General features: G+C 55.3%; 4 protein-coding genes across 4 annotated transcripts; 2 read left to right on the top strand and 2 right to left on the bottom strand.

Moving 5' to 3' along the window:
* Positions 1-6,377: 6,377 nt before the first annotated feature.
* On the bottom strand, positions 6,378-10,165 carry AQP5 (aquaporin 5). Its single transcript, XM_066337476.1, has 4 exons — positions 9,726-10,165; positions 8,324-8,485; positions 8,006-8,089; positions 6,378-7,068 (listed from the first exon to the last, which is right to left on the bottom strand). The coding sequence occupies exons 1-4, from the start codon at positions 10,086-10,088 to the stop codon at positions 6,883-6,885; spliced, it is 795 nt and encodes a 264-aa protein (XP_066193573.1). The 5' UTR covers positions 10,089-10,165; the 3' UTR covers positions 6,378-6,882.
* An 8,380-nt stretch (positions 10,166-18,545) lies between these two features.
* On the bottom strand, positions 18,546-23,284 carry AQP2 (aquaporin 2). Its single transcript, XM_066337640.1, has 4 exons — positions 22,890-23,284; positions 20,945-21,109; positions 20,133-20,213; positions 18,546-19,202 (listed from the first exon to the last, which is right to left on the bottom strand). Exons 1-4 carry the CDS (start codon positions 23,253-23,255, stop codon positions 18,987-18,989), a joined length of 828 nt encoding a protein of 275 aa, XP_066193737.1. The 5' UTR covers positions 23,256-23,284; the 3' UTR covers positions 18,546-18,986.
* Positions 23,285-37,584: 14,300 nt separating this feature from the next.
* Positions 37,585-56,147, top strand: FAIM2 (Fas apoptotic inhibitory molecule 2). The gene is made up of 12 exons (XM_066337435.1): positions 37,585-37,711; positions 39,229-39,409; positions 42,015-42,112; positions 42,226-42,290; positions 42,907-42,960; positions 46,242-46,292; positions 46,970-47,009; positions 47,559-47,596; positions 48,668-48,755; positions 49,418-49,513; positions 52,077-52,130; positions 53,490-56,147. The coding sequence occupies exons 1-12, from the start codon at positions 37,697-37,699 to the stop codon at positions 53,637-53,639; spliced, it is 930 nt and encodes a 309-aa protein (XP_066193532.1). The 5' UTR covers positions 37,585-37,696; the 3' UTR covers positions 53,640-56,147.
* Positions 56,148-58,377: 2,230 nt separating this feature from the next.
* BCDIN3D (BCDIN3 domain containing RNA methyltransferase) lies at positions 58,378-61,908 on the top strand. The gene is made up of 2 exons (XM_066337539.1): positions 58,378-58,569; positions 60,372-61,908. The coding sequence occupies exons 1-2, from the start codon at positions 58,378-58,380 to the stop codon at positions 60,966-60,968; spliced, it is 789 nt and encodes a 262-aa protein (XP_066193636.1). The 3' UTR covers positions 60,969-61,908.
* The last annotated feature ends 5,731 nt before the right edge of the window (positions 61,909-67,639 follow it).

Below are 67,639 nucleotides of genomic sequence, written 5' to 3' on the forward strand. Positions count from 1 at the left end.
TGCTCTTCCCCCGGGGACGGGAAGGATGAGCCCCGGGAGCTGCAGCTGCACCAGGAGGATCCTTTGGCCTCAGCTCCTTCACCTGGAGCTGAGAAATTCGGCTTTTTGGCCGCGTTGGATTGTCTGAGCCCTCCTTTTCCCAAGGTCGTAGAATCCTGGAATCACCAAGGCTGGGGAAAAACCCCTCCAAGATCATCGGTCCCCCACCACGGGCAGCATGAACGCAGGTCCCCAGGGCCACATGCCAGTGGGTTTTGGACACTTCAGGGACGGTGACTCCACCACTCCCCTCATCTCAGGGCTGGACAACTCTTTCCATTGAGGAAATTTCCCAATATCCAACCCAAACCTCCCCAGGCACTTTGTTCTTGTTCCCTCGGAGCAGAGTCTGACCCTTCCCCGGCTGTCCCCTCCTGTCCAGGAGTTGTGCAGAGCCACAAGGTCCCTCCTGAGCCCCTTTTCTCCACGCTGAGCCCCCTCAGGTCCCTCAGGAGTTCTCCAGACCCTTCCCTGGATCTCCAGCCCTTTCCCACCTCCATTCCTGGCTCAGGACTCACTCCAGAGTCTCTCCTGTTGTGAGCCCAAGCCCAGGGTTCAGACGTGGCCCTGGCCCAGCACAGGATCTATCCTGAGCATCCTCAGAGCTTGGGCAGGAGGATTTGAACCCCAGCTGGGGAAGGAGCTGCCTCCACCCGGGACACCCCTGGCAGTGCCCGATGTGGCCCCTTTGGGCTGGTTTTGAGGCTTAGAACTGAATATCAATGAGCTGAAGGAGCCCAGTGCTGGATTTGCTGCCGGATCTGCAGGATGGCTCCTCCATGGATGCTCTGGGGTCATGGGCAGGGCCGGTGGGTGGCTGTTCCCTGCCCTGGGGAGGCTCTGGTTAACGACACCCAGATGTGGTTTTGCTGCAAAGCCTGGAGGACTGGGGTGGCTGCTGGCATGAAGGGAGGTTCTCAGGTACGCTGCTCTTCCCATGGAAAACCAGGAGCGTTTAGGGGTTGGATGGTGCAGGAGGGATGAGCAAACTCCAGCACAGCTCTGGTTGCTGCAGGGATGCTGCTGCAGAGAGGGAAAGCTGAGCCCAGCTCTGTAGCTGAGCTCAAAATCCAAACACAACGTGGCAAAAATCCAGGACAAAGCCGTGGAGATGCAAGTCCTGATGTCAGCGGTGGGATAAGGTTGTGTTTCCACACCCAACACGCTTTTATGCCCTGATTAACTGTTCATACAGGGCTCCTTTGCGAAACACACGAGGGTTTTCTGTTCCAAGAGATAAGAAAACAAGCTCGGTTTTATATCCTTTCCCTGTAAGGGTGATAACAGCTTTCAGAATTTCTGTGGACTCTGATCTCTGAGTGGGGGGCTCTCGGTGAGGAAACAATTGTCTGTCGGGATAAGTAGCTTAAAAAATAAGGAATTTTTTAAAAAAGAATGAAGCCAATTTCTTTGGCTGCTTGGCAGGAAACCAACTGCCCTGTCCCCAGAGAAACCAGGTCCTGGGAAGGAGGGAGAAATCCCCGCTGGAAAAAGCTGAATAATTTGTTGGGGAAGAGGAATTGATTTATTTTTTTTTTCTTTCTGGCTTTTTAGAAAAGGCTGATTGTGCTGGCTATTTAAGTTTGTTTTCCTCTCCATTTTTAATCCTGGCTGCACAAGAGGGCTTTATCCCAACCTGCAGCTGCACCTTGCTCGTGGGCACAGGAGCTCTCATGGCCTTTGCCAAGCAGGATTAATGTCAAGTGGCAGAGCCGGGCCTGGATCCTGGAGGCCTCGTGCCAGGGGATTTATTTGGTTTGTTTTGCTGGTTCGTGGTGATTTTTCAGGGGTGGTTTCTGCTGTGGATCAGGTCTCAGTTCTTCTGAGTGGTTCTGTGCATGGAGAGGGCTCTCGAGGTCTTGTCCTCCTTTTCCTGCCCATCCTGGGGCTGGATGGAAGAGCTTGAAGAACTCTTGTTTTGGAGGAACGCAGCCCAAAGCCTGGCTGGAGGAGCTGGGGCAGCTCAGAGGCCTCACCCCAGGGCTGTGGTTTAACAAAGCTGGGTTTAATCCCCTCCTTGCCTGCTGGGTTATTGCTTTCTCCAGCCTGGGAAATCCTCCCAGCTCCGGAGCTGACCTTTCCCAACAAAGCCCCTTTGTCAAGCCGAGCTCAGGCGTGCGGGCGCCTTTATCTTCCCGTCTTATTACGCTTGATTTTTATTGATGCCACCACCAGGAGCCCTCAGAGGAGCCGCCGTTGGACTTTGTTTGGAAGGTGATTAAGAACAAACAGATCCTGGAAAGCCAAGGCGAAACCTTGAGCAAGAGGAAGGTTGGCAGCGTGATGCCGCCAGCGCCGAGCTGAGTCCCCAGAGGCCAGGGAGGCACAGAGGGATCCTCCACTGCCACGGAGGCTTTGGGGAGGGTGGGTGGGGACCAGAGGGGCTTTTCCCTCAGCTGGAGCTGTTTTTGGGAGGGTTTTGTTGGCCACCTCTCCTTTCCCCGTGGACAATCCCAGCACAGGAGATACCCATGGCTTGGGCCAGGGCAGAGGGGCACCTGTCCCCTCCTGGTCCCCACCTTGGGACATCTGCTAAAAACTCCCAACTGCTCTGCCTTGAAAGAGGTGCTTTTGGGGCTGAAGGAGATGGAACTTCTTACAGTTGAGTTGGGACTTATTAAAAGCTAAGTTTGGACTCATTAAAGTTGTTGGGATTTATTAAAGAGGCATTTTTTGGCTGTAGGAGTTGTGAGTTATTAAAGTTGGGAGTTATTAAAGAGGCATTTTGGGGGCTGTGGGAGGTGTTTGGTGGGAACAGAAGCACCTTTGGATCTCCTCTTGCCCTCCCTGCTCTCTGGACACCTCTGGCCCTTCGCCTTCTCAAGGTCCTGGATGTTTTTTGGCAACTCTCACCTTCCCATGAATGCTGGTGCTGCTCCTCCCATGCACACACTGGGGTCTCAGTGCACTGAGGGGACCAGGCAGGGCACTGGTGGCACTGGGGGTGCCCAATCTGACCCAGGATCGCTTGGACCCCCAAATCCCCATGAGCTGGGCCACGGAGCCAAACACAAATTCCAGGAGCTGCTGCTCAGGTGGAGGCTGCGTTCCTGGCCGGGGTGACAACAGGAAGGGTGGCTGTTGGCCCTTGGTGGCCTGGGAGCTGTTTCCCAGCTCCTAATGAGGGATCTCATGGCACAACAGGCTGTGCAGAGGCTGAGTAGGAGGAGGAAGGCTTTGGAGGAGGTGGGTGCTGGCACAGGCTGTGCCATGACTAATGCCAACACCCAGGCCAGGCTCTCCTCCTGGGGCACAGCTCGCTCCTCTCCAGCAGCATTTCAACCCTGGAAACGCTCTGGAAATGTTTCGGAAATGCTCTGGAAATGTCAGTATTTGCAGGAAGAGTTTTCTGCTGTGGAGCCTCAAGCTGTGTTCTGGGTTCTGTGTTCTTTATTCTGAGTTCTGGGTTCTGTATTCTGGACTCTGTTCTGTGTTCTCTCTTCTGGGTCAGCTCCTTTGTGGTGCTCCTGAGCTGCTCTCTGCCTGCTCGGGGCTCTCCGGAACAGCCCTGGAATTCCTCCTGGAGCAGGGACATGCTTCCTGGGCTGCTCAGACTTCCCAGATGGGATTCAAGCGCTTCTGTGATTCTTTTCCCCCTCTCTGGGAATTCCTGGGTTGTTTTCTCCTCATCTTTCCAGCGAGCTGGGCTGAGCTCCCAGGTGAAGCCAGGCTCTGCTCTCCAGGACCTGAGGATTCAAGCAAACATTCAGGAATGCAAAATAGTTTGAGCTGGGAGCAGGGTGGAAGGGATGCACCCCAGGCGTGGAGCTCTGTCCCTGCTCCCTCCTGGATACAGCTGGGCCTCAATGTCTCCAAGGAGCAGAAACAAAGAAGCTCTTGCATCCCACAGAAAAATCTTTGACAGGGCCATTTCCACTGAATTTTTCTTCTTCTCATGCCCCTGGTTCCTTCCCCTGTCCAGAAAACTTGGGGTTCATGGAATTTAAATTATCTGGTAGAGATTTTTCTTGGTTAGACTTAAATAGACCTGAAAGCCTTTTGATGATTAAAAAATGTGAGATTCCAGACTGTTGCAACTTGTCCTCCCTCCAGGAAAAAAAACCACCAACAATTTTTAAAGCTGAGCAGTGATTACTCGAGGATGGAAAAGGTACTCAGGAGTGAGGAATTATCTGTGAAATCTTCTTAGAGCAGAGCAGCTGCTTGTGGGCATACTCAGGGAATAGCCCTTAATTAGAGCAAAACCACCCAGGAATGGTAATGAGGTGCCTTTGGAGTGGTTTCACCTGGTGAGAAACATTTAAATTAGGGTAGAAAAAGCTGGTAATTAAGTGTATTTCACCTTTTTATACCCCAAACGATGGGGGAGCTGTGTGGCTTAGGGAAGCGTGTGGGATGGGATGTGATGCTGCTGCTGCTGCAAGAGAAACTCCTGTTTTTTTGGGGGGGAACAGGAGAACCAATGCAGCACTGCAGGTACACAGGTTTGTACCTGGCCTTGCTGTTTCTGCTGAAATAAAGGTGGATTTTTCTTTGAAAAGCCAATTTCTGCTCAGGGACTGAGTGGGGCACTGCTGCCTCCCAGCCTTCCAATCTCACTAAAAATTGGTCTGAAGAAGCTGGAATGTTAAACAAGTAGTAATAATAAATTCTCCATTTGTTTTTAAGCACTGCTGTTCCCATTCCTGGACAGGTGAGGACAGGTGGGAGGACCTCAGTCTTTCCCAGCCCTGACCTGGGCCCTGCCCTGGCCAGGTGAGGTCACAGGGTTTGCTGGGTGCCAAAATTCAGCCTGGATTAAATTCACCTCCTTGCCTGGATCAAATCCTCAGGGCCCCGGGGAGCTGGGTGGGGAAGGAGCGCTGTGCTCCTGAGGGGTCCTGCTGGGCTCAGCTGCACCTGCCCTGCTCTGGGCTCCCACTGACCCCAAATCCCCCTGGGGTGCCTGAGCTGGGCTCAGGGCTGGGCTGGCCCTGGATGGTTTTTGTGCTGACACAGGGCTGGAGCTGCAGGAGCCTCTGATTCATCCCGGGAGGGCTCACACCCAGCCCCAGCTCCTTCCCTTGGTGTTGATCACCTGGAGGCACAGGGTGGGGGGGGCTGGGCACATTTTGGGGGGGCTGGGCACATTTTGGGGAGGCCGTGGCAGTCCCCAGTTCCTGCTGAGGCTCCCCCATCCCTGCTCCGGTGTGGGGATGGATGGGGTTCAGAGCTCCAAAATCAGGGGGATGGCCAAGATTCCCAGTCTGGGGGGCTGATCGCACCCTCGGGTGCATCCTCGGGTCCTGGTGCAGGGGGGAGCACACTGGGGGGGGTGCAGGTTTTTGGGGGGGGTTGCCCTGCCCCAGCCCCTGAGAGGGGGTCTCTGGGGTCTGGACATGCTTTAATCTCCCCAGGGCCGGTGTTTTTCCCATCTCCCCATAGGAAGGGGGCTGAGTGTCCTTCTAAAGGGGAAACTGAGGCATGGGGGTCCTCAGGCATCCCTGAGGATGGCTGGGGGTGTTGCAGGGTTTAATTTTCTGACCCTGCTGCTGTCTCAAAGGGCTCTTCTACCTCCTTTCCTCCTCCTGCATGTCCCCACCCCTCTGGGGACAACTGAGGGAGTGAAGGTGCTGCTCCTCAGGCTCAGCCAGGACTGCAGGTGCAGGGGTGCCAAAATCCAGGTGAGGCTGCTCATCCCCCCTGGCCAAGGATCGAGGACCCTCCGGCATGGGATCGAGCTGAACCTGGGAACAGGCAGCGCCCAGGGAAGAGTCTCCCACCTCCCTGGGGGTCCATGGTGGGACCCTCCCCTTGGCAGCAGGAGGAGGGACTGGGAGGGAGCTGGGCCAGGGTGGGTGTCCCTGTCCCGGTGCCCCTGTCCCAGTGTCCCTGTGCTGGTGTCCCTGTGCCAGTGCCTTGGCCAGGAGCTGCTCTGGCAGAGGGTTGTGGTAGAACTGGAAGAGCAGGGCCAGAGCAGAAGGTCAGGTGAAGGTGTGGGTTTGGCACAGGTGAGGGGCTGGGGAGTTGTGGGTCGCTTTTCGAGGGCACCCGTGGAGCCGTCTGGGAGAACTGGTACAGCTGGAGTCAAACCGGCTGTGTGGGAAGGACTGGAAGCATTGGAAGGATCCCTCCTGCTCCTTCCAGCCCTGGGATGGACTCCCAGCTGCCCTGCACCTGCTGCTCTTCCCCACTCCATCATGAGCACCCACTTACCCTTCCCAGGATTAGTGTTTTGCCCTCTCAACCCACAAGCTCCCACAGGATTCAGGGTCTGAGCCCTTGCTGTTTCCCTGACCCTTTGGGATGATTTTGCATCCAGATTGATCTGTTTTCCCACCTAAACTTTGAGACTTGAGCTGATTTGCAACCAGGATTTTTTTTAAACTTTCCTTTATTTGCAATAAATAATAAAGTATAATACAAAGACCTCAACACAGAATCCAAAAAGTCTCGTTCTTTGAGAATAAAAAGGACTCCCAGCACCAGGAAAGGTGAAAGAGCATCTACGAGCAGCCCCTGGGCTGGGAGGTGGCTGCACCCCCTGCCCTAAGCAGTTGATCCCTTTCCCCCAGGTGTTCCCATACCTGGGCCAGGTGAGGTCCTGCAGGTGGCCCAGCTGTGGGGTCTGGCATAGTGCAGGGATGGAGCTGAGAGTGCCAGGGCCTGGCTGAGGGGCTTTGTGGCTGCGGGGAAGCTGGAGAGGTTCTAGAGTTCATACAGGGGTTCATACACACACACAGAGCCCCTGGCTTTCCTGCATCCCACGGGGCCGGCATGGGAAGGCTTTGGATCAAGAGGCTGCAGCTGCAGCTGGGTGTGGTCGTTGCCTGGCTTTGGGGCACACATGAGCCCATGTGTGGGGCTTCCTCCCCTCCCTCAGCTCAGCTCTTCCAGCTTCTCTTACGGTGGGGTCAGCTCCATGGACTTCTTCCTCTCCTCCCGCTGCTCTTCCCACTCCTCCTCGGACTCGTAGGTGCCCTTGATGATGGCCACCCTGTCAGACATGTTCATGCAGTAGGGCACCAGGATGTAGAAGTAGAGCAGGGAGGCCAAGCAAGCCCCAAGGATGGGCCCGACCCAGAACACCTGGAAAGTAACAGGGACACGGTGAGAGCAGTTCCTGGGGCTGGTGCTCCAGCTCTGCTCATGGCACCACCATCCACCCACACATCCATCCATCCATCCATCCATCCATCCATCCATCCATCCATCCATCCATCCATCCACCCACCCACCCATCCATCCATCCATCCATCCATCCATCCACCCACCCACCCATCCATCCATCCATCCATCCATCCATCCATCCATCCATCCATCCATCCACCCACCCACCCACCCATCCATCCATCCACCCACCCACCCATCCATCCATCCATCCATCCATCCATCCATCCATCCATCCATCCATCCATCCATCCATCCATCCATCCATCCATCCATCCCTGCACCACGTCTCCTGCCGCACAGAGTGGAAAATACCCATTCCAGAGACTTCCTGGGCTGAAAGCCCCTCAGCCTGTGCTCACTGAGGGCCAAACTTGCTCTGTAAGTCTGGGGCTGAGCTGGCAGGAAAGCTTGCTGGATGAGAGGAAAGACCAAACTGGGCTTCTCTGTGGGCTTCCTTCCCCTCAGATGATGCCCTGATGGTGCTCAGAGGACACCACAGCTGACTCCCAGGCCTGGAAGTGTCCAAGGCTGGGTTGGATGGGTCTTGAAGCAACCTGGGCTGGTGGAAGGTGTCCCTGCCCATGGCATGGGCTGGTAGTGGATGAGATTTTAGGTCGTTCCCACCCAGCCTACCCTGGGATGGGTTCACTTCTGTCCCCTGGCTGGCTCTGTGCCAGGGGATTAACTGTTCCCGATGCGTCAAGGGGCAAAACCTCCGTTGTTCTCCAGCCCTTTTTAATCCTTCCTGCCTGGGGTGGGCTCTGGAACCCCACCCCTGTCATTTCCAAGGCAGTCCCTGCCCTGTCTCCACATGGCCCCCACCTGTCCCTGTCCCTGTCCCACCAACACTCACCCAGTGCACAGAGCTGAACCTCCTGGTGACAACCGCGGGCCCAAAGGAGCGGGCAGGGTTCATGGAGCAGCCGGTGAAGTAAATCTGGAAGTGTGGAAAGAACCCTGGGTTAAGGAGCAGATTGGAGCCACTGTTTGGGAGCAGGGACTGAAGTGGCCCCCGATGGTGCCTCTGTTCCAGAGAGCTGGAGATGACCTCTCACCACGAAAGAGCCCCAAGATCTCCCATGTTTTCACCTCCAGAGCAGCTCCCACGGGACCAACTGCATGGGGGCATTTGGGGAGTTCTGTGCCCACAGGACCCTCACCCTGGACTCACCCCCACCAGGTGGCCCAGGGTGACGGAGAGGCCGATGGACAGTGCCGGGGAGCCGACGCCGCTGCGCCGGTTGTCCGTGGAGGCGAAGATGCAGGCGGCCAGCTGGAAGGTGAGGATGATCTCCACCACCAGGGCTTGGCCTGGGGTTACATGGTAGTTGAGCTGGAACCATGAGAATGAGAATAATTAAACCTCTCTGGGGCTCAGCTTCACCAGGAGGGCTCCTGGGCGCTTTGCTGGTAGATTTGGAAGGGTGAAGTTGGATGAGCAGCCCCCCAAATCCAGCGCCTACTTGAGCTCCCTGCTCCTTCTCTGAAAGGGAAGAAATGATTTTTCTTTCTTTACAATTCTCCAAAATCTGTCTCGTCCCCGAGCCTGTCCCTTCCCTGGGCTCTCCACATCTCTTCACTTCCCTGTCTCCACAACACTGAATGCTTTCCCACCAAATCCCTTTTTTTTCCCTGCATTTCTTTGATCCTTGCAGGCTGTTTGACTTCTGCCCTGCACTTTATGCAGCACCTGGAGGATGAGGAGCAGCTGGGATGGGATGGAGGGTGAGGGTTGGGATGAAGGTCATGGGGTGGGATGGGCTGTTGTGACTCTGCACAAAACCCTGGGGACTCTCAGGGCTTCCCGACCCCACTGGGCATGGGAAGGACAATGTGACCCAACCCATCACAGCTCATTTTTTATCTAAATCTGGCTTGTTTGGGATGTGGAACCTGTGGAATGAGAGGCATTGGAGTTCCTTATCCCAGTGACCGAGTCCTCTGCAACACCTGTGCTGCTCCCAGGGGTCCGGACCTGTCCGTGGTTGGAGCAGCAGCTCCACCGCTCCCACTCCAGGTGTTTTCCCAGCACTGCCCCGGGGGTTTCAGGCTGTGCCTCACTCCCGCTTATCTCAGAGGGTCCTGCTGTCCCCCCTCCTCCCCTGGGAGCAGCTCCTCAACACTGTCCTGCCCCTCGCTCCTTCTCCAGGTCCTCCCCAGCACTCTCCCCATCCCTCTCCATTCCCAGCTCCCCCAGCACACTGGTTCCAGTGGGCTCCTGCTCCCCCTGCCCATACTGGTCGGACTGGGCTCCTCTCCCTCCCCCTTGCTGCTGGCACGGTTCCTATCCCGCACTAATCTCCAGGTGGAGAGGAAGATCTCAGTGGTGCGGGTGACTCACGGGGCCCTCAGGATAGAGGAAGCCCTCATTAAAGGAGGGAAAAACATCCCACTCATCACCCGCACAATAAAGCTGTCATGTCAGAGCTGGGCTCCACTCCCGTCCCATTCCCAGCCCGCCGTGCGTGTGGGACAGAGCACCGAGGATCCATCCCAGCGGACTCTCCTCCCCGAGCCAGCGCCGAGGGAAAGGCGAGGGAAGGCAGAGGGGAGCGCCTTGGGCACAGACTCACTTCGTTGATGGCCAGGTTGCCGCGGGTGTTGGCGGGGGTGACGCCGTAGAGGATCCCGGCGCCGGCGATGGCCCCCACCAGCTGGGCCAGGACGTAGAGCAGCGTGCGCAGCAGCGAGATCTGGTTGCCCACGAAGAAGGCGATGGTGACGGCGGGGTTGATGTGGGCGCCGCTGATGTGGCCGAAGGCCTGCACCAGGGTGCCGATGGCCAGCCCGAAGGCCAGCGCGATCTGCAGGATGCTGGGCAGGGCCGAGGGCCACTTCAGCGCCGAGCCCAGCCCAATGAAGACGAAGATGAGCGTGCAGAGGAACTCCACAAAGACCGCTCGAGCAAAGGCCAGGGTTAGTATTTCCTTCTTCATGGTGGGAGCACGTGGAGGGCAGCCAGGGAGGGAGAAAGTTTAGGATTGCTCTGTGTCCGGGCTCTGGTGTGTGCAGCCAGGTGTAGGGCCATACCTATCTATATATGCAAGAGCAGCAGGAGCTGTGTTACAGGGCGGTGGGTGGAGCCAGGGAATTAGCCAGTCCTCCCAAATTACCATGTGAACCTGGAAAAGTTTCCACCTGAAAATGTCTTTGGAGCCTCTTGGTGAACTAGTGACTCAGATATTGGTGGCATTTCTCTCCTTTCCCTCTGCAAACAAAGAGCCCCTATAGGGTGTCTTGTGGTCGTTAAATAACCGGGTTGCATAACGAGGCTGAGCTCCCTCCTCTGCTTTTCTCTTTTACTGCCTCTCGCCAGGTCCTGGGTGTTTCATTAGCACAGGTGTAGCTAATATTCGCTCCCTCCCTTCCTGCCCTGTGTCGCACACTGCTCCTCTTGGAAAATCCTTGTTGCGCTGGAGGAGCGCTCCTGGGACTGGGCCCTGGGCGCATTCCACTTCTATGTGACCTTGAAATGTAAAGGAAAATCAAACACCTGGAGTTTCTCCCAGGCAGCCAAGAGAACTCAGCTCCAGGAAACAAGTGGTTTGCAGTTGTCCAGGGAGCAGGGGAGGCTTTGGGGGAAGCTTTGTCCTTCTGGGGAGCGGTAGATGAGCCAGAGCCTCCTGGAGGTGTGTGGATGGAGAAATGGGATGGAGAGGGCTCCTGGTGCAGACCCTGGAGGAGAATCCCTGCTTCCTTTCCTTTCTGCTGCTCCTTCCAGAGCACTGGAACAAGTGCTGGGACTGGGGGCTGCTCCCAGCCTGCGGCGTCTCCTCCCCTGCCACCCTGCACCCTTTCCTTTTCTTTCTGCCTTTCCAGCTCTTGCTCAACGAGCAATGATTTTGCTCCTGGGAATGCCAGCACCAAGCCACAGGCTCTGCATGGACACGGGCTGTGTTTACACATCTCCTTTCATGTTCTGGGGCTGCTGCGCTCCGTCCCAAACTCATCCTTCTGCCGATGCTTGGCTGGCAGGGAGCGGCGGGGGAGGCTCCCGGGGCTGTGCACATGGAGCTGTTGGGGATGGAGGTTTTGGGGTCAAAAGGTCTCGGCTGACACTTAACAAAGACTTCTTGATTCTCTCTTAGCCCTCGCAGCCTTGTGCCATGATATTTTTTTTTAAGTTTGGTTTGGGTGTCACATCTGCCCTCCTTGCTTGGTTGATCCATGTTTCCTTTCCCAAATGGTGCTCAGGCTGGGTTCATCCCTGGCTCCCAGGTCCCTCTGCAGGGGCAGCCATGCTGCAGCACTCAGGGAGCAAAACTCGGCAGCCAGGACATCGGTAAAATCCTCCCTAAATCCAAAAAGTTGGATTCACTGCTTCCTTCTGAGGAGGCTGTCAGCCTGGGGGGGTCAAACACCAGGAGGATTCCTGTCCAGAGCAAGGAGAGGGAACTTCTTGTCCAGGACTGGAAATAAATGAGCTTTTCTCTTCCTTTGTACCCCAAATCCTGAGCAAAACAGACCTGGAGGGCCCGAGGGACTGAAGATCTGTTACAGCCTTAATTCCTGATAATGGTTTTCTCCTGGATCTGCTGATCCCGGGGCTGATTGCAGAGTCAAAGCCCAGATCTGTTATCCTCGAAACACCTGGTCTGTTGGCGTGTTTTGGTGAAAGTTTTGCAAGCTGGTATTTCAAGACACCCTGGCCAGATTCCAGCTGCCATAATTACTTGCCACTTCCCTTCAGCCCTGTCTGTGGCTCCAGCTGGATAAAATGCTCTCTGTTCCCATCCTTCAAACCCTTCCTCAGTGTGCCCATCCTGGATCTGCCTTGGTGGTGGCTGCATTTTGCTGTCAGCTCCTCCAGCACACTCCTTGCTTTGGCTGAAAAGAAAAAAAAAGCTCTTCCACCTTCCCAAGTGTGGATAAATGAACTGCAAAACCCTGCAGCTGCCTAGGGGATATAATCAAATAGGGCTGGGAAAGACAGGCAAAACTTCTGAAGAGAAACAAGACCCTTCTCTCCCAAACACACCACACAAAGCCTCTTTTCCCGAGGCAGTTCTGTGCACTGGGGCATTCCTGCTTGGCTCCTCCGATGCCAGCCCTGGCATTTGGAAGGCTCCCTGTCCTCTCCGTGGCTCCATGCCACCCGAGGAGCTTGGCTGAACTGAAAGTGCTTTGATGTGTCAGGTTTAAGGGAATTGGGCAAGGTGCTGACAGACAGACACCCACGTGGAGGGGTCACACACGCCTCGCCCGCACGGCAGGAGACAACATGAGGAGGCTTTTGGCAACACAGGCAGGTTTGGCTGCCTCCTTCCTCCTCCTCCTCCTCCTCCTCCTCCTCCTCTTCCTCCTTCTTCTCCTCCTCCTCTTCTCCTTCCTCCTCTCTGGCACCACCAGACAAACAACACAACCTAAACCTGCCCCAGCCTATCACTCAGGAGAGGGACCCCAAAGTGGGGAGGATGTGGGAGGAAGGCAGCTGCTGCCTCATCCTCACCTGGGGCCGTTCCGGGCTCTGCCTGGCCCAGGGAGGCACGTGTGTCATTGAGGCCACCCTGTGCCAGCCCCTGTCAGTCCCTGCTGTCACCCAACTTGTAGTCAGAGCCTGCGAGGGGCTGTTGTTAATTTGCCGTTGTTAATTTGCATTTCCTTGCTGTTTCTGGTGAGCTCCATGCTGCACTTCGGGGCCTGGTCTGCTCCAAATTCAGGTTACAAACACTGCTGAGCCAGGGGTTGGGATTTCCTCCTCACCTGGCTCTGTACCTCAGCCAAGGACCTTAAAACTGGCCCAGTAATAGAGGCAGGAACGATAACAGGATGTCCCGAGCAGGAGACACCAATTCTGCTGGAACTGGGATCAGAAACACAGAATCAATTGAGCTGGAAAAGATCTCTGAGCATTTTGAGTCCAACTCATTGCCTGAAGTCGTGGGATTAGATGACCCAAAGACCTTGGTTGGGATGACATCAGAGGAGAAAGTTTGGTTTAGTTTTTCAAGAGAAAAGGTGTTCCTTGCTGCCTCAGCTCCAGGATTTTGCAATGGGGACAATCGATAAGGAAAATTGATAAGGAAAAACTGAAATAGACTTCACAGAGCAGAAGCAGCAAACTTTGCCCTGGTTATCCTGAGTTCAGGGGCTGCAAGGAAGGGTTTGCTGCTGCTTTGGGATGCACCTGTGCAGGTGTTTCAGACGGGCCTTTCAAGGATCCCTTTTATCTGACCTCCATCTGCTGCCCTCTCTTTGAAGCTGAGGGATGACACTGCTGGCCTGGGGCTGATGTCGTTTTCACTTTCTCCTGCCCTGCAGCAACGAGGCTTTGGCTTCCTTTAGTCTGCCAGAACGCTGTGACATTGAGTGCTGGGGCTGTCCTCACGTCCCCTGCTGCTGTCCCTGCTGCTGTCCCTGCTGCTCCAGCCCGCAGTGGTGGGCTCACAGTGACCTGTGCTCTGTACTGCAGACAAAGCTCAATGACAGCACTGCTCTGCTCTTGGCTCAGTAATTCCTGGGGGTCCCAAGGCAGCTCTGGGGCTGCACTACCTCCTCAGGAGTTCATTTGCATATAAATCATCGTTAAATTGTCCCATGGGATAATGAGTGCCAGGGAAGGCAAAGGCCGGGTTGGAAAACCAGATCACACAGTGGGAAAGGTGGGATGAATCCCCAGTGTCCTGATTTTCAAGTCCAGCCCCTTCCAGCAAAGCCACCGGCACCAGAGACATCCCAAGGCCCCCTTTCTGCTCACCTGGAATTCTTCTGGGCTGTTTCTTGTGTCGTCGGGATTCACACAGAGTTGGAGGCAGTGGTGCTTGTCCTCTTGAAAGGTGTTTGCTGTGGAAATGTCTTCAGCTGTGCAGTTCTCCCTTGGTTTACAAGGAGCCCACCCGGGAAGAAATCGAAAGGCTGTGGGGAAGCCCCTGGGAAGGTGATTTTCCCCCTCCCCGTGGCATCCTACCAGTGCTGGAGGAGCTGCAGCTGCACCAAGGCAGAGGGGCCTGAAATCACAACCAGGCTCTGAATCACCTGAAAAGCACCATAAATAAATCAATGAGTTCTCAATGTCATTGCAGGAATCTGGAGGGTCCTAGAAACATTCTGGGGGTGCTGGGGAGTGAGAGCTGGACAGGAGCCAGCTGGACATCCAGAGGGGAGGTTCTGCCCCTGTGCCCAGGTGAGATCCCACCTGGAGTCCTGCACAGGGAGCTGCTGGAGCCAGTCTGGAGGAGGCACCAGAATGGTCAGAGGGATGGAGCAGCTGCTGTGAGGAAAGGCCACGAGAACGGGGATTGTCTAGCCTGGAGAAGGCTCTGGGCTCACCTAACTGTGGCCTTCCAGTGCCTGAAGGAGCTGCAGGAAAGAGGAAAGGACATAATTTCTTGGAGTGCCAGGACAAGGGGAAATGGCTTCCCCCTGCCAGAGGGCAGGGTTAGGTGGGATGTTGGGAGGGAATTCTGCCCTGTGAGGGCGGGGAGGCCCTGGAATGGATTTCCCAGAAAAGCTGTGGACACCCCTGGATCCCTGGGAGTGTCCAAGGCCAGGCTGGATGGGGCTTGGAGCAGCCTGGGACAGTGGAGGTGCCCTGCCCATGGCAGGGGTGAGCCCAGGGACAGGGTGAGCTTTAGTGTCTCTTCCACTCAAACCCTCCCATGGTTCTATGAAAAGTTTTCACACAATCCCCTGGATCCAAGGGCCCAAGGTTTCACAGCAGGACATTGAGGACAATACATGGACAGCTAGAGAATGGGAAAATCCATTTCCCCCCTGTTCTGGCTCTGAAACTTGAAGCAAATGCACCAAGGAATTTCTTAGATTTAAAAATGTTCACTGGGGAGTTAAAGAGACCCATGCTGAAAACATCTCTTTTGCCATCACATCCGGAGCTGAAGATCCTTGCACTGAGTGGTGTCTGGAAATAATGGGATTTTTCTTTCAATTGTTTGGATTCCTGGGAAGTTTGGACAAAAGTTGAAGCAGAGCCTCCATTCTCTCCAGCAGATGCTTTGGCAGAGCCCTGGGAATAGAAGAATTTTGGGATGTTTGGCTTCCCCCTGGAGCACGAGCATCTTCTGGGATGGTGTGTGGTCATTTCCCACACCTGGCCCTGCCTCCTCTTGCCTTCCTGGCTCCTCGAGGAAAACGTCCTCAGGAAGTATTTCTCCATCTATAAATAGATGCATAAAAACAATGATGTAAAAGAATGATGTACCTGACCCCAGGTAGGTCATGGCATTGCAGGGAAGTGGCTGCTGGAGACCTCTGGGATTGGGACCGGGAGAATTTGGAAAGGTCGGGCCAAGAAATCCCAAACAGAGAACTCAGCTCTGCCCCCCACTGAGCAGAGGTGACCCTGGGCTGATCTCTGAGGTGACTCTGGGCTGATCTGTGTCCTCCCTGTCCCACAGGTGTGACCAAGGGCTGAAGGGGTTTGTCCTGTGCTGGGATTTCCAAGGTACGGGTGGGTTTGGGCTTCTCCAGGCCGTGATTTTACTTCCGTGTTCTACAAGTGGTTTCCCCATTTTCCCATGTGATGCAGAAACCCTTCAGGGTTTCTGGGATCCAGGTTGGTGTTCCCACGTTCTCCCACATTCCTTGAGCAGGAATTTGGGTGCTCTCAGGTCCCTACAACAGACAAGGGATCAGTGGGTGGGTGTGGCAATGCTCCTTCCTGGAGCTGCCATGGGGAAAGGAGGGAATTCCTTGGGATAAAATACAAATTGTATCCAAAGTTGGGAGCACCAGGACCAGGGTAGGGCCCCTGTGCTGGGCTCTGCTGAGACCCCTCCAATCCTGGGGTCCCTCTGGGGACCTGCTCAAGATTGCTGCCAAGAGAGACCCTGAGGGGCTGGAGGATGTCCAGGGATGGGAATGGAGCTGGGAAGGGGCTGGAGCACCAGGAGGAGGCTCTGGAGAACTCCTGGGGGACCTGGGGGGCTGATCCTGGAGAAAAGGAGGCTCTGGGGGGAAAATTTGGCTCTGCACAACTCCTTGGCTGGAGGGGACAGCAGAGGGGGTCAGGCTCTGCTCCCTGAATAGCAGGGAAAGGAAATAGCCTCAGGCTGTGCCAGGGGAGGTTTAGTTGGATATTGGGAAAAATTTCCTCAGTGGAAAGGGTTTTCCAGACCAGGCACAGCTGCTCATGGCAGGGCTGGGCTCCCATCAGTGGGGGGATTTCAAAGCTGTGACACTTGGGGACATGGTCAGGGGTGGCCTTGGCAGTGCTGGGGAAATGCTTGGACTGGATGGTCTCCAGGGCATTTTCCACCCTAAACAATTCCATGGTTCCAGGAATATGGCAGCCAAGCAGCAAAGACAAGGAAGGGGCTGTGGGTGTGTGCAAAAGGCTCTGGAATTTTTCCAGCTTTGCAGAAGGATCAGCCCAAAGCTGAGGCCATCCCTGACCCCAAGGTGGGAGAAGGGGAAAACCTTGTGGTCTTGGGGATGGAGGGACATGGGAATGCTTCAAATCCAGGCTCAAATCATTCACCTGGGATCTGACATCCCAAGGGTTGCCAGTTGAGGGAGGATTATGGTTGGTCCGTGGCAGCTCCGTGTTCCTGACCCTGCCCTCCAATTCCAGCTCCCCCGGTGCCATCTGGAATGTCCGTGTGGTTTCCTGGCAGGGCAAGTTTGGGAAGTGACGCAGCTCCACAGAGAAGGTAAATTTGTATTCCCAGGAAGACTGGAGCTGCTTCAGCCACCTGGCTGAGGGGTTTGGGGTCTAGGAGGTGGCTTCATGGGACTTTTTATCTATTATTTACCATAAATGTGTCAGTATTTGATCCCCGTGCCCACATTCAGAAGGTAAAAGGGAATTTAAAGCCCTTCATGTGAAAGAGGAGAGCCATTATCAGACATTAAACCTCAGATTCAAACCCTGGGAGACTTAAACATTGTCAGGGTAAATAATAAATGAAATGCTTCAATCGGGAGTAGAGACATTAAGCATACCAACATTAATTTAAATAAATAATTGAATTCAGCTGTGGCTTTTTCTACAGCAGAACATGCCCAGGGTGACTTCTGGAAAAGTCTGCTGGGAGTTTCCTGCACACATACATGCATTCATTTTCCATTAAAAAGCATCAAAACCCCCATATGACTTTTAAAAGTGAGCATTTGATAACAGAAATACAATTTGACACTGGGATTGATTTAACACATGATTTTATTGCCATTGCTGAGAACAGAGGGAATTTTTGAGAAGGCTCTTCTGATCTAAAATTCAAATTCACCATCGAGGAGCAAAGGGAAGCAGAATCCCTGTTTTGGGGTGGATCAAACCAGGGCTGGAAGTGCTGCCTTGGCAAAGCCCTCTGGGGGTATTTGCATGGATTGGCTGTGGATAAACACCTGGTCTGGGCCAGATCAAAGCTGGGCTCCCTCCTCACCCCTCCAGCAACAGCCACTCCAACATCTGGGGAAGAGCACGGGGAGGAAGGCAAGGATGGATCTGGAGGGGATGGTGCCAGCAGAGCAGAGTGAAGAGCATCCTTTGGGAGGGGGATCCTGTCAGAACAGGGGGAGGGAAATGATCCATAATGATCCATAAATTATCCCTTATGATTCAGGATTGGGCCCAGTCTCATTGAATATTCCCATTAGCAGCCTTTCCAGAGAAATCCTGGTGGGGCAATGCTGGAGGCACTGCTGGGATTCACTCTGGGCATGGAGAACTTGGGGCAGAGCAAGTGAAATGGGGTTAAATCAATGGCTGAAAGAGCAAAGTTCACCCAAAGACCAACCCAAATTCCTTGGCCAGGCTGAGGACCTTGACCAGGTCCTGACTGGGCAGAGGGAAGGGGCGGAAGGGGTTTGGAGGGTCTGGAGTGATGCAGCCATGAGAAAGGGGTGTAAGAAGCAAGTGATGGAGATGAGAAGGAATTCCTCCCTGTGAGGGTGAGGAGGTCCTGGAATGGAATTCCCAGAGCAGCAGTGGCTGCCCCAGCCCTGGAAGTGCCCAAGGACAGGCTGGATGGGGCTTGGAGCAGCCTGGGACAGTGGGAGGTCTCTGCCCATGGCAGGGGTGGGATGGGTGGGGTCTGAGGTCCCTTCCCATCCATCCCATTCCATGAGTCTGGTCTTCACGCCCGAAACACGTTGGGTGTGAAATCTCTCCTTTGTGTGTTCCAGGTGATCTGAGCATCCAAAGGCAACAGGATAAGATGAAAACAAGGGAAAACTAGGGAGAAAGAGGAAAGACAACCCTGGCCCAACAATAAGGTGGGTTTGAGTTTGGGCTGTGTTGTTTCACAGGAGAGAGGATTTGCAAGTGCCCCAGTGGGGCCTGCAGGGACTCGTGGCCACGCTCCCAGTCCCATGTTCCCAGGACAGCCCCTGTGGGAACACCTCTGTATCTTGTGGCGGGTGGGAAGTGGCACTTTGGTCCCTTTCACAGCAGAACCTGTCGTGTGTGACGCTTGTGGCTCAGAGTGAGCGCTCCTGCTCCCGAGTGTGAGCCAAGAGCCCAGCAGGGACCGGAGACGGGAGCAGAGTTCAGCAGCAATGAGGCATCGGGTGGCAACCTCCACACCCAGGGTAATGAACACTCTTCAGGCTCCTCGGAGCTCTCCGGGAGGGAACAACCTCAGCCAAGCTCCGTGTCCTGCGAGGGGGACGTGGAAGAGGGCATCCTGGGGAGATCCCTTGTTCCTGCGGGGATGGGATTCACTGGCTCTCCCCAGATCAGAATCCACCCGGGCACGGGGAGAGCTGGGGACAGGAGGTGGGTGGGACCAGCACAGCATCTCCCCGGGAGAGGAGTCACCTTCAGCGCCCCAGGAGAAACGAAGGGAGAGAGAGGCGAGGTGAGATGCTCCTCTGGACGAGCACTAAAACCATGCCAGAGGTTTCCAGCTCCTCTCTCGGCCCAGGGAGAGGTTTGGCTACACCTTCTCAGACATGCCCCTGGGCAGGGTCTGGGGGGAGTGCAGCTCCACGGACTGGCGCCGCCGGGCCTCGCGCTCAGCCCAGTCCGGTTCGGGCTCGCAGCCCTTGAGGATGGCCAAGCGCTCCGAGAAGGTTTTGGCCTGGGGGAACAGGATGTAGTTGTAGAGGATCGAAGCTGCTGCAGCCCCGATCAGGGGGCCCACCCAGAACACCTGGGGAGGAGAGGAGAGTGGGGTGAGCAAAACTCAGCCTGGCTTTGGAGGGTGGGGAGGAACTGGGATCTCTGAGGGGCATTCCAGGGGCTTGGGTTCCTTCCTGGGAACAAAACACGAAGTCAGCTCTGCTTTGGCCATTGCTGGGGATCTGAGCTCCCCTCCAGTGCCTGGATATTCCCAACCATCCTCTTCCACCATTCCCCCTCTGCTCAGACTCTGCCTTAATGACAGGCCCACTGGGAATGTGCTGAGTGATGTGGCATCATCTGGAGGAGCATTTTCCTACCCTCTCATGGATTGCTGTGGGAGGAGGAGGAAAAGGAGGAGGAGGAGGCGGCAGTGGCACCAGCCTGGGCCAGACACCTTGGAACACACCAGGAACCACCACAGCTCTGCCTCCAGCTGGGCTCTTTGCAGGTGAAAACAATAAAATCATGGAATCTCCTGAGCTGGAAAGGACCCACAAGGATCCTCAAAATCCTGCTTCTGGCCGTGCTCAGGACAACTGCCACCAATCCCACCCTGTGCCTGAGAGCATTGCTGAAATGCTCCTGGAGGCCTGGCAGGCTCAGAGCCACGGGCATTCCCTGGGGAGCCAGGGAGTGTTCCCAAAGCTATACCTAGATCCAGGAACCAGGAAAGTTCCCCAGGACTGGCAACAGCTCCACGTTCCACTGGTTTTGTTCCCTGTGCTAAGTCACGTCAACAGACCTCACACCCTGATCCTGTTGCAATGCTCCCAGTTTGGAGTTTGGAAAAGCCAATTAAGCACCCAGCAGCCCCACCTCCCGCTCCTAATCTCTCCATCTTTCCTCCAGCTGGGAGCTGCTGTGGAAAGGCTGGGAATTCATCTGGCTTGGTGAGTTTCGAGGAATATTGGCAGTTTGGGGGCCTCATCCAACCCCAGCCCCAGAGCCAAGTTCTCACCCAGTGGTCGCTGAAGTCTCCGACGACGACAGCGGGGGCGAAGGACCTGGCAGGGTTCATGGAACAGCCGGTGTAACGGATCTGCCGGGAACACCATGGCCAACGTCAGCATTAACCCTTTTTACCACTTCTTTAAAAAATGTTGGGGTGCCATCAGGGTGATTCATCCCCTGAGCTGCTGCTTCATCTTCCAGCATTCCTGTTCCAGGGAAAGGGATTCCAGGAGCTGCCACCACCTGAGTCAACACTGTGAGGTGTCTGAGCTTGTGTGTCTCGACTGTGGTGCTGCTGTGCTGCAAGAACTGCAGGGATGAGCCCTCAGTCCTGCAGAAAATTCCCTCTCCTGCCTCTGAGGACAAGAGAGGAATGGTCTCATGGACACAGGGGCTCATGGAGTCCTGAGGATGGAAGGTGTGGTGTGACCAGCAGCGTTTTCCTGTGTGCACTGGGAGTGGCAGCTGCTGTGGACCATCACCCAGGTGGGATTTCCCTGAGTGTCCATCCCAAATCCCAGACGCCTCCCAAGCTCATCATACCACACATTCAAGCTCATCATGCCAACACATTCACTCCAGGAGAGATCCCACAGAGCCCTGGAACACCCTGTGGGACTCAAGGAGAGGCAGAGATGCCAAATAAAAGCTGAGCTCAGGCCACAGCTCTCCCATGGCTTTGGTGAGATTTTTCCCTCTCTCTACTGGAAAACCACGGGTTACAAATCCCCCATCAAGCCTGGAGATGCAGCCAAACCAACTTCGGGCATAAACAACAAAAGAACCCCAAAAATGCCAAGTTTTGGCCCATCCACTCACCCCGAGGAGGTGCCCCACAGCCACGGAGAGGCCAATGGAGAGGGCAGGGGAGCCCAGGTTGTCCTCACGCCTCTCGTCTGTGGAAGCAAAGATACACAGGACCAGCTGGAAGGTGAGGAACAGCTCCACTGTCACTGCCTGCCCCGTTGTGGTCTCATTGTGCAGCTGGAACAGGAGGAAAAACAAGTTCCAGGGCTGAGTTCCATGAGCAGATGGGAAACATGGAGTACAAATCCAAAATCAGGGGGAGCCAAAGGAGATGGGAGATTTTTGGTACCAGTAAGAAAAAACTTCCCAGGTAGAAGAAGTGGCTCAATGGGAAATGCTTGATTGAACTGTCAGGAAATTTTATTGGCACTTTTGGGTACTTTTCCATTTTTTTTCTCCTCATGCTCAAAATGCCTTTTGGAAAACTTTACAAGTTGCACTTTGAAGACATCAAAAAGAAATATTTTGGCATGAAAAAAGAAAAGAATTCCCTTTCCACACTTATTTGACTCAGGGAATTTGTCAGGTCTGATCTGGAGCTGTTCCTAGCTGCACCCCCTCTCCTCCAACTCAATCCCTTCTTTCCCTGTGTCCCCACAAATCTAATCCCATTGCCTGGTGATCCCAGGAAGGTCCCAACTGCCCTCCTGCCTGAGCTCCAGAGTCAGATCTTCCTCATTTTCCTCCCCAGTATTCCTCTCCCTTTTTATAGGTATAATCTGTGCAGGTAGCCACATGATGAACTGCCCACAGGGGAAAAAATCTTCTCGAAATCCCCAGTTCTCACTTTTCAGTGGTTTAAGGTGTAAAGCAACAAAGCTGGAGCAGTCTGAGTCTCCCTTAAACCTCCCGCTTTATTACCCTGGGTCATTACCAGCCTAAATCCCCTTGTTCAGATTAAACCACGATCCCTCTTTTTAACCCTCTTAATCACTCTGGCAGTGCAGCTGAGTCCTGGCAGTGCCTCCCTCCTGTGGGAAAGGCCATTTCCATGTGCTGCTTCCCAACTCAGCTCCCTGCTCCTCCCTCGCTCCCTTGGGGTTGGGTGATGCTGATCCTGGGATGGTGGGCATGGAGAGGGGGCAGTGAATCCCTGAGGTTCAATTCCTATTCCCGTCCTGATGTTATGTGCAGCAGTGCGGACTGGGATACCATTGGAGAATCCCCCATGGCTTCCTAAACTTCCCTGGCTTTTTTTTTTTTTTTTTTTCCCTGTCTGAAACCAGCCTGAGATCTTTGTGAAGCTTTAGGGAATCCACGTGTTGGGTTTTGGGATGAACCAGCTGGATCTGGTGCGACCATCCCATGACAATGGGAAGCAATGAGCTGAACCTAATGAAAATCTGGGATTTAGACCCAAATCTCTCCTCTCTCCACCAGCTCAGCCACCTGGAAATTGTGGCTTTGCCAAAGCAGAGCCAGGAAGAAGCTGCCTGCACCCACAGCAGAGGGGAGATTGGGATGAGCTGGGACAAGAGGAATGCAGAGGTGGTATTTTGGATGTGTCTTTCCTTAAGCCCCTGGGAACCCCAGAATCCAAGTGCCCCCCAGTACAGTCCCAGGGAAAAATGAGATGGTTGTGACTCCAAGGGAGGTATCTGTGGCCAGCTGGATCCTTTCTCTGCCTTTCGCCCTAAGAACAGGGGACATTTTTGTCACCAAATACGAAAAGAGGAAAAATTTCCCAGGTGGAAGAAGTGGCTCAATGGGAAAAACTTGATCGACCTCAGGAAATTTTAGCCCTAAAACCAGAGGAGGAAGACGAGTCCTGCCTTCATCCCTGCTCCTGGCAGGACCCTTGGAGCAGCAGGGTCCTGGTGCTGGGCTGCGGCATTCAGAGGCTTCCTCGCCGACCCCAGAGGGTCTTTGCTGGCCACAAGCCCCTTCCTCAACCTTTCCAGAGACCCTGCCCGGTCTCCCCACATCCTCCCACGCCTGCCCCGTGCTGAAGCCTCACCTTGTTGAGGGCCAGGCCCTGCCGGGAGTCTGCCGGGGTGATCTGGTGCAGGATGGCAGCGCCCACCACGCCGCCCAGCAGCTGTGCCACCACGTAGAAGAGCGCCCGGAGCAGGGAGAGCTGCGAGCCCAGCAGGCAGCCCAGGGTGACGGCGGGGTTGATGTGGGCACCGCTGACGTGGCCCAGGGCCTGCACCAGGGTGCCGATGGCCAGCCCGAAGGCCAGCGCGATCTGCAGGATGCTGGGCGCCGGCGCCGACGGCCAGTTCAGGGCAGAGCCGAGGCCGAAGAGGACGAAGACCAAAGTGGCCAGGAATTCCGCAAGGACCGCCCTGGTGAAGGCGATGGAGCGCAGTTCCCACAACATGATCCCGCCCGGAGTGCCCTCGGTGCCCACCTCTCACTGTGTCCCTGAGGACGGCCTGGGACAACATTTATATATCTGGAGGCGGGGGGGGGGCACGGGATCAGCTGCTGAAGGGGATGGGATCGTGGTCCCAGGAAATCTGATGCTTTTTTCCTTCTGTGTTCCAGTTGAGGGAACATCAGATCCTGCCCCTTCTATTAAAGCCGGGGAATGCGGCACTCACCACCCTTGGGAGGTTATGGACCAGGCTCCAGCAGGGCTGGGAAGGACTGCTCCCTTTCTCCTGGGCTTCCTTACCCGGGACCTATCCCCAGAGCTGCTGTGGCAGCTGGACCCTGGGAGCATGGAAAGGGCAGGAAGAAATGGGGGGTCTGTGGAGCTGGAGCTGAGGTGGGGTTGTGTTGAAAATCAGGCCATGGGCTGTGATTTAACAGCCCGAAAAAATCCAGGAACATGGAGGCATTCCTGGGGGTGTCCTATGCAGGGCCAGGAGCTGGATTCAATGATCTTTGAGGGTCTCTTTCAGTAGAGGATATTCCATGAAAAGTGAGTGTGAGGGAGGCACAAAAGTGATTCACTACAGCTCAGCTCCTCAGAGTAGCAGAATTTTGCAGCCTGGTCACAGATTTCCTATCCAAAAAATTGGGAACCAACCCCAAAGAAAAGACTGTCAGGAATTCCCATGTGAAAGTGTGAGCCCAGGGCTGGAGCACCAACTGTGCCCTAATTATGGCCATTTTGGTCAATTCAGCTCTTCAGAAATGTCCGTTCAGTTCTTGGTGTCAATCCCGGAGTCAGAATTTCTTCTCTGGGATTTGGTTCTTTCCATCTGCTCCTTACCCAGAAAGTTTCTTTTCCCTTTTCTCCATTTCCCATTCCTGAGGGATATCTGTAAAACTATTTCCTCACCTTGTCATTGGGGTTGGTGGCTTTACTGAAAATTAAGGAGCTGGTTTTTCCTCTCCAGAGCCGATTCTGTGGTGGGATCACTCCCCCAGCTGTAGCTGGAAGGACCATTTCACCCCAGAGGGATGCAAAGCACCAGGACCAAGTGTCCACTTTTGGACTCTAACAAAAGCTCTTGTTCTACAATAAACTGAGTATTTTTCCCCTCCAGAGGAGCTGTGCAAGTGCCATGGGATGGTTCCATATTGCTGGAATTATATCATGGAATGATGCGGTATCCCAGGTTGGAAGGGACCCACAGGGATACGGGAAGGTTCTTTTCTCCATGACAGATGGGGAACAGAGCTCCCAGGTGGAGCAGAGGATAGATGTAGGGCCCTTCCAATGGAACCATTCTTCTTGTCTTCCCCCTTCTCCCTTCTTGTCTCCCTTCCTTCTTCCTCCTCTTTCCCCTTCCTCTTTTATTTCTTCTTCTCTCTTCTTTTTTCTCTTCCCTTTTCTTTTCCTCCTCTCCTCTCCTCTCCTCTCCTCTCCTCTCCTCTCCTCTCCTCTCCTCTCCTCTCCTCTCCTCTCCTCTCCTCTCCTCTCCTCTCCTCTCCTCTCCTCTCCTCTCCTCTCCTCTCCTCTCCTCTCCTCTCCTCTCCTCTCCTCTCCTCTCCTCTCCTCTCCTCTCCTCTCCTCTCCTCTCCTCTCCTCTCCTCTCCTCTCCTCTCCTCTCCTCTCCTCTCCTCTCCTCTCCTCTCCTCTCCTCTCCTCTCCTCTCCTCTCCTCTCCTCTCCTCTCCTCTCCTCTCCTCTCCTCTCCTCTCCTCTCCTCTCCTCTCCTCTCCTCTCCTCTCCTCTCCTCTCCTCTCCTCTTCTCCCCTCCCCTCCCCTCCCCTCCCCTCCCCTCCCCTCCCCTCCCCTCCCCTCCCCTCCCCTCCCCTCCCCTCCCCTCCCCTCCCCTCCCCTCCCCTCCCCTCCCCTCCCCTCCCCTCCCCTCCCTCCTCCCTCTCCCTCTCCCTCTCCCTCTCCCTCTCCCTCTCCCTCTCCCTCTCCCTCTCCCTCTCCCTCTCCCTCTCCCTCTCCCTCTCCCTCTCCCTCTCCCTCTCCCTCTCCCTCTCCCTCTTCTTCCCTCTACAAAAAGGTTTTTTGGGAATATTGCTATTAACAAGTGAGGGATTGTGAAAAAAAAAAACAAGTCCAGCCCATAGCTGAGTCTGAACAAGGTGGGACTGTGGTCCAATAAAACCTTTTGCTCTGAAAATCCTCCCTTGAATTGAGTCTTGCCCCAGCATCTCTGCATCTGGAGCTCTTCCATCAGTGGAGTCACTCCCGTAAAACAGGTTTGGAGGCTAAAGGGATTTGGGTGCTGCTGAGGCTCCGGATCGTGGTCCTGGCCAGGCTCGTGCTCCACACGCCTGGCACAGGGCTCAGCCCTGCTCAGGGCAGGAGTCACTCAGGGCTGCAATTACTGCAGGGAGGATGGAGAGCAAATCCGGGTAATTACTGGAGCTCATACCCTGCCTGATTAGTGGTTACCTGTGGGGAGTGTGGTGATGTCTCAGTGCTCAGGACTAATTAAAAGGAAGGAGAAGTCAGCAGGATTAGTTCTGAGCAACTTACAAGTCCAGCCTCATGGTCCTGACCTTTGTCTGGAGATGCAAAACTCATTGCAGCTCATTTGTAATGAGCTTGGAGATGTTTGTGCTGAAATTGGAGATGCTTGTTTCAAGCTTGGAGCAGTCTGTGCCATGGCTGGGAGGATCCTGTGGTGCTCGAGTGTGGGGAAAGGGTCAGAGCTGCACTTTGAGACCAGCTGAACATTTGGTGTTCACGGCATTTGCTGGGAGTTGGTGTTTTCCAGCAAGAACAGCCCATCCCAGCTTTCCTCAGATTCCTAGTACTGTAATTCCACTGGTTTTACAGAGGAATTCATCCATGGCACAAAACCAGACCCTGCTGATTCCAGGCACTGTGCCAGTGGCAGAGCCAAGGTTTCCTGGCAGTACCACAGCTGGGCTCCCGTGTCTGGGAAAAATGGGAGACCCCACAAGCTGAAGGGTTGGAAATGGGCTGTTGAATCTGTGCTTGTGTCGATGAGGGGGTCCTGGAGCTGCTGGAGGTGATGGAAATGTGGATTTCCACCTCACCCCAGGTGTGCTGCTGCTTTGGGAGAAGCCAGGAGCATTCCAACCCTGCAGGGAATCCAACGAGTTTGGGAAAGTGCATTATTTTACCTGTAGTGTGATGGTGTTATCAGCCCTCCCTGGGACCAACTGCAAATTTAACGATCTTGAGGAGTGGGTTGGCATCTGCAGAAAGTTGGAATCCATGTGGGTGCCTCATGTTGGAGGCTCTGTTGGTGCCCCATGCTGGAGGCTCTGTTGGTGCCCCATGCTGGAGGCTCTGTTGGTGCCCCATACTGGTGCCCTGTGTGGGAGCCCCACGCTGATGTCTCCTGTTTGGAGCCTCATGTTTGGAACACCATGTTGATGCCCTGCCTTGTGTTTGAACCCCGTGTTGGTGTCTCACCTTTGTGTCCTGTGTTTGGACCCCCATTCTGGGGTTGGAACCCCATGTTTAGAACCCTGTATTTGTGCCCTGTGTTGGTGCCTCATATTGGTGCCCATGTTCAGAACCTTGTGTTGGTGCCAATGTGGGTGCCTCAGCTTTGAGCCCCATGTTGGAGCCCAGTGTTTGAGCTTCTGTAGATTCCCTGTGTTTATGTCCCATGTTGGAACCTCATGTTTGGAACCCCTTGATGGTGCCCTGTGTGGATTCCCTGAGCTAGTGCCCCATGTTGGTGCCCGTGTTGGTGCTTCATGTTGGAACCCTGTGTTTGGAGCCCTGTGCTGGTGTCCAGTGCTTGGAGCCCTGTGTTGGTGCCCATGTTCAGAACTCCGTCTTTGTAAAGGTGTGTTGGTGCCCAGTGTTTGAACCCCACGCTGGTGACTGTGTTGGTGCCTCATGTTTGGAGCCCCGTTTTGGTGTCTCATGTTGGAGCTCCGTGTTTGGAACCCTATGTGGGTTCCCTATATTTGGAACCCCATTTTGGTGCCCTGTGTTGGAACACCATGATTAGAACTCTGTGTTGGTGTCCCATGTTGCAGGGCCGTGTTTGGAACTCCGTGCTGGTGCCTCATATTGGGGCTCCATGCTGGTGTCCAGTGTTTGGAGCCCATGTTGGTGCCCCATGTTTGAAACCCGTGTTTGGAGCCCTGTCTTGGTGCTTCATATTTGAGCGCCATGTTGGTGCCTCGTGTTTGAAACCCCGTGTTTGGAACCCTGTGTTTTGGAATCCTGTGTTTGGAGCCCTGTGTTGGTGCTCTGTGTGGGTTCCCTCTGTTTGGAATCTGGTGTCAGTGCCTTGTGTTTGGAACCCCGTGTTTGGAGCCCTGTGTTTTGGAATCCTGTGTTTGGAGCCCTGTGTTGGTGCTCTGTGTGGGTTCCCTCTGTTTGGAATCTGATGTGGTTGCCCATGTTTGAACCTTGTGTTGGTGCCTTGTGTTTGGAACCCTGTGTTTGCAGTCCTGTGTGGGTTCCCTGTGATTTGAATCTGGTGTTGGTACACCGTGTCTGAACCCTGTGCTGGTGTCCATGTTTGGAACCCCATGTTTGGAACCCTGTGTTTTGGAATCCTGTGTTTGGAGCCCTGTGTTGGTGCCCTGTGTGGGTTCCCTGTGTTTGGAATCTGGTGTTGGTGCCCATGTTTGAACCCTGTCTTGGTGCCTTGTGTTTGGAACCCCGAGCTGGTGCAGCAGAAAAGGTCCTGGTGCCGCATTTCGAAGAATGTTTTGCAGGTGCCATATTTTGAGGAACATTTTGTAAGGCAGGGAACGGTTCTTGCACAACCAGGAGCTCCTCCAGTGCTTTAGATGGCCCTGATATCTCTGCTCCCCTGGCTTCCAGGAAAGTATAAACATCCCGAGGTATCTCCATTCCATCTGAAATACCTTGGAGCCACAAATACACTTATTGCATAAACAACGTGCAGGTTTCCTGCTTGCATCCAGTCTATCTCAGGAGTCCCACGTGCTGCTCAGAGCCCACTGGAAATCCCATTTTTTGCTCTTTTCTGGGAGCAAGGAGCACCTGCAGGCAACTCCCCCTCCTCTAAAACAGCCTAAAGGACAACCCGAACTGCTGCTTCCCATGGCAGCAAATGCCCTTTTCATTGGACACTGGAGAATCCACCACTGGAATAAGGCTTAGGAGAAAATTTTGTACAAACTTGGATGGTTTTGTTTCTGCTGTTCCTTAAAATGCAAGATTTCTGTCCCACAAAGGAGGGGGAAAACTGGAATGTGTAAAACTGGAAGAGGTAAAACCGGAGTGGGTAAAACTGAAATCCTCTCTTGGATACTTCTCCAGGAACAGCCCTTAAAAGAAAAAAAAAAAAATTCTTGTATTGTGACAAATTCTCTTCTTGGTTGAGGTTCTCTGTTGGCTGCCTGGAAAAACGGATGTGCCGGAGCCTTTGGTCCCATCCTGTTCCCCAGCAAAGTGTGGGGAATGGCAGCCATGGGCTTGGGAAGCAGATGGGAAGGAAGGGATGGACTCACTTGTGTTGGGATCAGCAGGGGCAGAACCCCTCGGCCTGGCTTCCATTTGGGAACTGGAACTGCACCAGCAGCAGCAGTTTGGCTCCAGGGACCTTTGCACCCTGGATGTCCTGATCCTGGTGGGCAATTCTCAGACAGGAGGGGCTGTCAGTGGGGGTCCCTCAGCAGGGACAGGACCAAACACAGGTCCCTCACTGTCCCCTGAGCTGGGCTTTCCCAGGATTCAGCTCCTGCTGCCCAATTCCAGACTGGTTTGGGTTGGAAAGGATATTAAAGACCATTGAATTCAGACCCCCTGCCGTGGGCAGACACCTCCCACTCTCCCAGGCTGCTCCAAGCCCTATCCAGCCTGGCCTTGGACACTCCCAGCGATGGGGCAGCCAGAGCTGCTCTGGGAAATCCATTCCAGGGCCTCCCCACTCTCACAAGGAGAATTCCATCCCAAGATCCCACCTAACCCTGCCCTCTGGCTGTGGGAAGCCATTCCCTGTGTCCTGTCCCTCCATTCCTTGTCCCAAGCCCCTCTCCAGCACGGAGCTGTGGCACAGTGAAGGGGGGGTTAAGGTCCATTTGGGTGACCATCAGGAGAAGGGATTTTCTCCTGCTGCTCAATTCCACCCAAAGAACATTCACCCAGGAGAGCCAAGTAGGGAAAGAATCCCCACCTCTTCTGCCTTTCAGGCCAAGTCCTAAATCCCTTTTCACACAAAGCTTCCATTGGCTCTGGCTGTGTTTGTTGTTCCTTAGGCAGTCACATGGATTTCTTGCAGCCCCGATTCCCTTCAGTGCCTCCCAAAGGGACCTTGGGCGTGGGCCAGGAGCAGAACCCACCTGAGAGGCTTTGCTTGGTTTCTTTATCCCATCTCAAGGACTTGCAGGTTGAGTCCTGAATGTTTGCCTGGGCATTAGTGCAGCAAGACTGGTGCTGCCAGGGCCAGGCCATAGATCCTGCTGGGATTAGGACATTCCCATGGCTGTGGAGACCACGGAGCCTTTTGGCCCAAGAGAAATCATGGAATAGTTTGGGTGGGAAGGGACCTTAAAGCCATCCTGTCCCACCCCTGCCATGGGCAGGGACACCTCCTGCTATCCCAGGTTGCTCCAAGCCCTGTCCAACCTGGCCTCGGGCACTTCCAGGAATGAGACATCCACAGCTTCTTTGGGATTTGACATTCCCAACCTCCTGTGACATCAGAGATGGAAGTTGAGACCTCTCTTCAATCCTACCTAAGAGAGGGCAGAAAGGAGAACATTCTTCCCATGTTTTGGAGCTGAAGTTCAAGCCAGGGCTTATAAGCATTTAAGGAAAATAATGAATGCTTTTCACTGAAGTCCATGAAACAACTCCAGCCAGACTCTATCCAGGACATCCAGAAACCAGCAGATTCCTGACTGATGGAGCCCCCATGGCCTGGCCAGGCGGTGACATCTGTGCCAGGGCAGGAATGTGACATCAGTGAGGAGCAGGGAGGGTGGGACACGACCCTGCTGACAGAGCTGGGCACAGGAGCTCGGCTTGGCTCCAGCGGGATTTGTTTGCAGAACCAAACGCTTCAAAGAGCCCCAGTGCAGCGGGTGGGACGGGGGAGTGGCTGTGACATCATGTGGTGACACCGAGCAGTGACACCGAGCAGTGATGGGCAATGACACGGGGCAGTGCCGGGCTGAGCTCGGATTTCCTCATTTTATGTAAATCTCAGTAATCCAGGGCCATGGGCTGGAAGGGAATGAGCTCTGGGGAGATGCCAGCTCCTGGTGACTTCAGAGTTAAAAATGAAAATTAAAAACAGTGTTGGATGCTGCTGGGATTTTGTCCTGGTGGTGGCTCTAGGAATGATGTCCCATCTCTCCTCCTCACCTGGTACCTGCAGCCCCTTGTCCCCTGGCCCCTCCAGCCCCGGGAATCCAAGATTCTTGTTCTCATTCCCTATCCCCGCCTGTTCTGTCCTCTGCACATTATCCTAGTGCCTGCACCTTTCCTGGGGAGCTGTTCTTGGTGAGGAGGTGCAGGGATGGGCAAGGAAAGAAGAGGGTTATTTCCAAAAATCTCTCTAAAAAGCAGCTGGGATTGAGGGAGAAAGAAAAAGGTGTTTGGCTTCTTTTACCGGAGTCCAGTGTCAGTCCATGGCCCTCGTGGGCCAGACACAGCAGAGGCAGTGCAGGGAACTTGGGGGTCCATAGGGGAAAAAAAAAGCTAGGATAATTTTCAGGCTGAAATGCAGCAATTCGAGGAAGCTGGAGAAAATGTTGGATTGCATGAAATCCCTCCTGGCCTTTACATGGAACATTTTCAAATCAATTTCTCAGTAAGAAGCTGCTTCTGCCTCTGCTTTGGGGGAGTGTGGAGCTGGAATGGGTGTAGAGTTGGGATCTGGGTATGGAGCTGGGATCTGGGTACTGAGTTGGGATCTGGGTGTAGAGTTGGAATCTGGGTGTAGAGTTGGAATCTAGATGTTGCAGTTGAGTGAGATCTGGGCATGGATTTGGGGCTTGAATTGGGGTATGGAGCTGGGATCTGGATCTGGAGTTGGAATGAGGGTGTGGAGCAGGGCTCTGACAGCCCCAGCAGTCCCAGTGCTCGGTTCCCGAGTCCAGTGGGGTTTGTGCAGGACCAGCTGCTCGCTGGACGTTGATCCCACCCAGGATGGGATCCAGGGAAGTCGCGGTGCCAGGTCTGGCCCAGAGCCAGGAGGACAGGGATGGTTTCTGTGGATCAGCAGCTGGAAAAGGGCTGGGACAGGCTCCAAAACTTCTGTTTTTACTCAGGAGGTGCAGACAGGAGATCCAACCTCTTGCTTTTCAATTTTCAGTGGAAGGGCCATTTATTTTCCCTCCTTCCATCCCTTTTCAGGACCCCTTTCACCTTCCTCCATGTCCCTCCATCTCCTGCTTCTCAGACCCGTCCTCAACACCGAGGCTGAAATGGAGAGAACACCAAAGTGGGTTGTAAACCTCTGTCTCCTTCCCGCTGTGGAGGAGAAAGGGGAGGGTGAAGGTTCAGGGTGGGATGTTTTTGTTTGTGGATTTCAGTGGGGTTTGGGCGCGGTCAGGCCCGGGTTGGGATTTGCCCTCCTGGCATGGTACAGAGACTTTTGGAGGAGTTTTGCTTTTAAATCTGGGCTGTGGCTCTGATTGCCTCCCGTGCCCGTGCTGATGGGATTTGGCCCTGCTGTCACCATGATTTGCTTTGCCCCTCTGAGCTGTGCTGAGGCTTGGGGAGCCCTGGCAGCTCCTCCAGGCTGTGCCAGCCAGTCCAGCGTGAGGAAAGCTCTGAAATCCTCTCCTGGGTGGGGACAGGGAGCTCAGAATTTCATTTTTGCTACTCCAGTGGAGCTCATGAATCTGCTGCTGTGGAATCCAAGAGGGGCTGGGTCTCGCTGGGGTGGAGGAGCTTTGCTGTACCCCAAAAACTGGGAAAATGCACCCAAAGAGCACAAACTAAGACTAAAAAAATTCTGCCTGGAGGTGTGGGGGGTAAAGGTCCCAACGTAAGACAGAGAGACCTGGGGACAGCCCCAGGTCCATCCTGGGAGGGATGGAGCAGTTCCCTCATGGTGGAACAGAGGGAGAGGAATCTGCCCCCTTTTAGGAGCTCAAGGTGCTTTCCAGGCAGAGATTCCCAACCCAGCAAGGACCTGAGTGCAGGGATGTCATGGGAAAGGTGAGGTTTAGGGAGGAAAGAGAAGGAGGAAGTGGCTTTTGGGATGTCTGGAGCCACACAAAGGAGGAAAGCGAGGTCTTTGCGTCCTGGGGACGAAGGTCAGGGAGGCATCAGCCACAGGCTTGGTTTACAAACTGCTGCTGGAGAGGTGTAGTTCAGATATTGGGAAGGAATTCCTCCCTGTGAGGCTGGGGAGGCCCTGGGATGGATTTCCCAGAGGAGCTGTGGCTGCTCCATCCCTGGCAGTGCCCAAGGTTGGACGGGGCTTGGAGCAGCCTGGGAGAGTGGGAGGTGTCCCTGCCCAGGTCCCTTCCAACCATTCCAGGATTCCCTGATTCTACAGTTCCATTCCTGGGACATCCTTAGGCCAGATGGGAAATGCCCTCACTTCTGAATTTGGGCTTCCAGGGCAAAGACAGAGGATCCTCCCGGGAAAACACCAGCAAACCTGGATTTTGAGCCAAATGCTGAAAACTTGGGCTCTGAAACCACAGAACCTGGAATATCTTGAGTTGGAAAGGACCCCCAAGGATCGTGCAAGTCCTTCTTCCACCTCCTCTGCTGGGCATGACGCAGCCATGCCAGCACCACAGTCACTGCTGGAGCAGGAAGAATGTCAAACATTCCTGTGGCCATCCCTGGGCTGTATTATATAAAGTCCCTTCCCAGCAGTTCCCCAAGAGCTGCTCGGTGGTGCTGGAGTGTCCCCAAACCTGTTCTGCTCCCCCTCTCAGCCAGGACTTGGAGCTCTTGTGCAATTCCTGCCCTCCAGCAGCTGCACCCGGGGGCAGGACAGGCTCTGCTGGCAGCGGGCAGGGAATGGCTGCCAAGGCCTGAGAGCTGCACGATTTAATCCTGGGCAGAGCCGGGCTGGATTTCAGTGTTTGCTCGGAGTGCTGGAGCTGCTCCGCTCTGATGTGTGATCACGGATTTTGCTTCCGTTTGTTCTTTCGCGTCCCCACCGTCCCCTGCGGTCCTTGGAAATCTCACACCGCAGCTCTGGAGGTGTTTAAAGAAATAAACCAGGCCCAAATTTCTCCAAACACCCAAATCCTGCCATTGCCTTGATCCTAAGGCACCGGCAAAACGCAGGGATAAACCAGGAGCTTCCTCAGCTGCTGCTCCTTGCAGGTCCTGCCCACCACAGCAGGCCAAGCCCTCGTTAATTAAAGTGGGTTTTAATTTATGTTCCCTGGCAGCTGGGAGCCCAGGATCAGGGGGACAGCTCAGTTTCCAAGCAATGGAAAACTGGAGGCATTGAGGGGGTGCTGGAAGTCGGGTTTCATTTCAGCCCAGCAGGAGCTCTCCAGGCCTGGGTGCAGAAACCTGGGAGAACATTCCCATCCCAAAGGGCCCAGGCTCATCTAGCTCCTTCTCCCGTGTGTTTAGGGGGTGTTGTCCCATCCTTCAGGAACATCCTGGGGAGGAAGGAGGGGACATTTCAGCTGGAGGGTGCTCGGTGAGAGCCAAGAGGCAGGAGCTGGCTGGGAAGGGAGAGGGGAGCAGGGAATCCTGGAATGGTTGGGAGGGAAGGGACCTTAAAGCCCGTCCAGTCCCAGGGCAGGGACACCTCCCACTGTCCCAGGCTGCTCTAAGCCCCATCCAGCCTGGCCTTGGGCACTTCCAGGGATCCAGGGGTAGCCCCAGCTGCTCTGGGAAATCCATTCCAGGGCCTCCCCAGCCTCACAGGGAGGAATTCCTTCCTCACATCCAATCTAAATCTTTCCTGGTTTAGTTTCAAACCATCCTCCCTTCTCCTATGCAGGTTTCATCTCTCATGGAGATGAAGCTCCAAGGCTGACAGCCCTGGGAAGCTCCCTGGGATGTTGGCAGGGTTCTTCCCCTCAAGGACAAGGAGGTTTTCATTTCTTTTATCCTGCAAACCCCTCTCTGTGCGTTCTCTGATGTTCCTAGCCTGCGTGTTAATCCCCCATCCAGGGACCAGGGATTTAGCATTAATAATCCACGGATAATTCAGCAGCCTGGAGTAAATTCCTGAATTTTTAATGTTTTATTTTGAAGTCCACGGCACAGCTTTCACTGCCATGGGGTTTTTTTTTCCCTCTTGGGATGGGGAGAGGGTATTTACTGAGGGCTTCTGGGTGTGCCACTGTGGATGTTGGTGCGGCAAATCCCTTAATTATCCCATCAGGTTCCCTTTCCTTTGTTTTTGATGTGATTGAGTGCTCAGCAAAGTTGTTTTAATCCTGCAAAATCCCTAGTGGATTTGGCCGGGTGTGGCCTGGACAGAGATTTTTTATTGCCATTATTTCTCCGTCTGAGTGTTAAAGGGAAGAGTGAGGAGGGGAATGGCCAGAGTTGGGTCTGGGCTGGAGCTGGATGGGGATTCCAGACACCTGGGACCTTTTCCCTGTGGCACTGGGACCTAGAGACAACTGACACCTTGGGAGGACTCCGGCACATTCGGGAACTTCCAGCTCAAACAGGAGAACGAGGATCCAGGCTTGGAGCAGATTTTTGGGGAGAGGGATGGTCCCTGCAAGCCTGAGGGATCTATTTTCCATCGCTGTGGGCTGGACAGAGTCATCCTTGTCTTCTCCAGGACCAAGCAGAGCCTCGAGGGCTCTCCCAGATGGTTTTCCTGGCTCAGGAAGGACGTGATGGCTTTTCAGAGCCCCACAGGGGTGGTGCCTGTTGGTGCTGGGTTTGGTGCCAGGCGGGGCCAGGAGGGGAGAACACGATCCCCTGGGAGTTCAGGGGGTGGGGATGGACCCCTGGACACTGGCTGGAGCTGGTGCAGGGGTGTCAGGTTGGATCTCAGGGAAGATTCTTCTCCCAGAGGGTTCTGGGGCACTCAACAGGTTTCCCAGGGATTGGTCACTGGCCCCAAGGCTGCCAGAGCTCCAGGAGCCTTTGGACAACACTCTCAGGCACAGGGTGGGATTTTGGGGTGTCTGTGCAGGGCCAGGGGTTGGACTGGATGATCCTTGGGGTCCCTTCCCACTGAGGATGTTCCCTGAACAGAGCAGATCTCTTCTCTGCTGTTTTTACCCAAGAGGGGCTGCTGTGGTTGCTGCTTTGCTGGGAGTTTTTCCTCTCCCAGGCCAAACGTTGCACCTCTTCAAGCCTTTCTAGCCCAGGATGGAGCAGGTGGGATCTGGAGTTTGTGCTCCAAGGAATCTGGCTTGGCTGGGCAGCAGAGCCCTGGGGGTTCCTGAGGAATTTGCTGTCATAAAGCACCCAGAGTTTCTGTTCCTAAGCCCTTGACCCCTTGGCCAGGCCCCTACTTGAAGGGGGTCACCAGCTGAGTGTGTTGGAGGTTCTTTCTCCATCTTGTGCTCAGTTATTTATCCATGGCTATTGATCCTCCTTGTTCTTGGTTATTTGTCCATCCTCAGCCTCGCAGAGCAGCAGGAACCCAGGAACCAGTGCTGGGCTCAGTTTCTCTCCCTCCCTTGGGACCTGCCCATGTTTCTCAGCCCCTGCCCAGCCCCAGGAGAATGAAGCCCTTGAGCAGCCGGTGGTTAAGTGGCCCTTAATTGATTCGGAATAATCCTGACAGGTCCTGCGGAATCGCCCCTTTCCAACTGAATGGCTGGGGCTGGGTCTGTGTGGATGCCAGCGCTGCTTTGCTTGGCTGCATTCCTGCCCTTGCACCTCGTGCTTTCCTTTTAACCCTTCCTCTCCTGGCTTCTCCGCAGAATCCAGGAATGGGGATGGGTTTTCCACTCAGCTTCCCTGCAAAGATTCCTCACCTTCTCTGGCCGGGGCTGGGGAGTCTGGAGTTTTATCTCGTTCTTTCCCCACCCCCCGGCAGAGTGCTCACAACAGCTGATTTATTGTTTGTACCTCTGTTATCGACCTGGGAAACTCAGGAGTGACTGGAAGGCGCTGGCGAGGGACGGGAGGGGGGATGGAGAGTGTCAGCTCCAAATTATCCCATTTTGAGGGAACAGAGAGCGTGCTGCTCTGCTGGGTGCTCTCATTCCACTCCAGTCCCTCTCCTGGGGTCCAGGTGGAGCCTGGGCAGTGTCTCCACTGTCCCTTCCTCTGTCCTGGGCCCATAGGAACCAATTCACCCCTCAAAAGGGACAATTTTTTCCCATGTCCAGCTGCCTATGGCACAAAGAGCAGATGTCCCCATCTGCCTGTGCCCCGAGGTTGTATTTCCACCCCAGGTCCTGTCACAGCAGTGAAAACGCCGATTCCCTCAGTGCCCCTTTCCCCGGGTGTGCCCTGGGCTGGGAGATCCCCATTTTCCCATGGATCAATAACATTTATCAATAACCTGCTGTGGGCATGGGGCTGCCCAGGGCACCTCCAGACCCTCCCTGTGCCCCCCTGGGGCTGCACCGGCGCCGAGGGGACCAGGCTGGGACACAGGAGCCGTGTTCTCTCCATGCCCATCCAGTGTGGGACTCCTCCCTCCTGCTCTCCGTCCCCTCTTGTCCCGTTGGAGTCTCTAGCCCCCCACAGCCCCCCCAGGATATCTGGGAGCTGCTCCCACGGTCGGCTCTGAGGCAGCAGCAAAGGCTCCCCAAAGTCTTCCTCCCTTTGCAAATCCCAGTCCTGAGGTTCAGCAGCTCTGGGGCAGCTGCTTCCCAGCCATGGGGTGGCACCCTATCCCTGCATCCTCCCCATCCCGGGATCATCCCTGTTCCTGGATCCCCACATCCTCCCGAAGCCTGGATTATCCCTTTCCCTGAATCTCCATCCCTGAATCCTCCCTATCCATGCACCCTCCCCATTCCTGACCCTAAACCCTTCACCCTTCTGGGGGCTGCGTCTCTCCATCCTCCCCATCCCATCCCATCCCATCCCATCCCATCCCATCCCATCCCATCCCATCCCATCCCATCCCATCCCATCCCATCATCCTTCCAGGCTCTGCATCCTTGCACCCTCCCTATCCCTGCATCCTCCCCATCCCAGGATCATCCCTGTTCCTGGATCCCCATATCCTCCTTGAGCCTGGATTATTATCCCTTTCCCTGAATCCCCACATCCTCCCCATCCCTGCATCCTCCCCATCCCATCCCATCCCCGCATCCTCCTCCTCACCACATCCCTGTATCCTCCCCATCCCTGAGCCCATCCCCGCGTCCCCCCAGCCCGAAGCTCTCTCCATCCCCCCATCCCCAGCGCCGGCGCTGTCCCGGTGCCCGGCCGCCTTTCCCGGCTCCCCTGTTCCTGGCGCCGGGAATGGTACAGCCCTGCCCGCAGCGCTCCGGGGACGCCGCTGGAAGGTGAAGGCAGCGGCTGCGGGGGCTGCGGCGGCCGCATCCAGCGCCGACGCTTCCCGGGAGAAGGGCTGGAAGGGATCCCGCGCCCAGCTCCGAGCCCATCCCTCCCGCGGTCCAGGCAGGAGCCATGACCCAGGGGAAGGTAGGAGCGAGGCGGGAGCGGGAAGGATGAGCCCGTCCCTGTTGCATAACGGCGCGTTTGGAGGAGGAAAGGGGAGGTGGAGGGAAGGGATTTGAGGAATAAAAGGATGGATGGAGAGGGGAGCTGGGTACCTGTGCACCGACCCTGCTGTGGGGGGCAGAAGGGGCTGGAGGGGTGGGAGGGACTGGGGGGGGGCTGGTTTTGGGGTTGGAGGCTGGTTTAGGGGTGATTTGGGGATTGGGGCTGGTTCAGGGGTGATGGATGCCCAACTCAAGCCCTGTTGGACCTGTGGCCGTTTCTCCCCTCCTGTCTCCCATCCCAGGTGCCGGGGGCTCCTTGAGGTGTTTGTGCTATCCCATCCCTGTCCCCACCTGGCAGCACCCTGAGCACCTCCTGCCCGGCCCAGAATTTGGGATAGGGATTTTGGGGTTCTCCAGTGCTCCCAGACCGGGGGGGGGTGTTTCTGCATCCTCTGCCAGCTCATGCGCCATCACCATGGCAACGCTCTGGATGCAGCTCCATCCCTCTGGATCTCCTTGAATATCGGGGGGGTGGGAAGGGGAGAGGGGCTTGCATGGTCTCGGCCCCCTAAACCTAAGGGACAGGGAAGGACAGGGAAGGACAGGGAAGGACAGGGAAGGACAGGGAAGGACAGGGAAGGACGGGGAAGGACAGTCCCTGGGGGCTGGCAGGGGAGGCGGCACAGCTGGATCAACCCATGGGACACATCCCAGCCTGGCCCCTGCTGTGTTTTCAGGGCCTGTGACCTGTTCCATTGCAGCCCTTCTCCCTCTGTCTGTTAATGCCTGCCTGCTCTGGGGGTCTCTGCGATCCCACCCCACATCCTGAGGATCTGTGGGTGCCATTCCCAGGACAGGACTCTCTGTGGGCAGCAGAGGAGCCCAGGCTGACAGCTTATCCCAGGCTGGCCTGGAAGGTTAAAGGGATCATGTTCCCAAGGAGAGGCCGGTGCTCTGGTGGCCCAAGGTTGGCTCCTCGCTGCCATCCCGAGTCCTTGGAATGCTGGGAAGCAGCAGAGCTGAGCTTCCACAGGGACAGAGGGGAAGGAGCCAGGAGAAAATTCTGGAGGGCCAAACCAGAGCATTCCTGGGAGCAACTCCCCAAAATGGGTGTAGATGGGAATGAAGAGTGCAGGATTTTCTGCCCAGGAACTAAAAGCTCTTTTTACGGAGCAATGTAGGAAATTTGATGAGAAGCAGAGAATTCCTTGGATGGTTTTGGTGTCACGTTGGGCCCGAGGCACTGCGGAGGCTCCCTGTCTCCCCTCAGTCTTCCCTGCCTGGAACTTCTCATCCCCATGAACAGCCCAGGGGCTGTCCACTCTGCCCTCAGCCCCGGGGCACAAGGACGGGCCTGTGTCAGTCCCCCAGAATGACCGGGTGTCCCCGACTTCCTGACCCCTTTTCCAGAGACTGTCCGTGCCAGGTTCTCCTTCAGGGTGGTTTCTGGGATGCTTTTACTCAGCTCCCTCTCTCTCTCTGCCCCTTTCTGTGCAGCTCTCCGTGAACAGCAAACCGCCCAGCTCTGAGGGGCAGGCAGACAAGAAGGACAATGCCACGGCCCCCTCGGCCCCTCCGTCCTACGAGGAGGCGACGGCGGGAGAAGGGCTGAAATCCGGGCGGTTCCCGGCGCCGCCGGCGGCTCCGCTCCACCCCAGCTGGGCTTACGTGGATCCCAGTAAGTGTTCCCATGGCTGTGCCAGGGCGAGCCCCGGGAGAGGGCAGAGATCCCCCAGGGCTGGAGAGGAGAGGGGGAAGCGGGATGAGAGGAGGACCAGGGATGAGAGGAGGACCAGGGATGAGAGGAGGACCAGGGATGAGAGGAGGACCAGGGATGACAGGAGGACCAGGGATGTGGTGCCCAGTTTGGCCCAGGGCAGAGCTGCAGCCCTGAGCCTCTGTCTGCACAGCGGAGTCTCTGTCAATGTATAAAATTCTCCATCTCCCCACGAGCGTCTCCATCTACACATAAAATCTCCATCTGCAGATAAAAGCCTGTATCTGTAAATAAAAGGCATTCCAGACCTCACCCCCTCCCAGACCTGGGAATAAACTCCTTTCCCAGTCCCATGGTGGGAGGAAATCCGCATTCCCAGCTCGCTGCCCTGGGTGATCCCAGCTCCTGGGGCTGCATGGAAAGTCCTGGAGCAGCTGCAGGGATCCCCTCACCCCCTCCTGCAGCTCCTGCTCAGCTCTCAGAGCAGCTGAGGTGGCACAATTGGTGTCACAGCCCTGAGTGTGGCTGTTGGCAGCTGGTGGCAGAGCTAGGGAGGCTGGGACACAGCTGGAGCTGAAGGCTGGATTGTTCCAGCACCCTTGTGGCCGTTCCAGGGCAAAACAAACAGTTTTTCCAATACCCAGAAGCTCCCTGGAGCTTCTGCTGTGACCAGGGAATGGCTGCAGGTTTGCAAATGGGGCTGGATCGGGCTGGGGGGGCCGGGAAGTGACCCTGGGGCTGGCTAAGTGCTTGCTCAGCACAGTTCCAGCCAGAGAAAACGCTGGAAGGATGGGATTTAGGGACCCCTGAGCCCTTGCCCTGCTCCTTCCTTTGCTGCCTGTTCCATCCAGCTGCAGGGATGGGATGCGCTTGGGGAAGAAGTGAAAACTTCCCCCCAGTGTGTCTGTGCCAACGTATTCCAATGGTTTCTCAGCCTTTTCCCTGAGGATCAGAGGGGATAAATCCCCCCCAGGTGGCTCTGGGGACCATCTGGATTTTTCTGCTGTCACAATGAGGGTGGGTGAGGCCCAAATGGGGTGGGATGGGATATTTTGGGTTTAGGGCATGGGATGGGGTATTTTGGGTCTCCAGGTGGGAAATCCACTCTATGGGATGTTTCACACTTAACTGGGAGCACCTGGAGAGAAGGGATGTGGATTTAGGGTTGTTTCTGTGACAATGAACTCAGGACACACTGTCCTGCTATGGGGACACCAGGAGGGAGTCCTTGGATAGGGGGATGGATGTGAGGACACCAGGAGGGAGGAGGATAAACCCCTCTGGATGCTGGGGACTGCCAGGGAAGGAGGGAGGAGGGTAAAACCCTTCAGTTCCTCCAGGGTACTGAGGTGCCAATTGGCTGTTTAGGGCTGGGATTGCTTTGAGGCCTGGAAGTGTCCCAGGGATTCTTTGGGCCCCAGGCTCAGTGAGGAATCCAGGAGAACACAGGAGGTTCAGCTCCAGGGGGACAGGAAGGATGGACCAAGGGATTTATTGACAACAGAACAGCACCAGGGATTTATTTCCTGCTGGAGTCGCCTAAGTGAGGCTCTTGCATTTTGAATTAGCAACTTTTGACCAGGAGAACAGGAGAAATTCGGGATCAGGACCTTGAATCTGGCTTTCCTGGTGTCTGCTCTGAGATTGGGAGGGTCTTTGCTCCATCTTCCTGAAGGATTTGGGTATCCCTGAGCTTTAGGAGGAGGGGAGGCATCTGTGGACCAGGCAGGGACAGGAAAGTAAAGCAGGAAAATCACACAGAAGTCCTTCAGTGGAAACCCAGCAGGAGGGACTTTGGTGACACAGGAGAGGACATCAGCAAGGGAAGCAAAGAGGGTACAGAATTATCCTGGAATCATGGAATGGTTTGGGTGGGTGGGACCTTAAAGCTCATCCCGTCCCAATCCCTGCCTTGGGCTTCCACTGTCCTGGGTTGCTCCATGTCCCATCCAACCTGGCCTTAGACAGTTCCAGGGATGGGAGAGGGAAAACCAGGAACAGGAGCTTCTGCTCCTATTTTGGAAAAACAGAGACTGGTGCAGTGATTTGAGGATTTGGGGGAAGATTTTTCTCACTGGTGGCATCAGAGCTGTTTCCTCCTTTTTCAGACTTGGTTCCCTGAGTCCCTGCATGGAAAGGGGATTCAGGGATGGACCTCAGGGAGCTGCCAGGAGCTGCTCTCAGAGCAGGGACATTGTTGACAAAAGCCAGGATGCAAACACAGCTCAGGAGAGCAGCGAGGGAATCCTCCTGCTCCCACTGGGGATGCTGAGTCACAGCTGCTCTGGGGCTGCTTTAATAGCCAGTGAAAGAAGGGCAGGGGATGATCCCAGCCCTCCAGCTGCTGTGGAAGGTTCGGTGTATCCTCAGACAGGGGTTAAGCCTGGCGTTGGGATGGTTGGTGTTCCCCGTTCTGTTCCCAGGGATGTCTAGCTGCAGGAGTGGGAGGGGAGCAGAGGAACACCTGGGAATTTGGGGCACCTGAGCCCTGGTTGCTCCCTGGGGTCAGGTTCCAGCAGCTGGGGTGGGATTGGGGTGGGAGCTGCTCTGTTTGGCCTCTCTGCAGGCACCAGCCCCAGCTACGGGGGGTACCCGGGGGACACGGAGCTGCTCACGACCTTCAGCTGGGACGACCACAACGTGCGCAGGGTGTTCATCAGGAAGGTGAGGGAGGGATGTGTCCCTTGTCCTTTGGGTTGGCAGAGCTGGAGCCCCCCGCCCTTGGAGGGGCCTGGCTGTGCTGGATTCTGGGATCCATGGCTCGTCTCTCCCTGCAGGTTTACGCCATCCTGATGGTCCAGCTCCTGGTCACCGTTGTCATCGTGGCTTTCTTCACCTTCTGGTAGGTGCTGGGTGTGTCCCCAGCCAGCTGGGACCTGGGCCCTGGGCAGCTTCCTGAGGTTGTGTCACACCTGGATTTTTTTCTGAGCGTTCCAATAGAAAAGCAAAGTTGAGGCAACACTCAGAGGTCCCTCAGTCCTTTTGCTCCCATTCCCACCCACAGGCGGGATTGGATCCTCCATCCTGGGCAGTCCCCTGGGCTGCTGCCCCCGGGCAGTAACTGCTGGGTTTTCCCTGTGGGAGTTACCGGATCCCAGCTCCAGGGGCTGGGTTCCCTGCCCTGCTCATCCCCCTCTCCAGCTCGGATGACTGAGCGCTCCGGGTGTGTGTGGCTCGTGTTGCCTCCAGAATAAATAATGGATCACTGCCAGCCTGAGGATTTGGGCTCCCTAATCCCCTCTGGTAGCCGTTCCTGGCCAGTGTGGAATTGGGGGAGCAGTGCTGCCCTTCCCACCTGGCCGCTGGAATTCCTCTCCACAGGCTCAGGCTGCTGAGGGGATTCACCTGGGCTGGGGTTTTAATCCCCGTGCTAGGGCAGTTCCCGGCCTTCACTGAGCAGGGAGCTGGGAGGGATTGGATTTTTCCCCGTGCTCAGGATCTTTCCTTCTATCTTGCAGTGAACCGGTCAAAGGCTACATCCAGACCCACTCTGCCTGGTACTGGGCTTCCTAGTGAGTATCTCTGGCTTTTCCTGCAGCCTTGTGTGCTCCCAGCAGCCTCCAGTACTTCCCAAACACTTCCCAAACTCTTCCCAAACACTTCCCTGTCCTGCATGTGCAGATTCACTCCAAGTGTCCAGGGGCAGCTGGGGAAGGTCATGGAATCATGGGGTGGGTTGGGCTGGGAGGGACCTTAAAGCTCCCCCAGTGCCGCCCCTGCCGTGACACTTCCCACTGTCCCAGGCTGCTCCAAGCCCTGTCCAACCCGGCCTTGGGCACTTCCTGGGATTCAGGGGCAGCCACAGCTGCTCTGGGCAACCAACCCCTGGCTGAGCCTGAGGTGAGCAGGTGGAAAATCTCACCTGAATGAGCAAGAGACATGAGAGAGATGAACTCCAGACACTCCCCCAAAAAATGGCTCTAGAAACCAGTGTTAAAGTAAATACCTGAGTATTTCCTGCAGAAAACCAGAGCAAACTAGGGAGTTTCCAGGGAAACAGTGTAGAAACTCCTCCGTTAGACCTGGAAGGATGTTCAGGGTGCCTTAGAGGCTTGATTTTGGGAATATCCCCTGGGAAGCTCTAAAGACCTCCTTGCAGAACATCCAGGAAAACACTGCAGAACCCCACATGTGACAGCTGGAAGGATGTTCAGGGTGCTGTGGAGGCTGAATTTTGGGGTTTTCCTCTTGGAAGCCAGGTGGTTTCCAGGGTTTCCATTACATAATACCCAGTGGATATGGGGGGATGGATTTGGAGGTGCTGGGATGTTCCTGGCCATGTCTGAGTGGGGCTCCTGGGGCTCCATCCCAGAGCCCTGAAGTTGGGATGCCATTCCCTGGTCCCCCAGATCAGAGCTTCCAAGCACTGGGATCTCCTGGCTCCGTGGTTTCAGGGCTGCTGGCAGGGTCAGTGCTGCTCATTAAGTGTGAGGGGAACTCAGCTTTAATCAGTTCACACCCAAATCAGGAGATGAGACACTGGCTTATATAACCTGGGGAAACCCTCCAAAGGGCAGGAATGGAGCTTCAGGCAGCTCTATGGCACCAGGAGGGAACCAAAGGTGCTCCAGAGGGCAGCTGGGGTTGGAGAGGCAGTGTCACCTCACAGGGGGCAGGGACAGGAAGCCCAGCCATGCTCAGGTCCCCACCTTGGCCTCTGGGATCACCTCTTCCAGCTCCCTGCCTAGATGGAGTTTATTCCCTTCTATTTTCTGTAGGAACACCCTTGGGACAGCTGGGGAGGGTCTGTCTTGGAGGAATTTTGCCCCTGGTCATTGTCCCCCTGTGCCCAGGTGAGAGCCCACCTGCAGAGCTGCTCCAGCCCTGGGGTCCCGCACAGGGAGGATGAGGAGCTGCTAGAGCCAGTCCAGAGGAGGCCACGGAGCTGCTCCGAGGGCTGGAGCCCCTCTGGAGCCAAGCTGGGAGAGCTGAGGGTGTTCACCTCACTGCAGAGAGACCTTGGAGCCCCTTCCAGGGTCTAAAGGGCTCCAGGAGAGCTGGAGAGGGGCTGGGGACAAGGGATGGAGGGACAGGACACAGGGAATGGCTTTCTCCTGCCAGAGGGCAGGGATATGGGGAAGGAATTCCTCCCTGTGAGGGTGGAGAGGCCCTGGAATGGATTTCCCAGAGCAGCTATGGCTGCCCAGGGATCCCTGGAAGTGCCCAAGGCCAGGCTGGATGGGGCCTGGAGCAGCCTGGAACAGTGGGAGGTGTCTCTGCCCATGGCAGGGGGTGGAATGGGATGGATTTTAAGGTTCCTTCCCACCCAAGCCATTCCATAACTTTAATATTGTCTGTTTTTTCACTGCCCAGTGAGCCAAGTCCTTTCCTCCATTCCAATGTCTCCAAATCCTTTTCCTGCTCCATGCCTGGATCTCCTTCCTAACCAGAGACCTCTGTAAAACGAGACCTCTGGGAGCCCCAGGACGTTTTCCCACGGCTGGGATGGCACCTCAGTGGGAACAAATCCAGAGCAGACAGGGGATGGACAACCCTGCTGGCTCTGTGCTCCCAGCAGTCTCTTCCTAGCTGCTCAGCCGTGTCCAGCCTGGCTTTCCTGGTTTCCCAGTGGGAGAGCTGGTTCTGGGTTTATCTCTGTGCCCTGCTCGTGGCCTTGGGCTCTGCCGTCACCTCCGGGCCTTGGCCGAGGGTCAGAGGCTATCGGGAGCCATCGGCACGTCCGGAACTGCTGCCTGGGGAAAGCAGGAGAGCAGCTTCCAGAGCCTGGAAAAACACCCAGCTGTGGGCAGGAGAGCCTCCCTCAGCTCTGGGGCTGCTGGGCTTTTAGAGGGGTCAAATCCGGGGTGATAAAAACTGCCAGGAGCTGGGTGGAGCTGGGCAGCCACGGGATGTTGGGCTCCGCTGCACTGGGAGGATCCTCCTGCCCTGGGCTCATCCCTGAGCCTTTCCCTGCCCTGGGCTCTTCCTCAGGCACTCCTGCAGCAGAATCCTGGAATGGGTTGGGTTGGAGGGACCTTAAAGTCCATCCAGTGCCACCTCTGCCATGGGCAGGAACACCTTCCACTATCCCAGTTTACTCCAAGCCCTGTCCAGCCTGGCCTTGGACACTTCCAGGGATGGAAAGTCCAAAACTTCCCATTCCTGGAGGCAGGTACCATGGGAGCAGCTCTCTCCTCCAGCACAGCCCTTCCAGCCCTGCCTGAGCCTGGTCACTATTCCAGCCCTTGGTTTAAGAACCTCCAGCCTTGACACCACCAAGTCAGAAAGGGTTTGGAAACAAGGGGCAAAGCCTGGCACCTCCATGGCAGAAACTCACAGAATCATAGAATTTTGGAATCATGAAGGTTGGAAAAGCCCCTGGAGATCATTGAGTCCAACATCAGCCCTCCACTCAGCACTGACCATGTGCTCCAGCGCCACATCCACAGGCTTTTGGACACTTCCAAGGATGGGATTCCACCACTCCCTGGGCAGCCACTTCCAGTGCCTGACCTCCTTTTCCATGAAGGAATGGAGGGAATTAGGAATGGTTTCCCGAGAGCCAACAAAAATCCAGTTCCTGCCCTGTTTGTCATTAACACATTTGGCTGTTCTCTGGGGTCTGAAGCCAACCTTGGCTCTGCTCTAAATCCATCCTTCGGCTTTTCCAGGGACATTTTGTCCCACCCTGGGGATGGGCACATGCAGGTGGGAAACCCTTAGGGCAGGAAGGAGCTTAGTGATAGGGACCAGGGTGGGAACCACCCTGAACATCCCCATCCCATGGGAATTACCCCTGTCCCACCAGCCCAGGCTGCTTTTCCCCCCCTGAACTCTCCCTCTCTCCTTGCAGTGCCGTTTTCTTCGTCACCTACCTGATCCTCGCCTGCTGCTCTGGGCCCAGGTAAAGGGATTGCTTTGGGATCTGGGACAGCCTGGGGAATGCAGCAGCAGTGTTTTCCAGCCCTGTTATGGGGTAGGGATGGAGCTGTGCCAGCACTGGGATGCAGCTGCTTGTTTCCATGGGATTGTGGAATGGTTTGGGTTGGAAAGGATCTTAAAGCCCATCCAGTGCCACCCCTGCCATGGGCAGGGACACTTTCACTATCCCACAGAGCTCCAGGTCCCATCCAACCTGGCCCTGAATACTTCAGGGATCCAGGGGCAGCCACAGCTGCCCTGGGAAACTGGTTCCAGATGCTGGAAACAGCTGTTCCAGGCCTGCTGCAGCCTTAGGTCACTGCAGCTCAGGAGTCCAATTGCAGCTGTGACTTTGCAGCAGAAACTACCCCGTTTACAGCTCTGGATTCTGGGAATGAAACATCCCAGAGGATGCTCCTGGCAGCTCCCAGTGGGGCAGGCATGTCCTGGGGACTTTTGTCCTGCTGGCCCAGGAGGACCCCAAGTGCCCTGTGACTGTGCCCTGCACCGCCCCTGGCACTTGTGCACAGGGCACGAATTACCAGCACGGGCATTAATTACCCAGCAGAGTCATTAATTACCCTCACAGTCACTATTTACCCTCATGGTCACTGATTCCCTGGCAGAGCTCCTGCTGACTGGCCCCTGTTTCCTTTGCAGGAGATACTTCCCATGGAATCTGATCCTGCTCAGCATCTTTGTGAGTAGCACATCTGGCCAACAGATGCCCTGTGGTCAGAGTGGCTCCAAGGACATGCACAGGGCTGGAATTCCTGGGGAAAAGTGGGAATTTCATCGTCTTGTTGTCCTGTGCTTGGGCTGAGGAGCTGTGGTTGCACTGGGATGTGAGAAACTGGGGGGGAAAAAAAGGGAGCCTCTGTTTGTTAAAAAATTGCAAAAAAAAAAAATTGAAAAAAAAAATAAATCTGTGGAGTCTGGTGGGAACTGGGATTGGAGCTGGGGTGGGAACAGGGGCGGGAGCTGAGATGAGCAGGGATGGGAGCAGGGATGGCAGCTGGAATGTGGGATGGGAGTTGGGTCCTGTGTGGGAGGGATGCAGGAGCAGGGGATGCTCCCACGCCCTTTGCCCTCCCTCTGTCCTCTCCTGTGGAGGGTTCTGAATGCTGCCAGAGTTCCTTTTCCTAAGAGTCTGAGAGGCTTCCCTGCCCTTTTCTCTGGGATTGAGGGATTCCCCGTGGTGTCTCCTCTGGGGACATGAGGGCACTAACCTGGCTCTGTTTTTCCCCAGACCCTGTCCATGGCCTATCTCACTGCCATGCTCTCCAGGTGGGTTGGGCACTGTCTTGTGTCCTGTCTCTTCCTAAAAAAATTCCCTATTCCTGGGGTACCTGGGCCACCTGAGCTGGCTGGGGCTCCCAGTAGTCACACAGAGCTGGAGCTTCCCAGTGAAAGCACTTTCTAAGGAACATTTCCAAGGCCTGCCCCTGCCCCAAGGAAGGCAGCACTGGGGGATTCCCACAAACCAAATCCTGCAGGAGAGCCCTGGAGGGCTGGGACAGGGCAGTACCTGGATGGGCTGGAGGTGACCACAGCGGTCCCACATTTCTCACTGGGCAGGTCCCAGGCAGGTGGGGCTGCAGTGAGCCAAGGAACTTTTTCCAGCAGTTTCAGGGATTTGTATCCCACAGCCTGTTGCCTTCTGCTCATTTGCACTGGGAAATCTGCTCCTGGCTCACGTGGGGGCCTGGAGAGAGGGACATGATCCAGGGTGGGTGATGGATGCATCAGGACAAAGAAACCTGCAGCCTCAGCAGCTCCAGGGGGAAAACTCCAGTGACTCTGCACAAATCCCCTCAGGGAGAGCAGGACTGGCTTTTCCAAGGGCTGAGCCTGGCTCTGCAGCCAAAATCCTATCAGGATTCCAGGAAACCATTCCAGCCTGAGTCTGCAGCCTCTGTCCCTGCTCCAATCCCTCCTTCCTGTCCTTTTCCAAAAGCCAGAGTGGGCAGGAGCCCTGGGGCTGCTCCTTTGGTTTCCCCTCTTGCTGCCTGAGGTTTCTAAGCCTGGTTTTGTTACCGCCCAGTCAGGATCTTCCCCATTCCCTGTCTGTCCATGGACACTGGGATTGGTGGACTTGGAGCCCACCAGCTGCTCCAGAGCTCTGGGAGGCTCAGATGGACCCTCCTGCTTTCCCTCCATCCTTCCAAACAGCAGGAAAACCCATCCAGGCTTTTTTCTGTCCTTCCTTTTTTAACATTAATGGGGAATATTGATAATTCCAGCACTGTTTGTGCCCACAGGATTCATGCTTTCCTTGCCAAGCTCCTGCCTGTGTCAATCCCCCTTTCCCATCCCCGTGGGAATGATCCAAATGTGCTTTCCCTGGTAATTTTGCAGTTACTACAACACCAAGTCGGTGCTGCTGTGCCTCGGGATCACGGCCCTGGTCTGTCTGTCTGTCACCATCTTCAGCTTCCAGAGCAAGGTGGGACTGTGGGAGCCTCCCTCGGGAAGGGGCAGCTCTTGGGCAGGACGGGGAGCTGAGGGGAGCAGAGGGTGTCTGGAAGGCTCTGGATGCAGGACCAACCCCAGGGATGTGGGGATGTCACGAGAAGGTTGGAGCAGATCAGGATGTGGTAGGGAGGGATGTGGCCAGGATGTAAATGGGGCTGGAAGATGCTGATATATGGGACTAAAATGAGATTTTTTTTTTTGTGGATTGGGATGTGCCATAGGTGTAAATGGGACTGGAAGATGCTGACACGTGGGAATAATCCGGGATTTTCGGAGGACTGGGGTGTGTCAAGGATGTCAGTGGGGCTGGAAGAGGCTGTATGGTGGTAAACTGGGAATTCTGGAGGGTTGGGCTGTGAGATACAGAGGAACACAAAGGTGTGTGATGGATTTGGGATTCCTGGCGCATTATGGGGCCTGAGCCCTTCCCTGTGGCACTGATGGGGATTTGGGAGGTGTTGGCTCTGTGCCAGGGGGTGGCTGCTGAGGTGGAGAGGCAGAACCAGCTCTGGGTGAGTTGTAGGGGGACTTGGGAGCTCTGGCTGCCCCCAGATGTGGCTCCTGGAAGGGGCCATTCCTCCTGGAACAGGACATTGCTCCTGGAACAGGACATTCCTTCCCTTCCTTCCGCAGTTCGACTTCACATCGTACCAGGGCGTTCTCTTCGTGCTGCTCATGGTGCTGTTCCTGGGGGGACTTGTCCTGGCTGTCATCCTGCCCTACCAATACGTGAGTCACCAACTGGGCCAAACTGGGCCAAACTGGGCTCTGGGAAGGGGGCTCAGCTCCCTGAAAACAGGTGGAAACCCCCCTGGAGGGACATCAATCTCTGGGACGAACCACGATATACGGCTCAAGGATGGAACTCGCCCAGGGTTGAGGATGTTTCCCGCTGTTCCTGGTGTGGAATCATGGAATGATTTTGGTCATGGGGGATATCAAAGCCCGTACAATCCCACCCCTGCCATGGGCAGGGACACCTCCCACTATCCCAGGGTGCTCCAGCCTGGCCTTGGACACTCCCAGGGATCCAGGGGCAGCCACAGCTGCTCTGGGAAATCCATTCCAGGACCTTCCCAACCTCACAGGGGATAATTCCTTCCCAAGATCCCATCCATCCCTGCCCTCTGGCAGTGGGAAGCCATTACCTGTGTCCTGTCCCTCCATCCCTTGTTCCCAATCCCTCTCCAGCTCTCCTGGAGTCCCTCTGGGCCCTGGAAGGAGCTCCAGGGTCTCTCCGGATCCTCCTCTCCAGGTGAGCATTCCCCAGCTCTCCCAGCCTGGCCCCAGCCCCCGGATCAGCTCCATGGCTCCCTTTGGACTCCTTCCAATGCATCTGTGCCCTTCCTGTGCTGGGACTCCCCTGGATGCAGATGGGGTCTCACCTGAGCACGTCTCTCTGCTCAGGCCTCAGTTTCTCCTCAGTAAAACCTGGGAAATGAGCACATTAAACTGTCCCAAGTCCAGGGCAGGACTTGGACTCAGGACTAACACCTGGCACCTGCAGAGTTCAAATCTTGAGGCCCCAGTGACCCTGAGGTCTGAGTGACCCTCCTCCTGAGCCAAGTCTAAGAGGACAGTGACACCCCTGTGTGTCCCCAAGGCCTACCAACAGCTCCAGCCACTTCTTTTGGCCTCTTGAGCCTCTCCTGGCCCCAGCTGTGCTCAGGGGAAATCTTGGAGCAGCTACCAAGCAACTGGAGCAGGGCCAGGCTGCATCCAAGGGGTCTCATCCTGGCAGGTGTCACTCCCAGGGTTCCTGGCAGCCCCGCGGACAGGAGATGGATGAGGGGAGGGGGTGGGGGCAGGCAGGTGCCATAAATCACCTGAGAGGCTCCTGAGATCCCAAATCCCTCCGTGTCCCAGCCAGCTCCTCTGCCCTGAGTCATTCCCTAAGGCAGACCCACTGGTCCCAGCCCTGGACCTGGTACTGGACAAATCCAGCCTGGGGATTCCAAAGGGTCGGATTTTGGCTGTCTGGGCTTGAGCTTCTCCTTTTCCCAGTGAGAAGGTGAGGCTGGAGCTGCTCCCAGTGCCAAAGCACAGCCATGAAACTGGAGAGACATCTCCTCCTCATGTGACACGTGGTGAGATAAGCGCAGTCGGAGGCAGGCAGGAATGAGCCCGGGAGGCAGGAGGTGACTCTGAGAGGGAGCAGAGATCCCTGGAGAGGCAGGGACAGCCCTGCCTTCCCTGAACACATCTTGGGTTGAACCAGCACCTTCTCCTGGTTCCTCTGGGCCACAGCAGGGGCTGAGCTTTGGTCCCAGTTCCAGTGAAATTTCGCCTGTGATTACCACGGATTCTCTCTTGTTAACTGATCAAAGAATCATGGAATATCCTAAGGGGGAAGGGACCCACCAGGGTCATGCACTCCTGGCCCTGCCCAGACATCCCAACAATCCCACCTTGTACCTGGGCGTTGTCCAAATGCTCCTGGAGCTCTGGCAGCCCTGGGGAGCTGCTCCAGTGGAGGAAGAACTTTTTCCCAATATCTAACCCAAAGCTCCCCTGACAGATCCAGCAGTTCCCTCAGGCAAATTAAAGCTGGGTCCAGCTCTTGGAATATTTGGTGTTTCTTCCAGTGGGATCAGCAGTGTTTGGGTAAATAAGTCCATTCTGGGGGTGCTCCAAAGTGTTCCCATCAGGAGAATGCCGAGACTGGGACATGTGGCTGCCCCACAAGTGTCCAAGGCCAGGTTGGACAGGGCTTGGAGCAACCTGGGATAGGGGGAGGTCTTCCTGCTCATGGCAGGGATGGGATTGGATGGGCTTTAAGATCCCTTCCAAACCATTCCATGATTTCCACAGGACAGTCACTGTGGCCAAGTGCTGTTTGGAATAACAAACTCCTGATGGAGTTTAGGAGCCAAATGGATACAAAAGCCTCAGAGAGGGAGGAACTGAGCCCCATGTCCTGTTCTGGGCCACAGAAACATTCCCAAAGAAACTGTTGAAGCTGTTGAATCTATGGGGCAAATCCAGTCTGGGCTTTTAGAGCACTTTCCCAACTTTCACCCTCCACCTGGGAACCAAATACCTTGGGAGTGAAGTGTTCAGCTCTGACGGCTGTGTCTGTCCGTGTGTCCCTGTCCATGTCTGTGTGTCCGTGTCCCTGTCCGTGTCCCTGTGTCCCTGTCCATGTCTGTGTGTCCATGTCCCTGTCCGTGTCCCTGTGTCCCTGTCCATGTCTGTGTGTCCGTGTCCCTGTCCGTGTCCCTGTGTCCCTGTCCATGTGTCCGTGTCCCTGTGTCCCTGTCTGTGTCCCTGTCCCTGTGCCCGTGTCCTTCAGGTCCCATGGCTCCACGCGATCTACGCTCTGCTCGGGGCTGGGATCTTCACCATGGTGAGTGGCTGCCCTGGGACCCGGCAGGGAAAACAGACAATTGGGAAGGGATCTGGGAGCCGGGGCAGGGATTGCAGAGCTCAGGGGGCCCTGGAGCAGCGATCCCTGGCACGGGAGGTGCCGCGGACGTGCCGCTGCTGGTGCAGGGCATGGTGTGAGTGCCATGTGGGGTGAGGTGAGCAATCCCAGCTGGATGGCTCTGTGGGGATCCTGGAGACAGGCCAAAGGTGACTCTGGAGAGGAGCAGGAAGAGCTGAGCTCGGCACAGCCCTGGGAGTGACAGGAATCCAGGGATGAGGCTGCATGGTGGAGTCGGGGCTGGTTGGGTGAGAGTGAGCCAAGGATTGGGATGAGTTTGGCTCACAGAGGTGCAGAAAGACAGGGAAGGTTGAGACTGGGGATTAAGAAGCATTAGGAGGGTTTACACAGGCGGGAAAATCCCTGGATTTTTCTCCTGGGCAGCTTGTTCCCGGTGGTCCCTCCCCAGAGCAGCTCCCGGCAGCGCTGGGATTTGGCCGGGCAGGTGTCTGCAGAGGTGCTCCCGGGAGCCGGGGCTCAGCCCAGGCTGCCTGTGCTCCAGGCAGTGCCCACTGGGCATGTTGGGAATCAGAGCAGTTGAGCAATTGCCTTTAGCACCCGTAAAAGTCACTCCAAGGGAGCGCAGGGAGCTCGGCGCTGATTCACGGCTCAAGATCTCTCTGTAAAATACAAGGAGGCTTCAACATCTGATAATTACCCCATAAACATCAGTCAGAGCCTCGGCCTGGCCCTGCCAGGGCAGCTCGGCTGGGATTTGTTCTGGGGGGATAAAACAGCATCTTCTGGAGGATGGTGCAGCCCTGCAGAGCTCTAGGCCCACGGGGGACAGCAGGATGGCACCAGGAGGAACGGGAGGGAGGAGAAAATGGTGGGTTGCAGCCATGCCTGGCATTTCTGGTGGTGCTGCTCCATGTCCTGTTGGGGCCAGGTCACCCTGTGACCACCTCGTCCCCTGGCAGGTGTTTCCCACCCGGGGGAAGTGTGGGAATAACAAGCTGTGGGCTCTGGGAGATGAGGAGGAGAGAGGGTGGCTCCAGAGCTGGCCCTGGGATGGAGGAAGCCTGAGGGAAGAGGGCCTGGAGTGGGAGTTACACTCGGGATTTGATTGTCAGGAGGGAAATGAGGGAAGTGGAAAGTTGCAGCTCGTTCAGTGCCTTGTTCTGAGCTCTTAAATTGTGGTTACAGCCCATAAAAAAGGGGCTGCACTTTTGTCCTGGGTCCAGGGAGGCGCTGGAGACTTTCCTGTCATTAGAGCCCTTCTTGCTGCCCTGGGCTAAACCTCCCTGTCACGGTCCCGGGGTTTCCTCCTTTCCCTTCCAGTTCTTGGCCCTGGACACGCAGATGCTGATGGGGAACCGCCGGTACTCACTGAGCCCCGAGGAATACATCTTTGGAGCCCTCAATATCTACCTGGACATCATCTACATCTTCTCTTTCTTCCTGCAGTTTTTTGGCTCCAGCCAGGAGTGAGGGTAGCAGGGCAGGATCCTCCCTGTGCTGGCAAATGTGAGGGGTTAAATTGAAACGCAGAGGTGAAAGGGTTCAAAACCACCAACCTGACCCAATCCCTCCCTTTCTGGTCCATCCAATGTACTGAGGAGCCCCGGGCCCCTCCCGCAGCTTTGTACATTTGCTGTCAGGCCTTTGTGACCCAGAGAGCAAAGCAGGGCTTCAGTGTTGTGTCCCTTCTGCTCCCCCCACTCCCGCCCAGCCCAAACTGGACACTGGGGGCAGGAGACTCGGACCCTCCCAGCCCCAGGGTCTGCTGGAGGTGTCCTCTGAGTCCTGCCCGTCATGGGGTGAAAGGGCTGCCACAAAACACCAGTGAGAGCAGCAGAGCAGGGAATTTGGTCAGATCCTGGCAGGAAAAGCAGCTGAGCCCAGGGAAAAGCCTTGGGGAATCCTTGCATTGCCCTGTTTCTCATATTCCTTTGGGGCTTGGTGGGCTCTGCGCTATTCCTGGTGGCCTCTGCTGTTGGAAGCGTGGAGTGTGGGATCACACAGCTGGATTTCAGTGCTCTAGGCACAGGGAACCTGTTTGTTCAGGATGTGCAGCTCTCTGAGGTCATCCCTGGTGCCACTGCAGGAAGAATTCCCCTGGATCCCTTGCATTTAGCTGTGAGGCTGAGTCCCTTCCCTTCCCTCAGGATCCATGGGTCCACCCAGGGGAGTGTGCTGGTTCTCTTTGGAGTGTAGGTGTAGCTCCTCACTGGAGGGGTTGGGATCCCAGGGAAGGAATATTGCCAGGAAATGGCAGAGAAGAGATGGAGGAGGCTGTTTCCATGCTGGGAAACGCCATTCCATGTGGGAAATGGGCTGGGATCCTGTGACCCACCCTAAGGATCTGATGCCTTCACAGAATTGTCTTGATTCCTCCAAATTAGAGTTCCTAAGGGGTTATTCCCAGAGACTGAGGCCATTGGAACACCAATGTTCCCTCTGCCTGTCTGTTTTCCACTTCTCCTGTCCCAAACGGGGATGTCAGCATGGGCTCTGGATGTGCTTAGGTAACTTTCCACTGTGGCCATGCTCACATTCCCTCTTTGGGGCTCAGCTGGCTGATCTTGGACTGTAAAGCTCCCCAGGGAGATAAGGGGCCTTTTGCTCTCATTCCAAGAGTGATCTTTCCTGCAGATAGGACCTGGTATCTCCCATCTTGCTGGGAATGCTGGGCGAGTGCGTCACGGAGCTGCCTCCAGCAGTCCCTGCTGGAGAGAGGCTCTGCCAGAACGCTGGGACGGCACATTCCTGCTCCTTCTGCCCTGGCTTTTACCCCACACATGTCCTGTCCTCCTGCCACACGTGTCCACTGTCCAGGGAAAGTTACTGTGCACAGAATAGAAACGCTCCAGCCCCTCTGCAGCTGCGCTGATGAGCACAAGAGATGCTTTCCTCTTACCTTCCTCCCCAAAACACCCCCCAAAAACCCAAACCAAACCAAAAAAATCCCCAGTCAGACACTAAAAACCCCAACCAGACCAAAAAACCCTCAACCAGATTAAAAAAAAAATAAACAACCACCAGATCAAAGACCCCCAAGCAGACCAAAAAAGCCCAACCAGACAAAAGCATCCCAATCAGGCACAAAAACCCCAACCAGACCAAAACACCCCAACCAAAGTCAAATTCTTTGTAGGGATGAAGGACACCATCACCATGAGGTGATGCCAGCAGGAAGTTCATGCCCTGCTGGTTCCTGCTGAGGAGAACCAAATCCTTGGATTGCTGAGCAGGCAGGACTGGGAATGGTGCAGGAGGCACCCTAAAAGTGGATGAAATAGAGAGTTTCAAGAGGGAATTTCCTGGCCCTCAGCAGACTGACTGGGCAGCCTTTCCTGGCTCACAGCTCTTTCCTGTAGGGATTAATGCTTTCCAGGCTTGGAGGGAGGAGTGTGGAGCCCCATGATGAGCTCTGGCTCTGAAATAGTCCCAAAACTCCTCCAAAATGCCCTGCTGGGAGCTGGGGAGGAACACATGGATCTGCAGCCCCCTCTGGAATTGTTCTTCTTCCTTCTGGTGTGGAGTAACTTTGCTGCTGCTTCTGCATCCTGGCTTTTCTGCTGCTGCATCCTGGCTTTCTGCTGACATGTCCTGGCTTTTCTGCCCCTGCATCCTGGCTTTTCTGTTCCTGTTGAGAACACCTGGCATGACCCCGCTCCAGGCACCTGGGTGGAGGGCAACTTGCTGCTCTCCTGTGTCCCCTGCATGTGTCCTGGTCCCTTTTTCCACACTGATCCCATCCCAGCCAGCCCTGATGGATACTGAGCACTGTCCTGCTCGGGGAGCTGGAGTTCCTTGGGAGGCTGAGGAATGCAGGATTTGGGGTGGGATATGGAGAGCTGCTCCCTCGTGTCCTCCTCCCAAAGTCCTCACCCTGCTCTGTATCCCAACCCTTTGGAGCCGTCGTTCCTGTGATTTCACTGTAAATAGGATTTTGTATCTTCTCTGACTATTGCTAATAAATGATTGCAAAACTGTCCCTGCGCCTGTTCCTGCTCTGGTTGTGCAGGTGCTGCTTCATCCCTGAAAATATAAACAAGATCCTGGCACAGCTCGAAGGTTTAACGGAGCCCAAGTCACCTCTTCCCTGGTATGAGTAAGGAAAACATCCCCCACAGAGCAATAAAAGGCACATGGATCTGGAACAGGTGTCGTGGATGAGCAGTATCTGAGAACTGAGGGCCAAAGGGCTCCTGGAGTGAGGGATTTTCTCCCTTTCCCACTTGGTTTATGTGACCACAGGATTCAAAAACCAGTGAGTGGGGATAAGTTGTGAGAGGGCTGCAGCTCCAAGGGAATTTTCTGCAATGCTGGAGAGCAGCTGGAGCTTTCCCAAGAGTGAATGGAGGAAAAAAAAATTCCTCCAGGGACAATTCACCACCTGAAATGAGAACCTGCACTGGGAGAGGTAAACTCCCACCTCACTCCAGCAACTCTGAAGGGATGCATGTCCAAGACAGAAATCCCGATGCTGCAGGTCTGTGCTTTTGGGAAGGAGTCAAACCCAAAATGTGGGAAATTTGGTGCCTGGGAAGTGATGCTGAACAGCCTGTGCAGCCAGAAGGGATTTTCCTGCATTTTCTAGAGAAAGAAAAAGGACAGAAGTGGAACATTCCCACACAAACAATGAGGCGTCCAAGAGCAGTTGGATGAGGCATCACCAGTGTTCCCTGAAATTACCACAGAACTCATAAAAGGCTGATGATTCCATCAAATTTCAGCCCTTGGCTTTTGAACACTGAGGCAAAAATCTGGATTAATCAAACTGGGACCATCAAATGAAGGATGGAGAGATGTAGGATAAGGGGGGAGATTTGTCAGGGTCTGAGGGATGCTGGAAAGAGGAAGGGATTGAACTGCTTCCCATGCCTGCTGAAAACAGGAATTTGGAGGTCCTAAATCCAGCCAGAGAGAGTCAGAGGAGACCTCAAACCCCTGAATTCCATTGCCTAGAGAAGGGGGAATTTGTGTTCATATTTGCACCTTTTTCTGCCTTTCTTTTGTGGCCAGGGGTCCCGCACAGGGAGGATGAGGAGCTGCTAGAGCCAGTCCAGAGGAGGCCACGGAGCTGCTCCGAGGGCTGGAGCCCCTCTGGAGCCAGGGTGGGAGAGTTGGGGGTGTTCACCTCACTGCAGAGAGACCTTGGAGTCCCTTCCAGGGCCTAAAGGGCTCCAGGAGAGCTGGAGAGGGGCTGGGGACAAGGGATGGAGGGACAGGACACAGGGAATGGCTTCCACTGCCAGAGGGCAGGGATGGATGGGATATTGGGAAGGAATTCCTCCCTGTGTGGATTTCCCAGAGCAGCTGTGGCTGGCCCTGGGTCCCTGGCAGTGTCCAAGGGCAGGCTGGACCCTGGGGCTTGGATCCCCCGGGACAGTGGGAGGGACGGGATGGATTTAAAGGTGCCTTCCCACCCAAACCGTACCCCGATTCCATGAAAACACAGAAGGACGGATCGAGGGAGTAGGAGGCTTTCACCTGCATTTCATTTGTGAGCTCCAGGCGCCCTCTGCTCTTCAAAATGAAATCCATCTTCCTGTGCCAGCTCAACCCTAAACCTGGGCCAGGGCCCTTAACCCTGAACCTCCCTCTCCTCTTAAACCCTTCTGACAGGGAACTTCATTTTCTTCTCCTTTCAAATTTATCTTAGCTGCAGCCTGTGGGGTCCTGGGCACCCCCAGCGCAATCATGCGTTTAAAATATGATTTGAATAACGTTTATTTGTTATTTATTTATGTGACATTTGTATGTTATTTATTTTAGAACATCGGTTTATATTATTCCAATATGCCTTCAGTAACGTTGATATAAGTAGCATTTATATGCTTCTTATTTGAACAAATTGAACATGTTTGATGTGATAACATAAGATTTTAATAGTACTTAATTAACGTGTAGATGCTATTTAAACACCCGGAGATCCCGCCTGGGCCGCGGCGTCGCCATGGCAGCGCGGGGGGAAGCGTTCAAAGAGCACACACGGGTGGTCGGCGCCGTCCCTCTGCAGCCTGGCAGGGCTCAGACAGGGTTTTTTTTTTTACCAAAAAATCTCCAAAATGTCTTCTGTTAACCCCAGAGGGTCTGTGGCTGCCCTGGTGGCGCTGTCCCTTGTCCCGATGTTTGCCTCGCGTCGCCCCTCGGACTATTTCTGCCTCGGAACGTTTCTCTTCAGTTGCGGTTCCCGCCCGGCGAACGGAGCAGCGGGAAAATGGCGGCGCCCGTGAGCCGGGGGAGCCGCGGTCCCGAGCCCGGCGCCGCTCCCTACGGCAATTTCCCGAATTATTCCCGGTTCCATCCCCCCGAGGGGCGCGTCAGCCTCCTGCCCCAAGGGCTCCTGAGCAGCCTCTTCCCCGCGGCCACCCGCCCGCTCCTCGGGCTCGATGTGGGCTGCAACTCCGGGGTGAGGGGGCGGCACGCGGGCGGGTTTGGAGCGCACTGGGGGACGGGGTGGGGGCAACTGGGGAGGGACCAGTTTGGGGTACTGGGGGCACTGGGGCTGACTGGGAATCCCTGCTGTGGGTTACTGGGAGACGCTGGTGCAGACGTTGGTGTGGGGTACTGGGGATACTCCGGGGCACTGGGGACACCGGGGCAGATTGGCAGTTCCCTGTACTGGGGGCACCGGGACAGACTGGGGGGTACTGGGGGACAATCCGGCCCATGGAAAAGGCTCGGGATGAGGCACCGGTGTGGGGTGGTGCAAACTGGGAACACTGGTGGGGAACGAAGGAGGAGGGCAGTGGGACAAACTGGGAATACTGGGAAAGGCAGGGAAGGAAGAGCCGAGGGAGGCAGATGGGAACGGTGTGGGGGACACTGGTGGGGAGTGCTGGGAGCCCTGGAGAGATGGGGAGGACTGGGACAGGCAGTGCCGAGGGTGTTGAAGGGAGGACTGGGAGCAGTGGGACAGTCGCTCCCATGGGATGCTGGGAGGAGTGGAGCAGACGGAAATACTGGGAGGAAGGAAGTTCTGGATCTGTTACATTCCTCCGGGAATGGGGATTCCCCCTGCCCTGGACAGTCCTTTCCATGAGGAATTTCCCCTAAAATCGAACCCAAACCTCCCCTGGAATCTGCTTCCCCTCATTCTGTTCCTGGGAGCAGATCCTGACCCCTCCTGGCTGCACCTCCTGTCCAGATTGGAGAGCAAGGAGGTCCCACATGAGACCCCCAGCTCCATTCCAGCTCCAGACACATTCCAGCCCCTCAGAGGCCTGCCCTGGATCCAGGTGTGGCCTCACCTGGCCCAGCACAGGTGAATTGTTGATCCCACCTCCACCCCTGCCCTGGCTGGGACAATCCTGTGGTTCCAGGGGTTTGGAATTCCCCTGAGGCTTCACCTAAAGGACAATTCCAGATCCCATTCCAGGTGACCCTGTGGAGCAAGTCAGTGGGAGGCACCTGTTACCGGGACATTCCCAGCCTGCCCTGTGCCTGTGGCTCCAGGAGCTCCATGGAAACTCCTTTAATTAAGGATTAATTCATTAATTCACTTTCCATCAGTATGAACTGTGGAAAGAGATTCCAGGCCAGAGATCCTGGAATTCCACAGGCTTGGAGCCAGCTGGTTGGGTGGAAGTGTCCCATGGCAGGGGTGGAAGAGGCTCCAAGGTTCCCCTTCCCTTCCCTTCCCTTCCCTTCCCTTCCCTTCCCTTCCCTTCCCTTCCCTTCCCTTCCCTTCCCTTCCCTTCCCTTCCCTTCCCTTCCCTTCCCTTCCCTTCCCTTCCCTTCCCTTCCCTTCCCTTCCCTTCCCTTCCCTTCCCTTCCCTTCCCTTCCCTTCCCTTCCCTTCCCTTCCCTTCCCTTCCCTTCCCTTCCCTTCCCTTCCCTTCCCTTCCCTTCCCTTCCCTTCCCTTCCCTTCCCTTCCCTTCCCTTCCCTTCCCCACAGATTTGCTTTTCCCCCTACACCTTCCCATGGGAGGCAACACGGAATTCCCAGTAAGGACAAAGACAAATCCATCCACGTTTTCCCATGTCCCTGCTCACCTGGGCAGGAGCAGGAAGCAGAGTTCCTCCAGCCCAGAGCATTCCATGATTCCCTGGTTTTTGGAGCAGGCCCTTGGCGTGGGGCATCCAGGCTGCTCTCCAGGCGCTCAGGGCTCCTGGAACAGGTTTTTGCTGATCTTGGTCAGATTCTCCTTTGGACACCCACGGAGAGGAAGCTCTGGAGAGTCTCCCTGATTCCTTGTTTTCCTCCCACAGGAGCTCAGTGTGGCTCTGTACCAACACCTCCTGGGGCTCCAGGACAGCAATTCCAGCCCGGAGCCTCCAGGAGCCGGGGAGGAGCTGAAGCTACTGTGCTGTGACATCGACCCCGAGCTGATCCGCAGAGCTCAGCAGAGCAGCCCCTTCCCTGCCTCCATCTCCTTTGCCAGCCTGGACATCATGGATCCCGGCGCCAGGGAGCCCTTCCTGAGCTCCTACCTGGAGAGCTTCGGCCGCTCCTCCTTCGACATCGGCTTCTGCATGTCCGTGACCATGTGGATCCACCTGAACCACGGGGACAGGGGCCTGCTGGAGTTCCTGGCGCTGCTGGCCTCGCTGTGCACGTTCCTGCTGGTGGAGCCGCAGCCGTGGCGCTGTTACCGCGCGGCCGCGCGCCGCCTCCGCAGGCTGGGCCGCCACGACTTCGAGCACTTCCGCTCCCTGCGCATCAACGGGGACATGGCCCAGAGCATCACCCGCATCCTGACGCAGGAGTGTGCCATGGAGCTCGTCTGCTCCTTCGGGAGCACCAGCTGGGACAGGAGCCTGCTGCTCTTCAAATCCACCAGCGCCCGTGCCGAGGGCTCCGACTGAGGAACGGCCTCGCACGTCTGTGGACTCGTGGAGGCAGATCTGGGAATTCCTAAATCCCTGTTAGGACCAGGCCGTGATTTCCCATGGAAATCCAAGGCAAGGAATGTCTGTGACTGATTTTTTGGGATAGTTTTAACTGATTTTGTGGGGTGGAAAGTTGTTTAAGGAAGTGCTTCTGGAATCCCAAGTTCTTTCCCGAAATCCCATGTGCTTTCCATGTGTATCAAGAATATTCCCTGCAATAATAGGGAATATGCCTAAGGGAATGTAGAATGTCGTGATTGGAATGGCCTCACAAGGATCCTCGAGTCCAGCTCCTGGCCCTGCACAGGATATCCCAAAAAAGTCCCACAAATCCAAAAATCCTGATTCCCAACTTGTCCAGACATTCCCAGACCTCCAGAATCACGGAATATCCAGAGCTGAAAGGGAGCTATGAGGATCACAGGGTAATGGAGCATCTGAAGTCGGAAGGGACCCACCTGGATCATCAAGTCCAGCTCCTGGCCCTGCACAGGACATCCCAAAATCCCACCCAGTGCCTGAGAGTGCAGTCCCTGATCTCCAGAATTATGGAATAATCATATGGAGTACCCTGAGTTGGAAGGGACCCCCAAGGATCATCAACTACAACTCCTGACTCAGGACAACACACAAATCCCACTGACACTTAAATCCCAGCACCCTGAGCTCTGGCTTCTTGGGGCTGTCTCCATTCCCTGGGGAGCTGTTCCAGTGCCCAACACCCTCTGGATGAAGAACCGTTCCCCAAAATCCACCCAAAACTCCCCCCTGGACTCAGGTGAGGCACCTGCAGCACTGCCCCCTCCCGGGACCTGGCACCCCTACCTCAACTTCCCAGGACAGGGGTTCATCCCTAACGGTGAGTGCTTTTGGAAATAATATCCTTGGAATAAAAATCACTGGATATTATCCTAAATTCCGTGTTGGGGTTTTTAGTCCTGTTTTTATTCCCATTTCTTTCAGCACCTGAGGGGTGCCAGGGAACTGAGCTGGTAATTCTGTTGTCCTTCCACTTTTTCTTGCTCCAGTGGGAGTGAGGGAAGTCCAGGGGTGTCCCGAACCTTTTTCCTTCTCCATTCCAGAGGGACAGTAGGTGTCACCTCCAGGAGGTGGTGCTCGTGTGTCGCTGCTCCTGCCCAGGTGAGCAGGGACATGGGAAAACCTACATGGATTTGTCTTTGTCGTTACTGGGATTTCCTTGTTTTCTCCCGTGGGGAGAGTGTAGGGGGAAAAGCAAATCTGTGGGGAAGGGAAGGGAAGGGAAGGGAAGGGAAGGGAAGGGAAGGGAAGGGAAGGGAAGGGAAGGGAAGGGAAGGGAAGGGAAGGGAAGGGAAGGGAAGGGAAGGGAAGGGAAGGGAAGGGAAGGGAAGGGAAGGGAAGGGAAGGGAAGGGGAGGGGAGGGAAGGGGAGGGGAGGGGAGGGGAGGGGAGGGGAGGGGAGGGGAGGGGAACCTTGGAGCCCCTTCTGGTGCCTGAAAGGGATGGGGCAACGGGACACTGAGAATGGCTTCCTAGTGCCAGAGGGCAGGGAATATTGGGATCTTGGGAAGGAATTCCTGGCTGGGAGGGTGGTAAGGCCCTGGGATGGATTTCCCAGAGGAGCTGTGGCTGCCCCTGGATCCCTGGAAGTGCCCAAGGGCAGGGTGGACAGGGCTTGGAGCAGCCTGGGACAGTGGAAGCTGTCCCTGCCCATGGCATGGGACAGGGTGTGATGGATTTTAAGGTTCCTTCCCACCCAAACCATTCCATGATTCTGGGTATTTCAGGATGTCGAGCACGGTTGCAGGAAAACTTTTGAGGCCCTTCCCATAAATGAAACCTCTCCAGGGATCCTGCAGCTCCTCCAGCACGTGAATCCCTTTGGGAGCTGAGCAGCCCCCTGACATTCCAAGGGCTCTGGGGAGGCTCTGCTGACTCCAGGGGTGTCACTCATCCTGTGTTTTCCTCCTGCTCAGCTGCTCTTTCCCTGTCGTGCTGCTGGGGGCACTGGAGGATCGTGCATCCCACACCCTTCCCCCCTGGAATGTTTTCTTTCCCTTGTGTCAATATTTGGTGCTGTTTTATTTCACCTTTGAAATGTTTCTGAACTAAGCCCATCCCTGCTCCCAGTTAAAGGGGGAAAGAATTTCTGCCTTTCTTTTTCCTTCGGGGATTTTCATGCTTCCCTGTGAAAAATTCTAGGAAGAATTGCCAGGAAAGTGCACCCAAAATTGTTGTCCCTGCCCCTGGCTGGAGGAATCTTTTCCTTCAGAGAGACCCTGGTTCATGTTCTTTAGTTACTGGGAATCCCCCCAGGATGTGCCTGGGGAATTCTCCTGGGCTGCTGCTTGAGGGAAGAGTGGCTTGGAGTTGATAGTTCCTATTTTTCCAGCTTTTCCATGCTGTCCATGCAGGTCCATGCTGGACACACATGCCTAGTGTGTCTGTAACTGCGTGATGGCTCCTTATCTCTCATTCCTGGACTTTGGAATTGCTGATATGGCTCTGTCCCAGTGGCTCAGGAATGGCCCAGCTCCAGAATTCCCTCTGCTTGGCTTTGGCACAGCCAAATCCTTTGGGTTTTGCCACAAAAACAGCTCAGAATGGTCAAGACAAGTCCCTGTGCTCAGCCTGGAGAAAAGGAGGCTTGAGGGGTACCCCTTCCCTCTCCCTCTCCCAAATTCCCTGACAGCACGGTGGAGCTGGGGGGATTTGGGATCTGCTACCGGGGAACAAGGGAAAAACAGCCTCTAGTTGCACCAGGGGAAATTTGGGTTGGATGTTGAGAAAATTCCTTCATGGAAAGGTTATCAAGTGCTGGAAGAGGGTCCCCAGGGCAGTGAGGGAATCCCCATCCCTGGGAATGTCCAAGAAAAGTGTGGATATGGCTCTTGGGGACACGGTCAGGGATGACCAAGGCAGTGCTCTGTTGATGATTGGACTTGATAATCTCTGAGGGCTTTTCCAGCCTGAACAATTCCATGGTTCCATGATCCTGGGATCCTGCAGAGCTCAAGATGGAGTCAGTCCTTCAACAAAGAGAAGGAAAGAACACTTTCATTTTCCTTTCAGCTCCATGCTCCTGCTGTCCAGGAAGGTGTTGGGACTGGAGAGGTGGGAAGAGCTCTGGGATACAGCGATGGGAGAGCCTGGAGGAGATCCCATGGATCCCAGCTGCAGTAAGGATCTGGAGAATTCTGTCTGTTTTTAACACTCTGCATTTCCCATATGGCTAAAATGTGTTCCCAGTTTTCCTGAGAGTGGGACAGAGGGAAATTCCAGCTGGGGGTTAGACCCACATCTGCTTCTGGGACAGTAGCAAAGCTCTGCTGTCATTCCTCATGGAAAAGGAATGGTCATGGGGAAATGGAGATCCTGGGGTCAGGGAATGGTTTGGGTGGGGAGGGACTCCAAATATTTTTCCATCCCAACCCTGCCATGGGCAGGGACACCTCCCACTATCCCAGGCTGCTCCAAGCCCTGTCCAGCCTGGCCCTGGACACTTCCAGGGATGGGGCAGCCACAGCTGCTCTGGACGGCCTGACACAGTTGAGGGCTTGGTCACCCTGGTAGGATTCAGGATATCTGGAGCAGGACAGGAGAGGGATGTCCCGGATCCCAGGATGGGCCTGCCAGGGGTGGTTGCTGCTGCTGAGGGAGCTGGAGCTCCCCTGGCAGTGCAGAGCTCCCCTGGAGCATCTGGCTGTGCCTTGGGAAGCTCCTGAGCTCCGAGCTTTGGGATTGTTCTCAGCCTCCAGTCCAGTTTGCCTCAGTTTTTGCATTCCCAGAATGGGTTTGATTCCCTGATGTGGAATCTTGGCTGTGTGACTGCACAGCACTTTTGGGATGGAAAACCTGAGGAGCTGAGCTGGAGCCTGGGCTCAGAGCTGTGCCCTGTTCCCAATAATCCCTGCAGGGATTAATTAGTCCCCTGGCAAGTGCTGGGACTCATTAAGCCTCCCCCATGCTGTGGGGTGGTCACTCTCCCCTTCCTTGCATGGAAGAATTGAGGCAGGGGTGGTGAAGCATCACGCTTCAGACAGTGGAGCTTCCACTTCCCAGGTGGTTCTGCAGGTGCTTCCAGCCCTTGGAGGAAGCGGGATTGGGTTGGAGTCACTGAGATCCTTTTTTATTTTTAATTTGGATTTCTCTTTGCTGTCACTCCTCTGACACTCAAATGTCACTTTCTCTAAGGGACACTTTGCTGTCTCCCAGATTCCCAGGCTGGGGGAGTATAAAGGACACATTCCCAGGGGAAAATGGAGTGTGGAACTCTAGAGCCCAAGCAGGACCTGAGAGTGGCCAGAGGAAACAACCTGAGGGCACCAAATGTCCTGGGGCTGCTCCCTTCCACATCCAGAATTTCTTGACACAGCTGGAGAGGGAGTCCCCACCCCTGGAGGGATTTCACAGCTGTATGGATGTGGCACTTGAGGACGTGGTCAGGGGTGGCCTTGGTCGTGCTGGGGGATGTTTGGACTCCATGATCTCAGAGGGCTTTTCCAACCCAAGCCGTTTCATGATTCTGTGGTCACTGTGCCATTTGCGTGGCCGCTTTTCCTGAGCCCTTGGATCAGAAGGAATTCTTCAGACTCCTCAGCTGTGATCCCTTCCCACTGCCCCACCCCTGGCTCTGGAAGGGATGAGTCCCCCCAGCAACCCCTTTCCCAGAGCTCATCCAGGTTTTCATTCTCTACTTTTCAAATTTACTACATTTAGAAGTTTCTATGAGCTCCCCCTTCCTAGAACTGGGCTGGACTTTAGCAAATGCAATTGCATTTCCTCAAAGGGAATCTCCAAGCCAGAGCTGGATCATATCCATAAAAGGCTTTCTCAAAGAGTTTGTTCAGCTGTGTTTGCCTTTGATGCTGAGGTGTGGGCAGCTCCCACACCATGGAATTCCTGGCTGGGAAAATGAATGGCAGTTCTGTCAATGTTCAGTCGTGGCTGCCCCATCCCTGGCAGTGTCCAAGGCCAGGTTGGACAGGGCTTGGAGCAGCCTGGGACAGTGGAAGGTGTCCCTGCCCTGTCCCTCTGGGATGAGACTGCATGGGCTTTAACATCCCTTCCCACACAGGCCATCCCATGATTTCTAACTGGGGGCATGACAAAAAATGGATTAGTTCAACTTCGAGTTTAATCCAAGCAGTCCAGGAGTGGAGGGAACCACGTTGGGAGCCGGGAGTTGGCAGCAGCTTCCTGGGCCCGGGAACTTGTCCCTGCAGGTCCCAGGGCAGAGGTTTGAATTTCCTTGGCTCAGCTCAGGGCAGGTTCCTTCTTGCTCCTGCTGTCACTTTGGAATTACAGAAGAAAAGGGAGAGGTGGCAACTTGTGGAAATCTGGGAATCTGATTCTGGAGAGCTGGGAAAAGAACAGTCCCAACCCAGACACACTTTGGGAGTTTGGCTTTTCCCTCCCAGTGTCACCAGTTCTGGGGCAAAGGTTGGACTGGGGAGGTGAACTGGAGAGGGAGCAGAGCCCTGGTGGGATCTTGGTGGGAAAACCAACCACAAATCCAAGGGTGAGGCTGGGGTCACTCTGGACGTTTGTCCAGAGAAGCTGTGGCTGCCCCATGATCCCTGGAAGTGTCCAAGGCCAGACTGGATGGGACCATTGGAGCAGCCTGGGATAGTGGGAGCTTTCTCTGCCCATGGCAAGGGTGGGATGGGATGGATTTTAAGGTCCTTTCCCACCCAAACCATTCCAGGATTCCCTGACGTGCTGCAGGCAGGCCCTGCTCCACTGGGTTATAAACAGGGAGAATTTGGCTGTTCCCTTCCTCAGGCTGCTAGTTCTGGAAATGGAAGTGCCTTGGCCATGAACCCTTGGGTTTGATTTCCAGGTGGGAAGGGTTCCATGGAATCTCCAAGGCTTTATCCTCCCTGGTCGTGGTGGAAAACTGGCACATTGTGGAAGCTTCTCATGGAGCTCTTCAATCCCTCTCTGGGATTTCATCTCAACACCTCAGGTTTCCCATTTTGTTCATTTATGAACAAACTGAGGCAGGTTTGTTTTCCCCTTGGCACAGATCATTATAGACATAATCTCTGCCACCATTTCTTAGCTCAGGCTCAAATTCTGTAGAATGAGTTAATTTGGAGTATCCCTGTTCCCATGGAGCTGGGCCCACTGGCAGGGGCTGGAGTCATGATCTGGGGTGGGGATCTGCTTCCAGGCACTAGAAAATAATCTCAGACCTTATCTTTTCTGCCCTGACAATCCCAGTTCAGTCAGGATCATAAAATGCTTCTTGTCAGCCCCCATGAATTTCGTTCTGATGTTTAACAAAGCTGCTCCCTCCTTGGGTCATCCCTGGAGTACCAGTGCCGGTTTTATTGGGAGTGAGGAAGTTCTGAGGCCAGAGCTGCCTAAACTCGTGCAGGGACCCTGCTGTGGAGCATGGAAGCTCAGGAGAGATCTGATCCATGTTTCCAGGGCAGGACACACATTGGATAATTGATTAAAGCCCCGTCATGTCAGGGACCAGGGATCAGACCTGGCCCTGTGGAGGTCTGATCCTGTGGGATGGGATGCTCCAGGATCCCAGAATAACCCATTCTGCTGGATTGTTGGGTTGTGATTCCTGGGAAGGACAGGGGAGCTGAGGCTGAGGGGGTCCCTCTGTGTCACTTGGTGTCCCTGCACTGCCCTGGGGTCAGTCCCAGCCTC

Source organism: Sylvia atricapilla, chromosome 29 (genome assembly GCF_009819655.1).
Source record: "Sylvia atricapilla isolate bSylAtr1 chromosome 29, bSylAtr1.pri, whole genome shotgun sequence".
Taxonomy (NCBI): domain Eukaryota; kingdom Metazoa; phylum Chordata; class Aves; order Passeriformes; family Sylviidae; genus Sylvia; species Sylvia atricapilla.

What these genes read in the sequence shown, in the direction of transcription:
- AQP5 (XM_066337476.1), bottom strand. Translation starts at nt 10,088, where the DNA reads ATGAAGAAGGAAATACTAACCCTGGCCTTTGCTCGAGCGGTCTTTGTG. An exon ending in GCAACCTGGCCATCAACGAA is followed by an intron (nt 8,486 to 9,725) that starts GTGAGTCTGTGC and finishes TCATGGTTCCAG; the next exon opens with CTCAACTACCATGTAACCCC. An exon ending in CCCTGGGCCACCTGGTGGGG is followed by an intron (nt 8,090 to 8,323) that starts GTGAGTCCAGGG and finishes CCACACTTCCAG; the next exon opens with ATTTACTTCACCGGCTGCTC.
- AQP2 (XM_066337640.1), bottom strand. Translation starts at nt 23,255, where the DNA reads ATGTTGTGGGAACTGCGCTCCATCGCCTTCACCAGGGCGGTCCTTGCG. An exon ending in CTGTGGGGCACCTCCTCGGG is followed by an intron (nt 20,214 to 20,944) that starts GTGAGTGGATGG and finishes TGTTCCCGGCAG; the next exon opens with ATCCGTTACACCGGCTGTTC. An exon ending in GAGACTTCAGCGACCACTGG is followed by an intron (nt 19,203 to 20,132) that starts GTGAGAACTTGG and finishes TCTCCTCCCCAG; the next exon opens with GTGTTCTGGGTGGGCCCCCT.
- FAIM2 (XM_066337435.1), top strand. An exon ending in GTGGCTTTCTTCACCTTCTG is followed by an intron (nt 42,291 to 42,906) that starts GTAGGTGCTGGG and finishes TCTATCTTGCAG; the next exon opens with TGAACCGGTCAAAGGCTACA. An exon ending in TGATCCTGCTCAGCATCTTT is followed by an intron (nt 47,010 to 47,558) that starts GTGAGTAGCACA and finishes GTTTTTCCCCAG; the next exon opens with ACCCTGTCCATGGCCTATCT.
- BCDIN3D (XM_066337539.1), top strand. Translation starts at nt 58,378, where the DNA reads ATGGCGGCGCCCGTGAGCCGGGGGAGCCGCGGTCCCGAGCCCGGCGCC. An exon ending in ATGTGGGCTGCAACTCCGGG is followed by an intron (nt 58,570 to 60,371) that starts GTGAGGGGGCGG and finishes TTCCTCCCACAG; the next exon opens with GAGCTCAGTGTGGCTCTGTA.